This window comes from Rhamphochromis sp. 'chilingali' (genome assembly GCF_963969265.1).
Source record: "Rhamphochromis sp. 'chilingali' genome assembly, chromosome: 14".
NCBI lineage: Eukaryota > Metazoa > Chordata > Actinopteri > Cichliformes > Cichlidae > Rhamphochromis > Rhamphochromis sp. 'chilingali'.
In genome coordinates, this window is record NC_137941.1 from 3034165 (window position 1) to 3106253 (window position 72089).

Consider the following 72089-nt stretch of genomic DNA (forward strand, 5'->3'; position numbering starts at 1 on the left):
TTTCCTTCCTTCTTTACAGCCTTAACTCTGTTTCTAATGAGGCTTCAGTGAACAGTGCATGGATCAACTGAAGGACTAGCATCTTTCACGTCTTTGCTGGATTTTTTTCCTGATATCTTAAGGACATGACTTTAGTGTTCATAGATTCAACAAAGTATATTTGTGAGATGCTGCTAGTAATGAAGTGATAAAAGATATAATTTAAATTAGTACTTTGCTAAGTTTTCTGATATCTGTACACCAAGCACTGATTCATCCATTGAGGCAGGATCCTTTTTGAATTATTCAAGATATTCTATTTACAAGATGACCAGACTGGTAGCCATCAACTAGTTTCTGGTTGGATATTTGATCAGTCTTCTTGGTAGAATCAGTAGAGTTTATCTAAATTGGTTGTACCAGTGCCAATACAAAAAATTCATGATGTGATATTATAGTATATAGTATATCAGAAATCTGTTCACTATTTTTATTACAAATTATATCAGTAAGGAAGCTGACTAAATATTCACTGATAATTTATGGCAAAGGGGTGGGATTAAATAAGTGTATACTTCTTCCCACTCCCTTTCAACATGTAAATTAATCAGAATGGTTTTTTGTATGTAATTTGTATAGTATTTTTTTCTCTCTTATTTCTTTTCTAAATGTACTTGTATATTGTTCACATGTTGAAATAAATTACCAATCAATCAATCAATATAGTCCACAAATTTTCAACACATTTTCAGAAGTGTTAAGCTCTGGATTTTAAGATGACCATTCCTTAATGGTTCCCTGCATTATCCAGTCCAAAACCAGTTCTGATGTGTGTTTGGGATCATTGTTAGAAACCAAGTTCTGTCCAAGTTCCAACCATCTAGTTGAAGAATTTAGAGGCAGCCCTCGTCCTTTAATATACAATACTTACATTATGTATTATATCACTTTCTGCAATATACCAGTACCACTCGTGGCTAAACTGCCTGTAGCGTGATGCTACCACCACCATGCTTGACAGCTTCAGTAGTGACAGTAAAGATTTGAAAGCCTCACCTTTACTCCTAAAAACATACATCTTATCATTGTGACCAAATATTTCAATCATCTGACCATAATAATAATAATAATGGATTGGATTTATACAGCGCTTTTCAAGGCACCCAAAGCGCTTTACAATGCCACTATTCATTCACTCTCACATTCACACACTGGTGGAGGCAGCTACGGTTGAAGCTACAGCTGCCCTGAGGCAGACTGACAGAAGCGAGGCTGCCATATCGCGCCATCGGCCCCTCTGGCCATCACCAGTAGGCGGTAGGTGAAGTGCCTTGCCCAAGGACACAACGACCAGGACAGAGTACGGGGATCGAATTGGCGACCTTCCGGTTACAGATGCGATTCCCAACCCCCTGAGCCACGGTCGCCCATAAAATCTTTCCCCAGGAAGGAGAAGTTTTTGAGTGTGGGAAGCTTCAAGCTTTCAGTTGATCTTGAATGTTCCAGTTTTGGAGCATAATTCGCACCATATCAGTCCATGGAGATGAACTGACTTACAGTGGACAGCGACCCTGCTGTTCCAGCAGTTTCCAGTTCTCGGCAGATTTAAGCCTTAGTGGTTCCTGGGTTCTTCCTGATAATCCTATCCAGTTATCTCATATCTGATGGTGGCAGTTTTGGCTGTCTCCCACCTCTTGGCAAAGTGGTCACACATACATGACAAATACATTTTTTTATGCTGGCAAAGAGAAAATGCTAGTTGCAGTCAATGTCATGTTAAAGCACTAAGCACCACTTAGTAAAAGATTTAAGTGAGTTTATGAGTGTATGTGTGTAGTTTAGAGAAAATAAAAATGTAATTAATAGCAATTCGTAATCTTTAAAAAGCATTAAAGGTGTAAAGACAGTGTACAATCATTTGAACCTGAAAATGAAATCATTAAAATCTTCACATTACCATGAAATGTGTGACTGTGGTGAGTGTATGTAAAAAAGATTTTCAATATCATTAAATGTGAGCATTTAGTTCTTTCCGCCCTTTTGTTTTTTGCTTCACTGCTCTTATTCCAACAATCCTGAATGAATAATTGCCATCTTGACCAAGACTAGTAGCAGGTTTTCCTAATAAAATATTTTCTGCCTTTCTACCACAACATGATTAAACAGAACTATTTATAGAACAGCAACATGGGAGCCCCATGACAGGCACTTTGTCTGCTCACGCCCCAACAATATAAACAACAATTACCTAGAATATATCTCAAGAGTAGATCCCATTTGTTGACTTTGTAGGAGTATGCTGATTATGCTTCCCACAGCTAAAAGAGAAATAGCACGAGTGGCACAGAATGCTGACATAAGGAGCAACATTCTAGTACTTATATTTCTGTTCTCTTTGAATAATTAGATCATGCTTTGGTGTCACTTCTACCTTGAAATTAATGCAGGAGGTGTCAGATTGTTTTATGGGCTCGATGAAGCATCACACTGCCCTTAATATATCTATACTGTGTATCCTGTAAGAAATATTTTGTTTAGCACTTCTAATCTAATAGTTTTTATTTCAATTCAGATAAAAGACAATAAAAACAAAAGAACTCTTAAATGACTGCACAACACAGTGCGGTGTTCTGAAAAAGATCCTGCTGTCTTTCTGTCTGTCTCAAAAGCACCTATTCAATAATCAGTCATAAAAGGAAAATGCTTTATTATGACTTTCACCTCTTTAATTTGAATAAAATGTCATGACCATTGGTCAGAGTGAGACGAGATAAAGACAAACTCGGGATGAACTCTGGCAAATATGACTTTTCATCTCACTTGGTCAGAAATAAAATGTTTACAGTCTTTTGGTTTATGAACACTAAATGCATTCACTGCAGCCTCAGGATTACTTTGCGTTTTAAGCTAATTAGCAATTAGAAAAACATCAATATGATAGGATCATCACTGTGAGTATGTTTGCTTTTAGCTTCAGTGTCACATGCACAGAACAGCACAGTCTTACAAAAGGCTTTAGGGATCCCAGTCCTGTGTCAGATATGTAAACATCCAAACCAGCAGGTTCTTTCTTGGCTTTCTGTAGTGATTAGCCTGATAAATGTTCAATTCTATAACCAGTGCCTAAAGAAACAGGCATTCTGTCACAGCTGACGGATGATCTGATATCCTCGTGTTGGTGTTGTTCCCAGATCATCATGAAAATGTTGTTCCAGGTTCAACATTGCAAGTGACCAATCACATTGTTGTAACGTTATTCTTTTGCGCAACAAGCCATTCGTGCATTTATGAAATTCCAATGTTGCAAGGACAATATCAATTCTGCTTACTGTTTATTAAAGCAGCGGTCCCCAACCCCCGGGCCTCGGACCGGTACCGGTCCGTGAGTCGTTTGGTACCAGGCCGCGAGAGTTGAGGCTCAGGTGTGAAATGTATAGTTTTCAGGGTTTTTATCGGTTTTCAGCGTTATTTTGTTATCGTTTTTATCGTTAACTCGGTTTTCCTGGGTCTTTTCACGTCTGTTATGAATAAATCTTCTTTTTTCGGTACCGGTACTAGTTTTATTTTGTTGTATTTATCCGCAACACCTTAAAGGCCATGAAAATATTGTCGGGCATAAACTGGTCCGTGGCGCAAAAAAGGTTGGGGACCGCTGTATTAAAGGGTTAGGGTTAAGGTCAGGGTCCGTTGATCGGCGGACAGAGGTGGTTTCTCGCAGCTTAAGTACAGTTTTTTGTTTTACGGCGGTTTTTCCCGAAGTCGCAAAAGTATGACGTCACAACATTCTGATTTGTCACTTGCAATGTTGATCCTGGAACAACATTTAGTATGATGATCTGGGAACAACACCAACACGACGATATCAGATCGTGCGAAGCTGACTGTGTGGAGTGAAGTGGACCCATAATTTCTTAAAAATTACATGAGATGACATGTAGTCATATGGATTAGTCAATATTTCAGCCCACCGGCTCAATCCTCTGACAATTTCTTGAAATTACAAGCTAAAAATTACTGAAAAGAAAAATCCAATCATGTGTAACTGCTTTACGCTTTCAGGGCAAGTTGGATTTATCCTTTCGACTGCATTTTAAAAGATTTGCATAATGAACATATGTAAAGTCACTGAAAAACCTTTCAGCAGGAGCAATGGGAGAAAGCCAACCTGCTTTTTCTCCCTCCATTACAAAACAAAGTAAAACTTGGCAACAACAGATTTTACATTTAACAACCAGCTATAATGCACCAAACACTAAAGACGTTTATGGCTGTGCAATTGTGGAAGATCTCATAGATGCTATTTTCTCTGCAGGGTAAGAGAACAGAAATTGCTTCTGATTGCATCTTTAAAATGAAACACGCCTTTGTCAGCAACTGCTTGTATAAGCCAAAGTGCCATTTAGCAGGTGAAAAAACACATTTGTGAGTGAATTGCCGGGGAAAGAGCTGCATAAATCTCTATTGGATGGACAGGAACATGTGAAACTGCTTGAAAATCAGTTTGGGCACAGAAGACAGGCACTCATGGGTAACAGTGGACTGAATTTAAAATCCATCAGTTCAAAGGTGTCTTTCGCAAAGATTCTCTAAAAGCACTGTACATACATAAATAAATCATCATAATTCTATAACAAATGGGAGCAGAGGCTGTGGTAGTTCAGCCTGGTTTTGCAACTTGGCAGTTGACACAGGCGATAAAATACAGAAGGCACAGTGAAGATGAGAGAGGCCTTTCTCTCTCAGATTGTGCGCTTTATATGGACTAAAGCCCCGTTCCCAGATTAAACATGAGCACACAAAGAATGAGAGAAAGAAAGGGAATGTGTTATGTGTGACAAATGCAAGGAAACATATGCACAGTGCAGTAAATATTCAATTTAAACAGGCTTCAGAAACGGTAGTAAGAATTGGGAGCATCAGGAGACAGAAATCCTCTTTGCTTTTCAGATTAGGCTTCAGACTTTCCTTTCCGAAAAGCTTATAGTTATATATATATATATATATAACAATGCTGAATCACTATAACAATGACATCATGCCTGGAATGAATGTGAATAACAAAAATTAGAAAAAGAAAAAGACACTGTTACTTTCAGGATCAGGAAGGCACGGAGAGCAGTGAGGAGGGAGAGACTGTTTATGCTGGCCATAAGTATTTTTGGTAAAAATAAATAAATAATAAGAATAATAAGAATAATTTTACAAGGAGAGGAAAGAAAATGAAATCCTGACCATGATAAGAAAAAGGTCTTTTTGTTTGTGGATCCTGAAATGAAAACTGAGTCACTACTCTATTTTTATTCCTTTAATATCTGTTTTCTGAAAAACTGTCTTTTAATGTTTCCATTCTTTTTTGTATTAGGATTATGAATAATATAATTAAGAGAAGACATGAAACATCCTCCTATGTAAAATAAATAACCCTGCACCTTCAAACCACTTTTAAAATATTAATGTGGAGGTTCATTTCATTCATCTCTATTTTTTTTTTACAAAGGCGAGAAGGAAAGTCAGCCTCTTTGGAAAAAACAACATGCATGTTGGTATCCTTATTAAATGAATTAGTGATGAATCACACTTATGCATGGATAATACATCAATAACAGCCTAATTTATATATCCATGATAATGATGAAGATACCGAGAAAAGAAAAGAAATACATTGTAAAAATAGCATTTGTCAGTACTTTAGAGTCCTCACCTCCCTCAAACTTTCACAAATCATGTGTCCAAGGGAGTCCGTGTCTTATTACGAGGAGCGAAGCTCCCCCTGGATTCAGCCTTAGGTTGGTTCACACCCATGATTCCTGTGAAAACAGAGCTGAAATATGTACTCGCATGATCATGATGTATGTGATATTCCTGTTTTACACTGCTCTATGCTACCCAAAAATGAGGATTGTGAGGAAGAAGATGGCTTTGACAGCAGAGAATAAACTACATTTAAGGTTGATACACGTCACTTCAGAAGTTCGGAATAACACCCCCCCATCACTACTCAATAATCAGACTAGACTATGATTGAGCTACTAGTTCATTAGACAGTGTAGTACATTTCACTACACATTCTAATTTAGCTGTATAAGTGTTACTGTAACAAAAAAACAGGTTTTGCACTGGTGAATTAAAAGAAGAAGAAGAAGAAATTCAGAACAGTTTTCATTAAGTGGAGGCAAGCAAATCACAGTAATAGTGAAGATAAGTATACTTATCCTATTTTATCCTAAAAACTGAAACTCAAAATAATAAAGAACAATTAAGAAATGCGAGTCGTAACACAAGGATGAAAATGTAACCACAACAAGCTGACTGGGGATGAGGAGAACAACAATAGTAAGTGCCAGGAAAAGAAAGAAGCCAAACAGAGTAGTTTATATAAATAATATCCTCTTATTACAAAGGTCCCAACAAAAAAGAGACCTATGCTGCTATATCAGCTAAAGAAAAGGACAATCGCAGATGCAAATATCCTCAAAAGAAAAGGATGGTTAAACAAAAGAAACCCTCCTGATGCTTGTAAACTATTCACTAGTAGTGCCAACAACAAAACTAGACTCAAGGTCAAAAACTAACATGGCTCACTGCCACAAGTCTCCACCCTCGTGGCCAGTTTGTACTCTTACTTACCAAGCAGCTCTTACAGCCTTTATACTATTTGGTGGCTGATTGCTGAGTGCGGCCAGGTGCAGGCTGGCCAGTGACGGGCAAAGCGAGCCGGTGTTGTGAAACACAGACACATTCAAAGCATTTGTGCTAGAATTATATTGTAGCATTTGTAACAATTGTATCAATGCGACAACCTTCTCCACAGTGACACCTAAAGGCCACTTTTGATATTGTCTGGTCTTGATAATGCTAATCTGTGAAACAATGACAGACAAAGCAATTTTTTCATATATACACACACACACACACACACACACACACACACACACACACAAAATGTGGGTAATGGGTTAACCTGAGGGTGAATTCACTATTATTCATACATTTTCTGTTAGAAATGGAGAAGAGAGAACAGACGGGCATTAGAGCTGAAAATATTTGCCTGTTTTATTTTCCTCTCTGAAAGCAGAGGCGATTTCTCTTGAGATAAATTAATGAATTTACAGTGCAGTGCCACTTTATCTCTACGGAAATGAGTCAGAGGAGCTCATCATCAGTCTGTTTTTTTCTCACTCCTTATATCTTCTCTATAATCATCACTGAATAAGTCCATATTTATTTAATTATACTTTGGATTCTGGTGTTTAAGTGAATGAATAATCTCTATTTATTTTTTTACAATACATGGTAAAAATAATCAGGTAGGTAATAATCAGGTAGACATCAGGTATTTCTTTTTATACATATGCATGTGTTACTATGTAATAAATTGAAATGGTAGTTTCATTAACTTCTTATTACAGTGCTTAAAATGGGATGGACACTGGCTTCCTGGAACTTCACCTGCCCAGAAGCAGCAGGTAATGTTGAAACTGGCATGAAATGCACCAAAGCCTCAATTAGCCATGGTCATGTGATGTTTTGAACCACGCTTCAAAGCAGTGTTTCAAGACATCAAGCTTCTATTACTGACCCTGGCTCCTCAGGGTAAAGTTTTACTGTATGTAACACAAGTTAAGAACCAAAGAGAAAATACGGAGTGCAGTGAAGTTGAAATTAAAACTCTAAACCCTGAGTCCAAGTCCCCTCAGAACTATGAGGTAATATGTGTTGCAGTCTTTTGATTGAGGGGAAATAAACATCTTTGGGCAAAATCAGCAAACATTTTAGTTATTTTTGTCATGGGAGTGGCAGGACATGCTTTTAAAAGTACTTTGGAAACAATACTTTACTGTGTTGTGGGTTAAATTTAAGGTTTTTTAATGAAATAACACATATAAATATACAGGGTGGGCCATTTATATGGATACACCGTAATAACATGGGAATGGTTGGTGATATTAAAGTCCTGTTTGTGGCACATTAGTATATGTGAGGGGGCAAACTCCTCAAGATGGGTGGTGACCATGGTGGCCATTTAGAAGTCGGCCATCTTGGATCCAACTTTTGTTTTTTCAGTAGGAAGAGGGCCATGTGACACATCAAACTTATTGGTAATGTCACAAGAAAAACAATGGTGTGCTTGGTTTCAACGTAACTTTATTCTTTCATGAGTTATTTACAAGTTTCTCTTTGTTCACAGCCATTGACATGTCGAAGAGGTTAGCACGTGAGGAGTGGATCGAAATCGTGTTGATATCTGGTGAACGCAGTAACCGGGTCATTGCAGTAGATTTCAATGCAAGACACCCTACGAGACCACCCATCTCCCATGCAACAGTCAGCAAACTGCTTGCTAAGTTGTTGAGAACCTATTTGAATTGCTTTAGTTACTGTACCCAGGATGATTGCAGGATGTCAACAGAGGCAGAATTTGCCATATAATAGGCCTAGACTTCATCTATGAATGTGACCTGCACAACCCTGCATGATTTCCAGAGTATTGCAGTTTTATTTTCAGAAAGTAATTGCTGAGATTTGTTCTTTGATGTACACTTTGGGGTTCTCAAAATGTTGGTTATAAAGTCCTCGTGAACAGCTGTCTTTACACTGTGTAAGCTTTTTGTCAGAAGGTAATCCTATTAACTTTCATTTTTCATAATGTTCAAGGGTGCTCAGCATGTTCTTATGCTTGACTTTCAAAACCACCAGAAACTGTCACGACCTCTGCGCTGTTCGCTGCTGCATGATCGAGTGTGCTCTTATACGCTGACAATCCAACATTGTGTCTCTCAGACACAACCTGACGTCCACAGTGGCTCAAAGCACACGCTCTAGTACATTTTAACTCACACACATCTGTTAATGTTTCTCACTTAGTGACACTGCAGAAACATACTTGCTTTTTTCTGGGTCAGCGTGACAAAGCACCCTCATATGGAAAAAGAATAGAGAAGACGGACCTGAACCATGTTTAGCAGCTCTGAGTTGAATATTAAAATGATCTTTGCCTGACTTTGGCTTGTTAATGCTGTTGTGGCTGAGTGGAAGTTGAGTCTTGTTGACCCTGCAGCTTATGTTACATTTAAGACTTTTGCTTTTCTGATTTGCCTAATTTATGTTACCTTGAATTTACTGGTTAGTTTTATGCACCAAAAACTTTTTGGTTAGGTTCATGAAAAGTGGTTGGAATTTAAATATCTCAAAAGTGCATGAAAATGTCTTTTAAACCATCCAAACATGACAAGTGAGAAATGAGATCCATCACTGATGTCAGAACCTGACAGTCTGCAAAAGACGAAGCCTCTCCAATGATGCCTGCGTGTGTTTGGCTGTGATCTGCTTGGTGATGGACTCTCATCTATTTTGCAGTGTCTGTGGATACTGTGTGAACAAACCAGTTTCAGTAAGCTCGACCTGCAAGGACAGCGTGTTTTAGAGAAATCAAAGCTGTTTGGGGAATATTAAATGAATAACAGTGGTTATTAGACACAAACACATGAATCACACACATGAATGCATTTTTCTCTTTATTTTAAAGCTGAAACATTGATTGTATGATTACGAGACACATACAAACTATATACCGTAAATGTCGGGCTATAAGCCGCTACTTTTTGCACAAGCTTTGAACCCTGCGGCTTTTAGTCAGGTGCGGCTTTTCTATGGATTGTCCGTGATTTTTGTCATATCGTAAGACGATTTGTTTTGTGTGTTCCGCTGTTGTACGGCACTACGTTGCCTGGCGGAAGGATCGGGGTTCAAGAGTAGTATGTTAGTCACATGTCCGTCCGCCAGGCAACGTAGTGCCGTACGAAGTAGCGCGAAAAACAAACTTCAAAGTAGCGCTACGCGTTCAGCGGGAGTCGTGGATGATGAGCGGCGATAAACTTGCAAGTTATGCCCAAAAAGCAAGTTATGCCCAACTCCACCGGTGGATTCTGACAGCGTGGAAAAGTGTGAAAACATCCACGATCACCAACGGATTTTGAAGGGCTGGACTGCTGCATGATGGAGAGGAGGACACCGCCACGGCCCTTCTGAGGGTGTTCGACTCTGACACTGACAATGAGGATTTCTTTGGTTTTGAAAGTGACAACGAAGGAGAGAAGAAGAGTGGATGACGAAGCCATCATGAGCCTGTTTGTATCCGACACTGGAGAAGAGGACTTTGGTGGTTTTAGTGCGTAGGAAGAAGAGAAAGATGGTGGTGAATGACTGACTTTTCTTCTTGTTAAAGCTGTGTCACTGCACCTGAGCCTAAAAGGTAGGCCGAATCTATTGTTCTGGTGTGCTGTAGGCTACTGTTATGTACTACATGTGCAAATATGTACCCATAACTTGTTTTTCAAAATATTAATAAAAGTGATGTCTCCAAACAGCCATCTCTTTCCTGACAATTCCCTTTGTGCATATTCTCTTACATATGATAAGTCAACATTGAAACACCTGCGGCTTTTGGTCAGGTGCGGCTAATGTATGTACAAAACAGGATTTTCCCCTGATTTTAGCTTGTGCGGCTAATATTTAGGTGCGCTTTGTAGTCCGGGAAATACGGTACTTACAATATATGTATGAAATACTCATATAGTTCTTATGTTTTTGGCAACCTGAGTATCATCGTTGCAATAAAAACAACACTGAGTCCAACATGCTCTAAACATCTTATTTATCTCAACAAATAATGTATTTCTGTGTGTTATGATAAGCTATTACACATATTCACAAAACAGTGCAGCATGCTCTCGAGAAGAGGGAAAAAAGGATAGGAGAGAACACCGTGGAATAAAAGTACAGTACGTCCTTAGAGGTTTACGTATTTGTCAGACATCTGAAAAATGTTGGAATCAGGAGAAGTGCTTAAGATATTTCTGCTGTTATTTTGGGCCAAGCCACATCCGCCGCTCACGTCGGACTCCCGGGTGTCTTTTGCATGTTTACGTTTGATGCCAAAAAGACTGTAGATTTTCATCAGCATCAGGTCGACAATCTCCTCCTCTTCAGAAGGCTGGGTAAGGAAGCACAGATTCAAAATCCATAATAAAGTACTGCAGATGGCGAGAGCTCTTTTGACCATTTGCACATATTCGTGCAAGTTTGAAATACGAATCCTAAAATGTGGGTGTACAGTTCAGCTCCTACGGTTACTTTGTAACAATAAAACCGCTGTGCTTCCTCACTTACATCAATGTTTTCCCTTTGTAAAAGCATATATTTTAAAAATAGAAATAAATAAATAAACCATGCTGGAACTGAACTGTTGCTGTGACTCCTGTTTAGGAGTCCCACTCAGCGACTTAGAAAACCATTAAAAGTTAACAGAATGGACACTGTCTGAATGCAGAACGCTTTAATTAACACTGAGAATTACACCTCAGGTCGAAATCGAACTGGCAGAAACAGCCTGCTGGCCTGGAGGCAATTTTTGGTCAGTTTGATTCTGCAGAATATTTTTAACCTGGAATCCTTAGTGAAAGATTTGATTGCATTCTCTTAGCTGTCTCAGTTAAACTGTGCAAACAAGTATCACTGACTACTGAATTATGTAATGTCTCTTAATTGCCACCAGTGAAATAGATCATTAAAAGCTTTCACAACCCTCCAAAGTGCCCTGAGTTAATCTGAATAATTGCAGTTATGTAACATTGCACTTAAAAAAAGAACATGTCGGGTTCAATAGTGGACAGTGGTTGCATACAATTGTTTTGCTTTGGCAGAAACTTAAACAACTAAATTACAGCAACACAACTTATTCATATTCAATAAACCTGTGCATTTTGTGTCAATAAAACATGATTGAAACATGTTTAGATGACGTAAGATGAGGTCTTGGAATATTTTAATCCTTCACATTTTTGTCACTTTATTCCAACACTATTCACTAACTTTTATCCTAATACTACTTGGTCACTTAAATACTACATGTTGTATGTTCAATGTTCAACAAAGTCTAGAGCAGGGGTCTCGAACTCCAGGCCTCGAGGGCCGGTGTCCTGCAGATTTTAGAGCTCACCCTGGGTCAACACACCTGAATCAAATGATTAGTTCATTACCAGGCCTCTGGAGAACTTCAAGACATGTTGAGGAGGTAATTTAGCCTTTAAATCAGCTGTGTTGGATCAAGGACACATCTAAAACTTGCAGGTTTTAGATGTGTCCTGGAGTTCGAGACCCCTGGTCTAGAGTCTGGTTAACATAAGACGTGAAGGGATTTACAACAACTTCCACCCTTCTATCTTTATCTGGGCTGCAGGGGCATAACCGAGAAGTGATAGGGTAAGAGGAGGGTACACTCTGGACAGCTCACCAGTCTATCCCATAGAGACAAACAACCATTTGCACTCACATTCACACTTATGGGTAACTGTGGGAGGAAACCAGAGTGCTCAGAAGGAACCCACTGCAAACTAGCCAGATTGTGGATTTGAACCCATGACTTTCTTGCTATGAGGCCACAGCACTAACCACCACGCCACCAATCGAGGTTTAGCAAAAGTAGGAAAGCTATGATTTCAAGGCTTGATGCAGAATTTTCTGTACCTTTTTATCCTTGACAGGTTAAACCACAATAATTAGCAATAGCACACATGGTGTGTTTATAGTTGTCTGCCTCTTATAACTCCAACGATTTTCCTGCAGTTTGAAATCTCATGTGATCTTGTGACTTTCGTGACAAGTGAGAAACTCTTACTAGATCCTATCGTGTCATCTCAACAAGAACAAATTAAGCTGTTGAACTTCATGCAGATCCTACATGATTTAATTACGTTCACCATAGAAACATGAAATTATTTTCTTCAAATCACAAGTTAGACTTTTGTAAATGTAACAACCACTCAATTGCATTTTTTTCAGTGCATTTAAGCAGAAGCTGCAGAGTTCACAGTCTTTCCTGAATAAGAAGTCAGTACTCTTCCTGAGATAAATACACATTTCTATCAAAAAGGACAGGAAGCAGACAACATGAACGATGGTGGAAATAATAAAATTCACTCTTGCACTCACAGATTACGGGATACTTTGATGTCATTACCTAAAGCTACTGGCTGCTGCTCTCGACTTCTGTGTAAAGACTAAGTTGTGTTTTCAGGAACCATATGGGCTGTCTTACTCACAAAGTGACAACTTTAGAAATGTAATCTTAGCGTTTTCAGATAGCGAGCCAGACGGTTCCTGCCTGACAATATCAGCATTATCTCCAATCCCATCAGTGCACACAGCAGGGTGCTTCTGTCTAACAAATACCAACAAACAGTCTGGACAGCAAATTGTAGCTTAAACTAGAGTACAAGGAAACCTTTTACAGGAATTATTGCTAATTAGCATCATAAATATATATTTCTCAGACATTCACAATCATACTTTTAAACTGACTTCACTTTTTTTGTCGTCTTTTAGCTGTCGGGTCTCTGCTGATGAATAAATGTTCTGTCACAGAAGCAAATTCTCTTAATAATTACTCTACGAGATCATGGTGCACTTTACTGACACGACAAAGCGTTTGCCTTCTCTGCTTTTACATAACTGACACCCATAAAAATGGAAGCAACACAGCCAAGTGTTAGGAATTTGTGGCTGTTCCAGTTTGGTTTCATGACTTTAGTGTTTTATATTTTGAGTTTGACTTTTAATTCCTCAACCTTTCAGTTTGCGAGTTACAGCGCGGTTTGTATTTCATTTACTGTTAAAAACTCACACACAGAGACTTCTGATTGGATAATAAGGAAGTCTGCTTCTTGTCCACTCAAAACCTGAATGTAATGATTTTGTGAGGTGCACTCGTCTGGCTTTTAAGCTTAAATTTCAGTGAAGTTTGCCCATGTGCTTAGGAGGTGCATGACTGGGTAAAATTTTGTTGCATTTAGATTTTTAAAGAAATGGGAGATGGTTGCTGCCTGTGGCCTGGAAACAGCTGGAGTAAAATGTGGATATTTGCAAAGTAAACTTAAGAAATCACACAACAGGAAAAAAAGTGCCAAGAACAGACAGACAGTGTCAAACCTGCAGCTTTTTGTAGGACATGTCATCTTTTCTCTGGGTACACTTTACACTGGGAACCAGAGTTTATTGAAAATAAGCAAATGTTACTTGTTTTTCTTCTTTTGGCACCTCAGCCTATCGCTTCTATGCTCTTGTGACACATCAACCCTCTGAACATCCTCCTTCACATCTATGGGCCTATTTTTCAGGTGTTCCTCATGGCAGCTCCTTGCTGCTCTGATTTAGTCTGAACCAAAGTTCGTTCGTTCGTTCGTTCGTTCGTTCCATCCATCCATCCATCCATCCATCCATCCATCCATCCATCCATCCATCCATCCATTCGCTTCCACTTATCCTATCTATACATTTCTTTAGATCCACAAAGACACAGTGAAGCACAAAAAGGCACCTGTGCTTTTTTGTGGCATGAAGCCACACTGCTGCTCACCGATGATCACTTCTCCTCTTAACCTAGCTTCAGCAACTCTCCTATGTGATCAACTTTATCCCTGTGTAGTTACAACAGATCCTCTCATCCCATTTATTTTGAGAACTGGTACACTTCTTTTCCTATTTTCCTCTCACTCGCCAATATTGTCTCAAAAAACCTGGTTAAAAAGTCCATTGGGCCAATGCTCAGCTTTTATTCCTCTAGAGCAACAATATCAGCTGAGTTATTCAGTAACATTTAAAATGCGTGAACAACTCAACTGCTACTGAATGATTAAAATTGTATGGTGAGGATAACTAAAACACAGAAAAATGATCCTGATTTTTGTTACCTTGTGGTATTTTTGCTCCTGATTGAATGCCATGAGGATCACCGAGAGCAGGAGATTGAGCACCACGAATGTCACAAAAACTATACAGGAACCAATGAGTAACCCACCAAGCACAGGATTGCTGGCCAGGACCTAGAAGATAGTGCCTCAGTTAGATGTTATTACCACTTTGAAACTAACTGACCAAATTGGAAATGACAGAAAAAGAAAAATGTTGACTTAATGTGTGCAAATCCTGAGACGATCATTCTCACCTCATCATAGTTAAAGATGCCTATCTGCAAACCGATGAGAGTCATGAGAGCATCCATGAAAGTTTTATAAGAGGATAGGTTCCAGCCATAAATCACGTTACACTGAAGGAGAGAAATTACCATTAGATCAGCAGAAGGACCGCTGAGATCATTCCTGCCCATCATGGATTTCAATTTTCATTAAATAATCTCGGCGATAATGGAGTGAGGTTACTTGATTGGTATTTCACGCACCGTTTAAAGCATAATGACACTGTACTATAACAGAATGAATTAGTTTAAATTTACGAATGTAATGAACACCACCTGCCCCGGCTCTCCAGTCAACGCTCATCACTATTCAAGTCCTCTAATGCACACAGTGGAAAAGATTAGCATCAGCTGTCCTTTTGTTTTGGACTTTTATGTAATTTATCAAACTACTGGATGGTTTTAATTTAAATTATATTGATTAGAGCAGCGGTCCCCAACCTTTTTTGCGCCACGGACCGGTTTATGCCCGACAATATTTTCATGGACCGGCCTTTAAGGTGTCGCGGATAAATACAACAAAATAAAACTAGTACCGGTACCGAAAAAAGAAGATTTATTCATAACACACGTGAAAAGACCCAGGAAAACCAAGTTAACGATAAAAACGATAACAAAATAACGCTGAAAACCGATAAAAACCCTGAAAACCACACATTTTGCACCTGAGCCTCAACTCTCGCGGCCCGGTACCAAACGACTCACGGACCGGTACCGGTCCGAGGCCCGGGGGTTGGGGACCGCTGGATTAGACAAAGTCAGATTTTTCAGTGTTTCCAAAGAGTTGAGTTCTTGACTTTTAAAACATTGTTTATTTTACTAAAAAGTGTATTTTCTCAAATTATTAAGATAAATTAATCTTTTTAATTAATTTTCAGAATAGATATATTTTTTAAATCTTTGTATTAAAGGCTTTAGAGAACATTTTTTTGCTTTGACTGAGCAGCACCGTTAAATCTGAGAGAAGTTCTCTTTTCAAGTTGTCCAAAGTGTTATAGTTTTCTCCTCAGATACACGGTTTTGAACAAGCATTCCCCATCTTATCTTAAAGACCTCAGAGTACTCTTCAGTGGAACCAGCTTACAGTTTGGATTCAGGAGAAAGACACAGCCTCTACTTTTAAGATTAGGCTGTAATTAATAACCCTCCCGACCGCCACCAAAAAGCGTTCTGTTCTTGTCCATGTAAATACAAAATTATTTATTTGCGAGGAGTCAAGATTTGGTCAAAGGAACCAGATACTTACTGCAATGGAATAAGCCAGCAACATGATCACAATGATCAGAAGAAGACCGCTTATGCTGGTCCAGGCTCGCTGCAGTGCAGCTGTGATCATGTTCATCTTTGGGTTAAGTCTAAGCAGGTGCCACAGTTTGACAGTGGCGAGCAGGACCAGGAAAGCCATCAGATATTGAAAAAGTGATTCTGATGTGCCTGTCTGGTAAAAACTGACAAACCTATAAAAACAGGAAAGATGTGGAGTAAAAAAAACAACCCACCAAATAACACCAAGCATGGGAGAGGCATGTTTTTGCAGTTAAACAGCTAAAATTAAAGCAGAGTTTTACGTTAATCTCACTTGTCGTTGTGGTTTTGGTAGTATGCTATATCACGGTTCGTGATCAGAGTCCTCTGGATAAAGGCGGCCACGGCACTCCAGCTCAGCAGGATGATAGAAAGCTCCAGAAGGTTCCATTTGTTCTTGAAGTAAAGCCAGCGCTGCTGCTTCATTAATTTCCCCTTTCCAGGAAAAGAAGTGAGAGCAACAGCTCTTATGTAATCCAGCAGGGGGTTGTCTGCATGCTCATGCATTTGTTGAGGTTTTAGCAGGAACACCACCAAACATATGTTGACAATTTGCACAAATAAAAGTGCTGATTTGTCCCATGATGTCCAAATGCATGTGAAAATAATCTGATCATATTTAATGAAAGTCTCAGTGCTCACATAAGAGGTTTTTAAGTATAAGCATTTACTGTATACTGTTTATCTAACCCTAAAAATCTTTATGAGAGAGCAATACAAAGATAGATAAAAATAGCACATTTATGGATATTTAGGCTCCTTAATAATTGAGATTATATGTTGTCTAAAGCTCTTACTGTAGTTAATTTAACATGCAGTCTTTGGGACTTCCAGGTGAATTTCAGAGGGGGTGTAGCTACATGACATCTTGACAGATACAGAAAAATAAGCTGTGTGCTTATGTCACCATAATAATCTTAAGGGACTGCAACAAAGGGCACACAATAGGAGCTTATTGGCTCAGAAATTACAGTTAATGGTCGACACCCACGATCACAATGAGCCTGAATGAAGTGAAACGACGTGATTAACATGTGACTCAGTGATGCACTAAAAAGCAAAAGGATTATTACGAATGACAAATAAGATTAATGCTATTATATCAGCATCAACTTTGTAATTTCCTCGTAATTACAGTACAGTAGAGCTGCACAGCATTTGACATGCTCTGATTTAGCTGCTAATTGCTTCTGGATTAACAGGCAGTAACGACTTAATAAAAAATGATTAATAGAAACATGCAGAGTGGCTTCATTGACTGTTCAGCCTCACGACACTCGTAGTTAATCCACGTTAGACTAATTCTTGCCGATCACAGTAACAAACAGTAACTGCTCACTCTCAGGAAAATAATGGTCAGGAAACCAAAAAGTGATGATGATGCCATTCTAAGTTTGTTTAAACCTCATTGGCTAAATGAAGTTAGTCTATTTAACTGGATACATAGAAAACAATATTTGGAACTAGATTCCATTATGTATTAATAATGTTTGTATTTACCTGATTGAACATGTAATAGAGGATGAAAAGCATATAAATGATCTCAGCGGTCATAATGCAGATGTGGAGGCCGTCACCTGGCAGGTAGAGATGAACACTCTGCATTTCACTGTTTAACTGAAAGGCTCCTGCAAAGTCAGAGAGAAGACTTCACTTACATGCGTACAGCTTAATGTGATCTCAATCATAGGCTGTCGGAGTTCTCAGTATGAAGGTGTAAAAAGGGAATAAATGTAGATTGGAGTTACATATGAAAAGTAATAAAGTCTGATGTGTTATCCATTCTATAGTCTTCTTTAACAAAGCTTTAGATGCATTACAGTTCTCCTTACCTACAGCAGGGGACTCCAGCAAAAGCGTGACAATGCAGAGGAGATTCACGTTTGCATTATAAACAGTGAACTCAACAAAGATGGCCCGCGTGTAAACATCGAACCACATATTGTTGAACAGATAGTCGAGGGTGCTGTGGATAAATATTAAAGAATTAATGTTGTTAATATATTCCATATGTTCATTTTAAAACCAACCAAGAAGACTATTAACTCTCAGACAACACAGCATCTTGGGTATTCTTTCGATTTTTCTTAAGGTAGAGACCTGGTTGCAGTTTGTAAATCTGGGCCGAGCTCCACTGAAAAGCCTCCCCCTCTGTAGCGCGCCAATTCTCCCCAGACGGGGTAAGCTCTGAGTTGAGAGTGTGTCTGGTACGTCCAGGGACTGGAAATGCTTGCAGAGATGTTATTTCCAACAGACGTGTTCCAGCCAGGTCCGTAGGAGCCCATGTCCTCCGCTTCCCATGAATATGGAGCGCTACAGCCTGGCACCATCTTTAGCATGGGGCCTGCAATCTCACACGAGTTCTTCTTCACTCTCAGTTGACGAAGACGTGCATTTCCCAGAAGCTTCGAGTTTCCATCAGTGATGAATCCTGGAACAGTATTTTACATTTCACTCTTATTGTCATTTATTTTTCATTTGAGTAGGCTACGGTCTTTTTAGGTCGTACCTACACGCACCTGCCCAGCTGCAAAGATCATTGCAGTTCAGGATGAGAAACCTTTGTGTAGCATGTATATATTTATAGATTTAGCTAAAAGGTTCAAGTCAAAGCACTCTAACATACGCTGGGAAAACTGTCATGTGTCTTGTGTTGACAAGATTACAAAAAAAAACTAGACCTCTGACCTTCACCTCAAGATCTGAATGTGTGTAATCCTTTTAGTTGATGCACCTATTTGAAAGTCCTAGCTTATCTTGTTCTCAAGTTATCGTGTTTACAAAGTCGGGTGTCCACGCTGCCTGCCCGACCACCTGGCAGGGTGACAGCAGTACTCCACCAACCTTTAACGGCTGAGGGATAAAAGGGCACATGTAAAAAAGAGGCAGGAAATATAGAATAATAGATAATAATAATCTGTACTTCCTGCACCAAAGTTCAGATTTGATATCACTGCAATCTCAGTGAAGACTTAAGGCACAATATTTAAAATAATACACAGATATTAATGAAATGACACTTGACACAAAACAGTTGCTTTGACATAAAGCTGGATTAATCTGTTCATGTGTTCTGCTTTAATAAACAAAAAAGTCTTCTAAAACTTTTATGAAATAACAAAACAAACCATCGAATCGAACCTCGAACGAATTCACCTGTTCGTGTAGATATGGTTATATCCCTTCTGTATGTTCTGCTATTGGAACGTTCTAAAAAAGGTTCAACACTAACCCTTAAAAGTAAGAACACAACTACACAGTGAAGCAGAATAAACAGCTTTAGGTCAGAAATCATGACTCCTTGTTGAAAGTCATCAAATGCTTTCCACTTCCACTCTGATAACATCCTTGTATGGACTTTTGTTGCTCTTTGCAAAACCATTTCTCCCATAGTCCTTTGATAACAGTCTACTGAGCCTGCAGATTAGAGGAGGTGGCCAGTAACTGGCAACGTCTACAACAGAGATAAAAGCGAAGCCCTGTCCTGTTTGACTGTCCTTTTTGTAACAAATATTTACCTGGATATTGTCCAAAGAGGTTACTGAGTAGAGATGTCTTGGCCCAGTTGAATACATCTTGAATTGCCATGGTGGCTGGGGCGTTTCCACAGAAGCTTTGTTTAATGTGTGTGTTTAGGTAAAAAGCATTTGGATCTCTCTGGCCATGTGCCACCAGCAGCAGCATCCACAGGAACCCCATGTAGACTGAAACATACAGGGGGATTAAGTCAAACCCAGCATTAATTTCAGGTCAGACTTACAACATCCCTGGAAGATAAGTTGTAGTCAAAATTATTATATTTTTTCTGCAGTTTCTGTCGTTGATGAAGATTTCCTTCAATTTGTTTTAATCAGGTTAATTCGCAGTTCTTTGTGTGTCTACTTACTCAGTATCTCCTTGATTAGAGCAAAGGCTTTCTGTTCCAGCATCCTGTTCCTCCTCATTTTTTCTACGTCTGCCAGAGGCGGCGGCTCATAAACACTGCCATAGCGCACAAACATTTGTTCACCTGTGGATGAAGTTTGTTGCCAAAGAAATGTTCAGTATTTAAACAAAAGAGGAAGAAAGTATGCTTTCTAGAGTTTTTCTTGATATTTTACCGATATTTCTGTGGTTTCTTTCAAATTGAACATTTTGAAAATCTTCCTCGTCGACTTTTTTAATCACAAGAGCAAAGAAGATTGCAAAACAAAGCACCTGTTTTGAGAGGCATGAATAAATGCAGTGGTTTATTTCGAGTAAATATTTAAATTTACAAAAAATTATCTATATTAGAAACGTTAAATTATAAGAAAATTGTGTAACTGAAATTTTAACTGTGCAGGAAATCTTAAGGGTATGTATATAACAGACAAATGTTCTTCTCACCTTCAGCGGCTGAATAAGGAGGACACTCTGAAAGAAGGAAATAACCATGGATACCAACCAACTTATGGAGCGCGGTTTTCCAAATTTCAAGCCAGACAGCATTGTGAAATAGCCTGATACGACACTGGTTGCGATCACCAGCAGCCAGCCAAAAAAAATAAACCACCAGGGTAGACCTCCGTGACAGCACGTCCTTTCTTTCTCACCGCCATCGCCATCAGTGCTGTCTGACGGACTGGCCCTGTAAACACGGAGCGACAGAACAGCAAGTAAAATTACATTTCCTTTCACCAATATGAATTTCAATAGCATTAACATGTAACTTTACAGAGCAACGAGTAAAAATGTTTTTGCAAAGTAATAGGCCATTATCCTAACATCGTGTATACATGTTTAAATCAGTACTGCTCTCCATATTATACTACTTTAGGGCCTTTACCATATAAAGCACCGTGAGGTGACTGCTTTTGTGATTTCCTTCTATATAAATAAAACTGAACTGAAAAATTGAATTGAATATGCTCAATAATGCAGAGGTAGGAAGTACAACTATTTTGTTAGTCAAGTACTTGAGTATTTATGTTCAGCTGTTAACTTTTACTCTCTACATTTTTACCCAAATATTTATACTTTTCACTCCTCACATTTTCAAACCAGGCTCATTACTTTAGGTTTAAGACAACTGAGGGAAGTTTTTATTTCACAGCTGCCTTCAAACATCTGAGTGATCTGAGGCTAAATGGTGGAAACAGTAACACAGAAAAGTAATCCTACTGTTGTATCTATCACTGGGGCTTTACACATACAAAGAGATCAAAGAAGCAAAAGCTTTTGATAACTCATATTTTTTGCATCATTCATCACGCTACAGTCAGGGGTTAAAGTGGGCTGAAGCATTGCACAATTCCTGGCTGCAGGAGCGAGCATAAAGGGAAAAGAGGAAAACAGAACAGGAAGAAGAGGTTCATGCTCAGAGTTAGGTTACATGAAATGTAGCAGAGATGAATTTGAATTTGAGCTGATGACACATAGATCCATCATCTGAAACTGATCGAGTAATAGCACAAAGTTCATTTAGCTTTGCATAAAAATACTTGATATAAATGTGCTTCAAAGAGCTACTTTTTACTTTCTCACTTTGAGTACATTTCAGAGCCTATTTTTTTTTTTTCATCTTTTACTTGAGTAAAGAAGTTGAGTCAGCTTTTTCTGGAGTGTACTTAATACTTTACTAGTATTTTTTTAAGAACCTGTACTTGTACTTTGGCACTTTTTCTACCTCTGCAGATCAGCAATTAGACTTCAGTTATTTCACTCATAGAACACCCATTTTGATGATTTAAAATTTAAAGTCACAATCTTGAAACCCTCATAGATTTTATTGTTTATTTTTGAAGTTTTTTAATAGCTTACTGTGCAGGCTCATGCATATTTTGACTAGTGAAATTTTGTGCTCTAGCTCAACGTATTTTAATGATTGAATTGTGCTCTATTTTGATTTACTGTGAGTTTAAAAATGGTGTTTGTTGGTCCTTTTTCTCATATTGCTTTTGTAGTTTCTTTGATAATTCTTACAGAACATTGCTGAGGTTTTGTTATTGCTTTGATATGTAGGGACGTCTGTCTTTTTAAAATACTTTGCACACAGGTGCTGGTTGAGTGCGAGCCAGGGTATTTAATCTAGGCTGTGCATGTGTCAGTCCCTGAGGAAGACTTTGAGTCGATACACGTTGGTGTGTTTTGCTTGCTGAATTGTTGCGAGAACAAATTTGTTATATGATTTTATCCTCAGAGTGCCTCAACAACCCCCGTCTTTGTGTTGAGTTTTAATTTTATCAATTAAAAGCGTTGCAGTGACTATAATAATTAAAACAAAGACATACAGCAGCTATAACTGCAGTTAATTCCTCCAAGATAAAATAAAATGTTCTAGATGGATGTGACATCTAACTGCACCAGCGCGGTCCTCTTACAGAGTGACTTTCATACGTTTTGTTGGTGGGTTCATCTGGAACGCCTCTGTTGGATGCAACGAGTTGATCTTCAAGCAACTCCTTCGTGCTCTGGACTTGCTGCAGCGCCTGTTTGTAGCTGTGTGGATTCGGGAAGCCTGAGGGACCCAGCTGACTTAACTCACTGTCGATGCGACACAGTTGTCTGTACAGATACTGGCTTTTGTTTCTGTTCTTTTGAATCACCCCCTCTGCCGATGCTGGATAAGCGCTGCTATCTGAAAATGTACATATGTTATTACTTGGAAATCTCAAGGAAGCACATGATATGATGTGTTCAGAAAGCAAAAATTGCTTTGTTTGCAGAAATGTGATTGTTGGCAGCGTTTTCAAATTCTGTCTTTATTTGTTTCAAACAACCACTTTGTCATATAAGCAAGTATCTTCTGAATGATTTCAGAACTCTGCAGTGTCCGTCCTTTCAGGCAAATTTTCATCTTTTATGCCTCTTTGAATTAACAGCTGATTAAAAACAACGTCCATCAAATTTGTAGCACGCCACTTAAATTTGCTTTGCATGTTATTTAAAAGCAAAAGAACTGACACCAACCTGTTTGTGAGACCTTCTGATATGTAAGTACTAATTTGACCCTTAATGCGAGAGCTGTGATCATAAAGTTGTCTGACTACACTTGTGAAAAGTCCAAAGGTCGAGTTAGCTGATCTCCCCTCTGGTTTGTATCCAGAGGCACTCGAAGACATGAATCCTATTCTACGCACTCGTATGTGGTGCAGAGTTAACATGTAAAAAATTTGTGTCCAACTGACCCCGGCTTCAAACCAAAGTACTTCTCAGTAGACCTCACCCCAATGGCAAAGCATCGCTCGAGGAAGATGCAGCATTCACCATAAATTCATTTTCTAGGCTCAGACAGTCAGCGTGTTCTAAGGTAACATCCTAAAGAGCCATGAAACCCAGAAGATTTGCTGTACACCGCTTCAGTGTGGTGTGTGCTGATACTCAGTGGCACGCACCACAGTTGAAGAGGCAGGTGATTTTGGCCTCAGCAGCACAATCATTCATCAGCAGGCGCCAGATTTGGCTCCCTGCAATTTTGCTCTTGTTTTTAGAAAGCTACTTGCACTTCAGTGGCCACTTGATCTCCTCCAGTGTGTCACGATGTCCGTGCTTCAACTTTAGTTTTGTTTTTCTGAACAGTATAATGTTGAAACTGATATAGAAGTACCCAAGAATATGTTCTTAACGGGCAGGTCGCGCAAACTTAAATAAGATGGGGGTTTGGGGCAGTGTTGCAGCACTTTTAGTTGATCATGATCAATTATTAACACGAGAACTCACCTGATAGCTGAGGCTGTGTTTCTGTCTCGATATTTTCACTAGCTGTGTTATTCTGTGTGATTAAGTCTTTCAACACAGAAAGTATAGCATTGACATCATTTTCTTGTCCAGGTACAAACTTAATCTCCTTGCATGCGACGTTGCTTTTCATCGTCTTAGAGAGCGAGTGGGCAATTCTTGTGATGTCCTAAGGGGAAGCACATTCAATACCGAATTTTGATACCAAATGAAGTGTATGCACATTAGAGAAATTCTTCTAAACCCACAAAACCATCAGTATTTGTAACACGTACAAAAAGGTTTGTCATAAGGCTTGGGTGCCAGTTTAGCAGCACCTTAATATTAAATGCAGAAACACAAAAACAGGAAACACCTACCTTAATGATAACATCTAAAGACACTCTGTTAGTCATGTCCGTTGTGGCAGAAGAATCTTGTGTGTTCTTTTTCTTTTTTTTGCGCTGGCAACAAGAAAACTCCCGAGGACGAGTGAATCTGAAAATACTGACTATGAGGATATTGACGGGAAACATGATGAGGGAGCTCTGAACTCCAATCATGAACTGCTGCCAAGTAAACTCAAAAGTTCCTGAAAATACAAATGGGAAATAGATTAATTAGATTTGGACTTTTTTACACTTTTTTAAAAGTAAATTTAATGGCAATACATTTTTGATGTACCTAGGTCCATTACTTGGTCAGAGGGATCTTTTGGGATCCCATAAAACATGATACTGGTTAACATGGTACAGAGCAGCAGAGAAAAACAGCAGGACACTCTCTGCACACGGGTGAAGTGGCTGCTCGGTGGTCGACTGATCACCGAAATCCAGAGGTGTCCGTCATTGAAATCCTTTGTTGTCTTTGTGAAGAACAAATTACTGAAAGATAAAAGCAACATTGTAAAAATCAAATGTTTTAAACCTTCATAAACAGCTAATTAGTGATGGATTAGCATCACATTTTAATCTTTTTCTAATTCCTGTAAAACACTATTGTAGATCTGAAGCATTTGGAGGTTTTAGAGCCTAAAGAAAAGCGAATAATCCCCACTAAATCACCAGATCAGCGCTTAAACCAAATATTTAGCTACTCAACTGGGATGAGAAGAAAGTGGCAGCTTTTACTGGGTTTCATTTCGTCTTTGGAAATTCAGCTAAATTCAAATAAAACAATAAATTGTTCTGTAGTCACATTTTTTTATTCTTTCAGCTGGTTCCCTTAGTCACCATGGTAGATCATCTGCCTCTATCTCACCCTATCCCCAGCTTCTTCTGTCACACCAACCCACTGTATGTCCTCTATCACATCATCCATGAATCTTCTCTGTTGTTTTCTTCTTTTTCTCCTGCTTGGCAGCTCAGCATCCTCTGTCCAGTGTGTCCACTCTCCCTCCACCTTGCATTTTAATCATACCTGGGCCTAATAATTTCTTTCTGGTAGCCTTGTGAAAGTCCACAAGCACTGGTAGATTTTTCAACGAGTTGAAAAGTAAATTCTGGCTGCTGCTTTGTGAAAGTGAATTTCATTAAAAAAAAAAATGATAGTTTACCCTGCCTGCTGCAAACATAACATTATCCAAATGGAACTCCAAACCATGAATTCGATTGAATTTGCATTTGATCAGTACTCCCAATCTGAGTTTCATGTTCAGCCTCTAGACAGAGTGCTTGTACGTGTAATTCTGCTACCAAACGTACCACCAGGCTTTGCGCTTACCTGAACCTTTTTAGATCCATCTCTGTTGCAGCAGGAAATATTTTATCGAGGGAACAGTCATCAATGTCTACCGACAGCCAGGAATTACATAGAAAATGCCATTTCTCCTCTGTCTGTAAATCCTGCACCATGACATTGCCTACATACCTGAGAAAAGGCAAACAATGTAAATGCAAGATGCAATCATGTGACCTCTGCTTTGCTCCACGTGACACCCACAAAAGTCAGTAGAAGACATATTACTTAAAATGACAGCTGAATTGCATTTAAAGACCATGTTTTCCTTAAAAAAGCAACAATAATTATCTTTAAGATCAGTGTAATTGGGACCGGATTCACACTGTATTCACCTTAATGTCCAATCATTGTGGTGTTCTTGGTCAAACAGTATGTTTCTAATGACTCAGAAAATACCATAATTGTCGAGATGCCTTTCTTTTGTGTGGTTGTGACATTTCTTTTTTTCCTACCAGGCAGAATGGCTTCCTGAATTGTTGTGCCATAGTCTGATGCCCTGCAGGTCTCCCAGGGAGAAGGGCGTAGTTAGCAGGAACATGTCCACTGCTCCCCTTTCAAACACACGTTTCTTTGAATCTGTCAAGTGGTGAGGCTCGCTGTGTCCTTCTGTGCCCAGCAGAGTAACTGTCACCTAAAATAATCAATTTTGTGCATGAAAAGTATAAAACTGAAAACAATACCATTCTGATTCCATATATGAGAGCAATGGTAGCGCCTTAGTACTGGTTTAAACTGTTTCTGGCAATATATTAGGGAAAACTTCAAATAGTAATAGAAATACGGACTTGATCAATTTTTGTCTGTTTCATACAGTTAGAATAACCACTGTAAAAATAACAATTAAGATTTCACTGTGTGTAAGTGTGAGAGTCTGTGTGCAGTGCATATGATACACACAGTGCTGTGCATGTATTTATATTTTGCTAGGAAACAGGTTACAGAATTTCATTAAACATGAGCTCGTAACATGCTAACATGCTAACAAGCTCGTAGGTCAGTGTTAACAGCAAGAAAAACATCCCCGACGTTAAGACACACAATGTTTTACCATCATTTACAAAACTGGTAAGATGTTAGCAACAAGTAGAAAAGTAAGAATTTACCAAAATACTTCTTTACAGTCTGTTTTATTAGTTTCTTTACTTTCCATCCAGAGGAGTTGCCACCGGTTGGACATTAAAAAATGCATGTTTAAGCTCCACTCTCGTTAACTTTCTTCTTCTTCTATTCTATCTGATGAGATAGATATTAAAGCATGTGCATGTGCCTTTTCTTTAATATGTAATTGCATACATCAGTCTGGGAATACAGAAAAGAAAAGACACAAACAATGTACTTTTTCACATAAAGTTACTGAAAGAAAAAAAAAATCACTGAAAAGTTAGTACAGACAGAAAATACGAGTGATGAGATGAGCAGCCTAAGTGATCAGTACAGAGCATGTGCTGAAACCCAAGTGCAAATCTGCCTGTAGCTTAGTGTTAGCAGAACATGCTAAAAAAACACATATATTATGGGGCCTAATGTGTCGGCAGAAAGAGCAGGTGTATGAAGCCCACCACCTAACGAAAGCTGAGTATTCACAAGCCTATTTTAGAACTCGCCCTTAAGATGGAGCTGATGGAGCAACCCCAGAAGTCTTTGGTTATTGAGTGCTTCACGGTGTTTCACTGCCAGCGAAACATGAAGAGTTGCTGAATGGCGTATTGTGTGTTTGGGTAACACAGATGAAAAAGTTCTTGTTTGTGGTGAACAGTGTTGATCAAGTTACTTGAAAATAGTAATTAGTTACTAATTACTGATTACTTCTCCAAGATGTAATCCTGTTACTTTACTGATCACTTGTTTTCAAAAGTAATTAGTTACTTTATTACTTAGTTTATAAAAACATGAGACACAACCTCAATACATAATAAAGCGAAAGACCTTTCAGCCCAGTTCTTTTTCTGCATAATCCATCATTATGTAAAATGTAATCAAATGAAAAAGTCTCTCTTTAAAACGTGTTTTATTGGTTTTAATCTTTTAACTTTAAGCATCAAGCAAAAATTTAATTATATGCAATATTCTCTGTGAAATGTGTTTAACATTCAAACCTATTTTCTGCATATTCCAGCTTATAAAATAAAATAATGTTTTGTGTTTGCACTCACTCTTTCAAATAAAATCTAAGACTCAGCGGCACTGGGTCCTGTGGCTCTTAAATCTATTTTCATCTATTTAGCAGGAGTGGGGCGGGTGGAGGTTTGCCCGGTGCCTCAGCAGTCATGTCAGTGGGAGGATCCGGGGATTTCTCTGTGAATTTCACATTCCCGTGGCGGTGTGCTCGGTGCTTGCTCAGATTTAATGTTTAATTTTTCGCTGTAGAAAGAAGGTTTTTTTTTCCACGCAGAGTGAACAGCAAACGCTAATGTTTTTGTCACTTACAGAATCAAACTCAAAGTAATGCCAGTACTTCCAAGCTTTAAACGCCGCATGGTCGTACCTTCTCTCCTGCACTCCATATTATTCATTGTTGATCTGCACATGGACGTTGCTGCCACGGACGTCGCACGCTTGTACGTCCTTGTCGTGAGACACGCTCACAAACAAAATCACGGTTTAGTAACGCAGTAACGCAGGGTGCTTATGGGAGAAGTAACAGTAATCTAATTGCTTTTTTGGCAATAGTAATCCCTTACTTTTCTCATTACTTGAAAAAAGTAATCGGATTACAGTAACGCTACTGCCCATCTCTGGTGGTGAAATTGTAAAAAGATGAGCTGCTGATAAGCAGACTGAAAACAGAGAACGTGCATCTCATGATGTTTCCACAAGTCTAAAGTAACTTTGTGATAAGTGTGACTTTCACTGAACACATGTACCTGAGAGGAAGTGGAGGCTCCTATACGATGCCCGGTGCAGACACTCAACAGGTAGCGATACTCATCCATTGGATCATTGTCCTCCAGCTCTGTCACCTTTACCTGTTATTCAGCCAACAAGCAAAAATATTATATGGACATGAGATGGAGACGCTATTCCCAAACAGAAAAGCTGTTCACATATTAGCGTTCAACTATCTATCTAGAAACTATCTATCTATCCAGAGAGAGAGTTCATGTAAGAATATAGAAGATGCAGAGAGATACAAGTGTGTATTTTAGAAGTGGCTGAAATGACCTTAAGCTTCAAGGATCAAACAGATGAGAAGTGAGCTACAAAGTCTTTCTAGCTATTTTCTTTATTCTCTAACTCATACACCTCCAGGTTTTCACAACATCAAGCGTCCCCTGGAGCCTAAAACACAACTGTTTCCACAGAAAACACCTCAGAACAACTAACATATAAGTTGTTGTTGTGTTTTTTTTTAAGATATATGATATTCCTAGGAAACAGACAAGCCTTTTGTTATTTTTAATCTGTTCTTCAGTCCACGAGAGATGCAATACCTTGACTGTGTCTTGAATATCTTTTCGTCTTGCCCACACGAGGACCAAGAGATATGCCAAAAAGAGTGCCGCGACGAAGCACACAACCACAGGATTATCGGCAAAGGTTGCAAATAGCTCAGCAGTGCGTGACGGGTCGACAAGGTTGGGAGTGACAAAGAAGGAGTTCCCAAAGAAGGTGAGGTGGTTGCAGAGGCACTGGGTTTCTAAATGCGTGGTATTGGCACCAACCTTGAAAGACAACAGCTTATATTTCCATTATTGTTTAAGCAACGCCTCACTGTACGTGTAGCAGATTGAAATGTTGCACTTACTCTGCATCCAGATTTGCTCCAGTCCAGTAGTGATTTATTCCAAAATTGACATGAGGTTGTGATGGGCGTAATTGATAAACTGGCATTTATAGATTTTATACCTGGGCCCACTATGGGTCTCACAACAAGATAATGCACTCCAGTGTTGCCCTTTAAATCCTCAGGGTGCAGGAGCCATGTGTATTTCTCCTCTGTGCAGGCACATGAGACACAGTCAAATCTCACTTCAGTCACATTAGAAGTGGAAAAAATCTTGTCACCACAATTAAGCAAAGGCATTTCTTACCTTGTGTGGCTCCCTGCTGAGGCATCTCTGTTGCCGCTACATAATTTGTCTCAGTAGGGTAGTCATTATAACCAAGGAGGACTTTGAAGGGTAAAGGAACCTTTGAAGGCATCATCTTTAAAAGGTTGGACATGCAAGACAAAATCTTATGAATGCGCAATCTAAAATAAAATCATGAATTTCCTTCATGAAAGAATAAAGAATATAATTAGTAAAACTATGATTGGCTGCAGTCATCATAGTGCTACAGTGTAGCAAAGATATGAAGTTTTAGGGAGGGTAACAGCGTGGCTCTACATATTTGACATGACAATCTGTCAGCGGTTAATCACTATGACATTAATTTACATCAAATAAAGATTCTTCTGATGTAGGTGATGAAATGTGTCAGAAACTGGTACATATATTCGTGGTCTCCAGGAGATGACCTGCAATAGCTGATCTTTTAATGCAAAACTGCCATGTAAAAATTTTCTTTAGCCTCGTCTTGTAGCTACACTTTCTGCTAACAGTTAGCAATGTTAGCATGGTCACAAGCAAAAGTCACGCTGAACAGAATGTAGCCTCTGTATGTAATGTAACCATAATATAACTGTCCACTAAGCATGTTTGCTTCTTCTAATTTCAGGAGTCGACATAAAAGAACAAGTCACTGAACCTTTAGAACCAGGGTAGAGTTCGCTGAAGGAATATCAATAACCGTTGTGCTGAAGTTCCCCAAGTCCAGAATAGTGGTGTTCACTTGTTCTCCAGCAAACCGTGGAAACATGATCTGAAGTCAGATGTTAGAAAGCAGTTATCCACTGTTTCAAAATGTAGCCACTTTAACATATTTTAAACTTGTAAAATAGTTACATGCAAGTAACATATTAATTAGTACTACTACTACTATTAATTGTACTACTATTTAAAAGTAGTAATCCCTCCCCAGAATTACATCAGGCCCTTTTCTATTATATAATTTTTTTTGTCATTGAGGGAAAGTATTTGCATAAGTATTTAATCCTCAAGTAAAATATGACTTAGCACTTGGTGGAGAAATTGAAAGCAGTAAAATGTTTCTTGTAGGTGGTCACCACCTTCTCTCACATCTAGGGAGGGATTATAGCCCAGTCCCCTTTACAGAAACTCTCTAAACTCTCCAGGTTTCTTGGCTTCTTCTTGGTGACTCACAGTTTCAGCTCTCTCCCTAGATTATCAAATTCTGGAGATTGGTTAGGCCACTCCATGACCTTATTGTGATTCTTTTTTAGCCAGTGTTTTAGCCATTGATAGGAATTCTGGCCAACAGATTCACCATCTTCACTTCTGTCACAAAACTATTCTTAATATGCATTTCTCAAAAGTCCCCAGAAACAAGTCCTCTCAAAAGGAGATTGAAAACAGTAAGTGTGGATGCTGTAATGTTGCTACACTGACCTGAATATCCTTACTTAAGTTTTCCACAGGGATAACAGACCCTTCTTTTGTTGTGAGGGATAAATAACCTATGAATCTGCTGATGTCCCATCCCACCTTCCAACAAAATGGGTTTACATCTAAGTTCAGCATCTGAAAGTGTAATTCAAAGATCAGGTCAGACATTAGACGTTAGGATGATTGAGCAAAATTGATTTACACACATGTACATATCCACAGCACAAACACTCATAGGCACATGGGTATTGACGTACTCGCACATCCACTGGTTTGTCTGAAGGAAGTATGGTAGTGGGTAGTTGTGGGAGAGAAAATGTGATGCAGGTACAGTTGGTAATATTTACGGAGCCTGTGTACAAGACTGCTGGTAAAACTCTGTAAGAAAAGATCAGGAGATCCACATTAAACATGTGCTTCTCTTAAATATTAGTTTGCAAGTTTAACAGCTCTGGAATCAATAAACTATTAATATACAAAGTAAAATGTGTTTTCATTGCGACTTGGCTACTTGTAACCACGTTATGGTAGTTATGTTAACAACTGGAGGGGACATAAATGTGAACCACTGTCACTTCAAAGAGGCTCAGTAAGAGATCCTTTTACTATATAATGTTGTCAGTATAATAAGCCACTGTAAAAACAAAACTGGATTCAATCTGGATTGTCACAGATTCTGCCTTTACTGTAGTAAACGGATATTTTTAGGACATAGTCACTCCTCAGCGCTTTCATAGGTGCCACACAACATTGTTTTATGGAAAATGGAAATGGAAAATGTGAATGTGGCACTTACAAATGTGGATTGTACAAGATGGACATTATATTTCTTCATTTCCATTTAATACTTGTACAGCTGCTGTTATTGTGTATATATATATTTATATTTCTTCATACATTCTTATATATTTCTATACTGTGTATTGTGTATTTTGTTGTACAGTTATTCTATTTTCAACTTTAATTTATATATTTTATCTTATTCTTTCCCAGTTAAATTTACCCTTCATTCTAATTTGTGTTGTACAGTTATTTCATTTTTAACTTAAATTTTTATATTTTATTTTGTTTTATTTTATTCCTTCCTAGTTAAATTTGCTCTTTTTAATTCTTATATTTATTTCCTATCTTATTCATAGCTTTTTCATTTTCCTTTAGGTCACGAGCAGTTGTGTAAGCATTTCACTACATATCGTACTGTGTATGACTGTGTATGTGACAAATAAAATTTGAATTTGAATTTGAAACATCTGTATTTGCTGAATTTTCCATGTGGTTTATGCAGGTTTTCCTTTATTTTGTCACCCATCCGTAGACAGGTGACTGTAGGCTTCAGCTTTTTAGTATACCAGCATCAGTGAGATTTTTCCAGTTCAAATTTCTGGGACATGTGGTTAATTTTTGTTTGATAACTTTGTCTTGCATTCGAAGTGAAACTTACCTTCTGACAAATACTTTAACGTGCGTTTTCTGAATTATGCTTGAGTCCCCATTGAGCTCCATAAAGACCAACATCGCACTCTGTATATTGTACAGGGCCCCAAGAAGGCCATCTGAGGTGATTTTCTGCAACACACAACATTTAGAATAAGAAATAAAACTGATTTTAAATACAAAAAGGTTTTTTTTGAAGAGACAGCAGATATTGCTGGGAAGTGATATTGATTTGCATATCTAACATTAAAAGCTACCACGATTCCCCAGAGAAATAAACACAATCAGTATCGGCCTCATAAGACTCACACTGGGACAATAGTCGAGCATGTTGCTTATGCCCTCCACAATAATGTTGGCTGTGGCAAAGACTTCAGTTGCGTTTAGATCCATGTGGAGGAGAAATGAACTCAGGGTTGCGAACAATGATGCGGCCCTTTCCTGAAGGTGGAAATTAACTCACAGTCACAGACATGTATTTGGGAGAAATTATGAAGATATTAACATTTTTGAATTGTCAAAAGCTTTAAAATGTGGTCCTCATGTCCCACCTTTAATTTTAAAAAAAGCCCTGTCCACCAAACATTTACTTCCCATTAAGAAGGGAGCTACAGTGAAAGCAACGTACATCAGTACGCATTGCAGAGAGATGTCTACAGTCCTTACTGATGGATTCCTCCTTTTTTGAACTTCTCTACAGTACCTGTGCTGATGTATTGAGTTCAGTCCCTTTCTTGACGAGAGAAGCAAGTGCTGTGGCTAACACCTGAACGTCTTGTAGAGTTTTGTTGAGATTTTCATTTACTATAGCAATCAATATGTCCAGCATCTTCTGTCGAAGCTTCAGACACCAACAAAATAAATGCATAAAAAAGTGACATATTAGAATTTTACAGTAACAATGTTGTTCATTCAGATTCAAACATTTCCTGATTCACAGAGATGGTTTTTCCTTTCCATCCACCCTGTCTGATTAAGTTTGGAAATGAGACCTGTGTTTTCTTGAGAAGCTGTCAAAAAGATGTAAAATTACACACAGAAACTTCCTTTGAATGAATCAACTGTTGGGCGGCTCCTAAAGCATGCCCTATTAAAGGCCTGTACACACTGACTGCAATCTGAATACACAACAACAAAAGGAAGAAATGGAGATTCTGGGTTCATCCAAATCTCACAACAAAGAAGCAACAGAGAAAATTTGGTGGTTTGATTCATAACTGCATTATGACTGTTTTTGTACATATTTTAGGATGTCAGTGGAGCTGTCCAGACTCTTTTTGCAAAATTACACGGTTGATGTTAACAGCTGCATTAACAATACGTGAGCCTGAAAAAATTTTAACCCATCCGGTGTGTAAAGGCCTTAAAAGTTAAAAGCTTGCTTAGCCCTGCTGGCAGCACAAGGCTCTTCACTGGTCCTATCCTTAAACAGGATGAGATTTGCTACCTTTTGCCTATCTGCTTGTCCTGCAGGATCAGATTGGTCGTTAAGTTCATTGGCCACAGAACTGAAGAGTTGTCCAGCGACTTCTGGTGACAGCTGGCCTTCTGCCTTTAGCTGATCCAAGATGTTCTCTATTGAGCTTAAGCTCAAAGTTGAATCCATAACCTGATGAGAAGAAAATATTTTCTCACAGTACTACAAAATCAGAGCATTTCCGTACTCTGGATCTTTTCTCGTCAGTACATGCATCCTATTTGTGGCATACCTGTGCAGTTATAGTGGTGCTGAGTACTGTTTGGCCTTCACCCGTTGCAGTTGCCAGTATATTCAGTTTGTAGTTAGAATTGCTGTCTCCGAGAGGAAGGAAGATGAATTTTACTTCATTGCTCTGACTGCATCGCAGAGTCTTACCTGATAAGGTTCAAACAAGAGAGTTTCTATCATTATTAGATTTCTAGTGAAATATACTCCATTGTGTTTGTAGCTAAATGAATATTATGAATATTTCAGTATTGGATTATTAATCACACTACTAGCCAATCACATTATATGGTGCTACGATAATAGTAGCTGCATCCCTCACTTGCTTACCTGTCGCTGTACGCATTTGAGCCCTCTGTCACCTGACTTCCCTAGCTGTTACAGGTAGGAGTCATGTCACTACTGCCTCAGTCTGAATGGGCTACACTTTGGTTGAGTGGTGCTACTCGTGTTTTTGTGGAGATCACCTGTGGATTATTTCTCCGGAAGCCTTCCATCGATTTCTGGTATGTTATTTTGTGCCGTATGTTTATTGTTTTACTTGGTAGTAAATGCGTGTGTTTTTAGGCTGTAGCTGCAGAAGCCTCCTATTGGCCACGTCGTTTGCAGATTGGGCAACGCCGTTTGATCAGTAGCGGAAAGTGGGGTGAGTTGTGCCAGTTTTTACTTTACAGTGAGGCCTTGAAAGGAATGCTTCTTTCTATAATATGTACATATATTTCAGGATCTAACTCATCCCTGGGATCAGTCACTTTGGATTGTTCTACAGTGCCACCCCCGTGTTTCTATGGATCTTTAGAAACACAACTTACCGCTGGGACAAATCGCCCCAAATGTTAAAACAACGTGGAAAATAAATGCCACTGTTTACTTAGTTACATCAGTGTCTTAAAAGATTTTGCTGATCCAGAAGTACTTACTCTGAGTGCTGAAACAATACTGACAGTTAGAGCAGGGATTTTCAGTATTGCAAGTTATATCAAAAGCATCAAGGATTGTTCCACTCTGTGGAGATATGCTACATGACAAGCCACTGGAGCCATCTCCATCCGTTCCGCAATCAGGTCCTCCCCCTCTTTCGCAGTCGCCTTTTCCACAGTCGCCTTTGCAACAGTCTCCTCCCCCTTTTTCGCAGTCGCCTTTTCCGCAGTCGCCTTTGCAACAGTCTCCTCCCCCTTTTTCGCAGTCGCCTTTTCCACAGTCGCCTTTGCAACAGTCTTCTCCCCCTTTTCCACAGTCGCCTTTGCAACAGTCTCCTCCCTCTTTTTCGCAGTCGCCTTTTCCACAGTCGCATTTGCCACAGTCTCCTCCCCCTTTTTCGCAGTCGCCTTTTCCGCAGTCGCCTTTGCAACAGTCTCCTCCCCCTTTTTTGCAGTCGCCTTTTCCACAGTCGCATTTGCAACAGTCTCCTCCCCCTTTTTTGCAGTCGCCTTTTCCACAGTCGCATTTGCCACAGTCTCCTCCCTCTTTTTTGCAGTTGCCTTTTCCACAGTCGCATTTGCCACAGTCTCCTCCCTCTTTTTTGCAGTTGCCTTTTCCACAGTCGCCTTTGCAACAGTCTCCTCCCCCTTTTTTGCAGTCGCCTTTTCCACAGTCGCATTTGCCACAGTCTCCTCCCTCTTTTTTGCAGTCGCCTTTTCCACAGTCGCATTTGCCACAGTCTCCTCCCTCTTTTTTGCAGTTGCCTTTTCCACAGTCGTCGTTTCCGCAGTCTCCTTCCCCTCCATCTCTTTGAGTTATTGTAGCTGAACGGTTAGCTGTGAGTGTCAGTAGAGCTCTGCCAACTCTAACATGCTTCTTTCTCTGAAAACACAAGCATTTATAAATGTCAGGTAAGGTAGAACAAAGGTGAGGATGAGGGTTAATATTTACTTAAAATATTATTTTGTACAGTTACATTAGAAGTACAACTACACAACTATAAATTGGATGGACTTCTGTAATTACCCGTCTGTTGTTCATTCCAAACAAAATGTTATTTTGATCGCTGGGTTTAAAGCCTAAATCTTTATCACAAGAAGCAGATATATTCAGCACCACTTCAAGAGAGGAGAAGATGTTCCAAACTCTGAGTTTTGCTTCTATAGAACCTGTAGAAAAACACACGGAAAAAATCAATGAATCAGCAGTAGAATCTGTAAATATTCATGTTTCAGACATTTTGACTGACATCAAATTCGGGTGGCTGTAGCTCAGGAGGTAGAGCAGGTCATCTACAGTCCTAATTAGAAGGTTGGTGGTTTGATCCCTGGCAGCTCCAGTCTGCATGATACCAACCCAATGCATCCATCAATGTGAGTGAATGTGTATGAACATAAGTTGTAAGTAAGTTGTGTAAAGCACTTAGAGTGCCTAGGCAGAGTAGAAAATGAGATGCATTAACACTATGGAATACCTGTGTTATCAATTTCAAAATACTATATCGCCTTATTCTTAGATTATCATTCACAAGATTTTTGGAGAACTTGATCTTTGACCTTGAGGTTGAGGTCACCAAGATTTAAACTTGTCTGAGACTTTTAATAGATACACTAATTTGAACATCCTATGTTGCTTTGTTCTTGAGTTATCACATTCACAATCTTTGGTATTCATGATGCCCGCCCACCTGGCAGAACGACAACAATACCTTCAATTAGCCTTTTATGGCTAAGGGGTAAAATGCACTACATAAGAAGCAGTCCATTTACCATTTACATTTTAAAGCTCACCTTGAATTGGGTTTTCAGTTTCAAACATTTCCTTTCTGGTATTCATTTGTCTGGTTTCAGTGAACAAGCCATTGTTTCCAGAAAGAGAAAACAAGAGCATCACAGGCTCTCCTCGTACAAGGGAAACATCAAAAATAATAAATGGGGAATCTAAACATTCATCGCCCGCTGTCAACACAGAGGCCTGAAGTCCAACTATTTTCTCCAGAACACACACCTGTGGGATAAGCAGAATTACAAAGCAGAGGAACACATTAATCAGATAACAGAAGCAGATAACACGTTAATCTGATAACACATTAATCTGGCAATTAGTGTTTACTATGAAAATACATTAAAGATACATTAAAAATACTCTACAAAGCATTTTAATTCAGTAAGAAATTGTCTGATAAAGAAAAATCTTGACATATTAAATTGTGACTGTCTATGAGAAGAATAAAACTGTCATGGTCTGGGTGAGTGCGGGGTTTTTCCACTCTGCTGGGCTCCACGTTCAGGCGGAGACTCCAATCAGCCTTCACACCTGATTCCAATCAAGTCACCAGCATAAGACCAGCGCTCACAACAGACCTCTGCCAGATCTACAGCTAACGCACTACCTGCCTGGGCGTTACGCTTCTCAAACTGAACTGCACCTATCTCTGTCTGGATGCTGGTTTCCTGATATCTGGTTGTAACCCCCTCAATCGTGGCACTTCGCCTGCCCACCTCTCTGCCAGGCCTGTTGCTACAAGTGTATTCCAGACCCTCCTTGGACCTCTATCATGCCACTTTCACCTGCTATGTGTAAGCCATAACCATCATAGTTGAATCCACCGACTGACATTTACTAGACTGCCACTGACTGCCTGTCTCTTCTCGTTATAGTGACTCTGTGTACCTCCACCCAGGCCGCTGCCCCTTTTCCCTCCCCAGGATCTGGTCACAAAATCTAGCATCTAGTCTAGGGTGTGAATGGGTGGATGACTGGACGTGTAAAGCGCTTTGGGGTCCTTAGGGACTAGTAAAGCGCTGTACAAATACAGGCCATTTACCATTTAGTCATAGCGCACAGTCTGAGCTCCATGTTCCATAGTCTGGCCTCTTAGCCTTCACAGTCCATAGCCTACATTATTTCCTGCTCTGTAATTAAACTACGCACTGTAAATAAAGCACTGTATTCACTCCAGTTTTGCCTCCCTCTGTGTCTGCATTTCAGTCCACACTCACCGCCTGGCCCTCTCGGCCGTAACAAAAACTTCCAATATATTTCCAGAGTTTTTGTGCCATGCAAAGAAGAGCAGGTGAGCTGAGCTTCCTGTTTACGGAGGTTAGCTGGCAGCTGAGTGACATCAGACCTTGTGGTTTAATTTTGATTAAACTTAGATCAAAGGCACATTTTCACATTATGTTCCTTGACTTAAAATGACTGATTACCTTAATGGGGACAGCAGGATGAAAGTGCAGACTTTTAAATTCATAGTTGGTATGAAAAAAAAAAAAAGAAATAATTGTGAATTAAATTGAGAGAGATGTTCTCGTCTTCCCAGTTATATTTCCCTAATTATCTTAAAGAAGTTTTATAATTAAAGGTTAAATTTAATTAATAATTTTAAACAGTCTAATTTTTCAATCAGTACTCAAATTCTTTATTCATATGAACACCATGCTCAACAGAAACCTGGGGATGATACATCATTATTTTTGTTACTGTTGTACTAAAAGAAGACTATTAGTTTGATTTACTGTACCTGCAGGTCTTTGGACACTTCAAGGAATGTGACCGTGTTAGACGCATAAAGTGTCAGATGGTGGCAGCCAGACCCGAGCTGCGTCACTATTTCTGATGTTACTGTGACGTTCTGGGGTTCAGTTCCTCTGACCACAGATAAACCGGACAACGGCTTTTCATCAGCTTTGATTCTGTAGGTCACATTCGTACCTAAAGAATAGAAAACAAATAAAACTTAAGTGACAGTAAAAGTCAAACATGATTTCGGGAAAAAAACAAATATATGCTCAAACTAAAGCCGATGCTGTTATGTAGAGATATCAAAATTTCAACTTAATTATTTGATATTAGGTTCACTTTGGTACCTACCTGCTTTTACTTCCATTTGAATATGAAAGGCTTCTCCACACAGGGCTTTGCAGTTGGTTTCATAAAAAGACAGGTTTCCAGCATAGCACTTGATAACACCGATCTCTGCAACAGGCTCTTGAATCGTAATTATTTTCTGAGCAGTAATGTGCATTTCACTGCAAGTGCATTCAGCTGCCACAATAAAGGTACTTGGATGAGTGTATTTGTGCACCACACTGCTCTCCAACCTGAGCAAATTCAAAAACAGGAATCAGCGTGTTCGTTTGAGTAACACTATTTCAGATATGCCACACAACCATTAAGTGCATCAAAATCAAATTAAACAAACAGCCATTAGCATCAAATGGTTTTTAATCCCAGTGTAATGGTGTAATGTGTCATAAAAATTATTATTATTATTATTTTTTTTTTTTTTTTTTTTTTTGTTACTATTTAATTTGTAAAAATGTGTATACACACACACACACACACACACACACACACATGTAGGAAAATATTTAGTATACACATCCAGAAATGCATACACTATTATATATTGTACATATATTTATTAGTTTCAGGTTGGCCATTCTTGTATTTTGCTCGTTTGTGTTGTTGTGTTTGCACATCTCTGTTGCTTGTGGGGCTCGCACACAAGAATTTCACTCGCATGTGCTGTGCCAGTGTGCCTGCACATGTGATGTGACAATAAACGTGATTTGATTTGATTTGATTTTGAAAAATGAAATCTTCCCTGACTCTTAAGTCTTTAACAAAATGTTGTCTGATATCACTGAAAGACTTTGGTACTTTAGTTGTAAGTGCAAATTCAAAAGATGTTGCATGTGCTTGTTCACAACTGAACAACAACACTGAACCAGGGGTCACTCCAGGAAGATCTCTATTCCTGACTCCAGGGTGAGTTTGCTGGTAGTCAAAATCTGTCAGAAAAAGGGTGATGCACTAAAAATCTTCTCGAGGTTGCCATGGATTGCTTGCAGATCGCCACAGTTACCTGCAGACTGGAGCGACTCACCAGCTACTCGCTGAGTACAAAGTGCCCAGATCCCATGGGTGCAAAACAAGCCCAAATCATCAGCCTTCCAACACTTTGCTTGACAGCTGGTAGGAGGTGTGAGGTCCTGATATGCTGATATATGTTTGGGCTCTACCAAATGGGTGGCTGCGCATTGTAGCCAAACATCTCCAATTTGGTCTCATCTGGTCAAAGAACATTGTTTCTGAAATTTTGCAGTTTGTACAAACATACTCCGTGCTGCCATGTTCTTTTAGAGAGAAGATGATTTCTCCTGGCAACCCTTCAAAGCCAGCCATGCTTCTTCGAATTATTCTGTCATGAATTTTAATGTTATGAACGTTAGCATGTGGCCTGAGACCTGTGGAGTCTTACAGTAGAATGTTTTTATTATTTTTGCGCAGTCTCCTTGGGGTAAATTGACAGAGACGTTCAATCTTGTGATCGTTAATCAAGTGCTTTCCTGCAAAGAAGCGCAAGGATATAACATAGAAGTCCTCAATCCTTTAGAGAATGCTCGACATTCAACTTGTTTAAGGCACAGGTTAAAAACTGGTTATGGACAAATCAAGTGTGTGATCATGTATAAGTTGTATAGTTTTAATGTTTTATTTGGGAATAGAACGGTGTGTATGTGTGAGTACTTTTAATGTTTTATGGACAACAGATGGAAATTAGCCCTTGGCTATAATCTGGCATGTTTACATTCATGTAATTTATTTTACATTTATGTTCATTAACATGCACTGTCCTAAATAAATTAAATTAAAGTTCACCTAATGCCTGTGAGTATATCATAATGGTTTTCTGGACATTACACACAGAACGTCTAATAAAATTTTTAGGGTTTTTTTTGGCGATTTAAATGGGAGAAATTGGGTGAATAATGCAGTTCTTCAAAAATAACTGAACTTACATCTGCTGATCATTCCTGCATTTATTCCCAGTACCTTTACTGAAAGTGGCTGCAGTTAAAAACAGGTATGCAATCTAGTGGCTCGCTTATTAATTTCCATTAGGCATTCAAAAAACATTTATAAATAAAAACATTAAATTTTTAAAACATCCCTTTCCTTGCAAAATAAGACATCTTGCAGATTATCAATATGTGACCTGTTCTTAAGGTTTACAGATTCAGGTAACTTATAACGCTGATGGAGATGGTAGGCCTACACAACTTTCCTCCAGCTTTTGTACAAATGACTTTGATAGCAGCATGGTCCAACTGAAGTGCGGTGTGCCTGTTTGTATCATTACATTTCATGGTTAAATTCAACATAAGGATGAAATAAGTTGCACATTCACTATGATACAGGTGATGATTGTGTGGTGAACAGATGTAGCAGATCCAGCTAAAGATATAATGGATTGTTGTGGTTCACACTTTCATAGTGAACTTTGTTAAACTTTCACCAAGCTCATGTTGTCACATGTCAGAGCAGTGAGACCAATTACACAAACAATGCTGACGCAGGCTCATGACACGCTCAACTGTTGACTGATTTTTTATTTATTTTGTAGACTGCATTGCTTCTTCTAAGTGCTGAGCCTTTTATAGCTGAAGCGTCAAAACCTTCTCTGGCATGGTTCCTAGGCTGCATCCTACTTCTAGATGCTGTAATGTTTCTGTTGCTGTGCGCCTTGTCAGCTCTGGTAAACAAATTACTGCCGGCTGACGTAAAAGGCATTACTACCAGTACAGCAGTGACTGTCGCCACAGACACCAGGATTCAAAACTGAAACTGTGCCCTCCAAAAACAGGAAATACAGATTTAATCACCACTGATTAACTGATTACGAATGAGCTTGAATCTAACAGATGTTCATTTCTATATGACAGCCCCACACACCCACCCACACAAATGTAGTATCTAAAAGCACAAAAAGCCAATGGGATGCATTTGGGAATCACAGGAGGTGAGCTGGGTGTTGGCGAGCTGGAAACTGGAAACAGAGTAGATTGATTGGATTAATCAGTCCATCTGGTGAATTCCCCCGCCAGATGGACTGAAGACAATTGGCAGGTGATTTTGACACAGTGTTAGGAATGATGGGGAAATTTTTAATTTCTCTACTTTGTGCATCTTTGTCTCATCTGTCATCCCTCCATTCATTTTCCTCCTTTTGTCCAAATCAGGGTGGAGCCTATTTCAGCCTATCCTTCCGCCTGTGACTTGGAAATCAGTCTGATTATTTTATTGAAGGCTCTCTCACATTGTTGAGCAGAAGAGGAGGCTTGTCCAAGGAGCTACAGTTGTATATTGCAAAACTTGTTTTTTCCTGCCGTGATGCGTGAATGAGGAGTGCTACACCTCTGTAACATACAAACTATCCTCAAACTGGGAGTCTACACAAAAAATGAGGGGTTTTTTTCCATATCGAAGAAGAAATAACTGCTTTGCAGAGGAAGCAGCTGTGCCGCATAAATGTATTGCCATTGCTTTTAAATAGCAGCCTGGAGCAACTGTCTCAGTATGTTAAGTGCCAGTTGCACTGACTCCTTGCTCCTCCTTTTTCATCCTCATCTCCTCTGCTCGTGTCTCAGGTACGATGGACTAAGTGCACTGAGAGGATGCCAAGGAAAGGAATCAAGGATGTGCAAAACTTAGTAACAAGAAAGCAGGATAGAAGGCAAAAACAAAACTTTGACACCTACACAAAAATAACTAACCTCATGTGGAAAATAATGCAGAAAATGTTCTTTAAACTCATGGCTGAAAAAACCTAAAGATTATTAATGTTGATACTCACCCTTTTGGATTGTTCAAATTAATTACATGGCCATCTCCTGTGTTCACTCTGCAGCTAAAGTTTGTCAGGGGTGAATGTAAAAGCCACTTCACGTGGATTCTGACGTCACCAAGAACCACAGCGGTGGGAGTAACTGACAGTGCGAGCCCTGTGGTGTGGGAGGATGACCAGAAATGTTACAAAGCGCTTGTAGCCCAGCAAGCAAAAAATAGACAAGCACAAGATCTCAACAGATAGAAGCACAGATACCATAGAGGTTATTTAATGCAGGAGCATGATCTGATTTTAATGTGATCTGAGCAAAAAAATAAGAAGACAGCCCAAAGAAATAAACTGGAAATGCAGCCTTTGTTGTCAACTATAGATTGGTTTGTACTTTTTTTTGTTGGGACTGATCATATATATATTTCTGGGGTCCATGCCATTTAATGATGTATAAACAACCGAAATTACTTTAAATTAAAAATGCAGGGAGCTGAGAATTGGAGTTCAGTCGCATTTTGAGCTAACTGTAGTGTTTCCAAAAACAGCACTCCAGTACTAAACTCTACACGAATTAAAGACCTGAGTGAGCTTCTCCAGATCTTGCTGGGGCACAAATCTCCCAGTTTGACTTTATTTCAAAGATGCCAGTAGGCTGGTTTAGTTTCAACTTTCTAAAGTAGATAGTGGGAAAACTGGAACCTTTTTGTCATTTAATCGTTTCTCTATTGCTTAAACACTTCGGTGTTGTATTTGCCAATGGGAGTTGCATCTTTATCAGTAGGAAACGTTATGACAACACAGCCAAGAGTTCAAAATCTATGTACTCTGTCACATTTCCTAAAGCCTTCCAGCAGGACAGATTGTCATCTTTGCCTGGCCAATTCTGGCCCTCCAGCCTTATCTGTGACACCCCTGGTATAAGCCATTCCTGTCAGGTACAGGTAACGTGACTGAGCCTAGAGTTTGCACAGGCTCATCGTTGGAAAAACACTGTCTGGTCTGATAGGTCTCAATTTCTGCTGTGACATTCAGATGTTAGGATCAGAATTTGGTGCAAACAACCTGAAATGATGGAGTCAGCAGTTCAGGTAATGCTGTGGGGGATATTTTCTTATCATACTTTGGGCCCCTTGGTACCAGCTGAGCATCCTTTAAATGCCAAGGCCTACCGGAGAATCACTGGTGACCATCCTGTTGTAACCACAGTGTATCATCTACTGCTGGTGGCTTCCAGCAGGTTAACACACTATGCCACAAAGGTCAGATCAGCTCAAGCTTGTGTCCTGAGGATGACAACGAGTTCACTGCACTCCCAGGACCTCCACAGTCACCAGATCTCAATCCACTGGAGCACCTTTTAGATGTGGTGAACAACATGTTCACATCACAGATGTGCAGCTGCAGCAGCTGCGCGATGCTATCGTGTCAAAATGGCCCGACGTCTCTGAGGAATCTTTCCATTTTGAATCTACCGATGTTGAGATAAGGGTCACTGTAGAAGCAGACCGTGTCTGATAGTTTGACCTATAATATAACTTGTCAGTGAAACATATAAAATGAATTTCAGTGTGAAGCTTGGATTGTTTGTTTGACATTTACCTGAACAGCTGCTGCTGCCAAATAAATAAAAAAAACCCTCAGTACAGCTAGTCCTTTTCCTTTTTACGTTGCTATTAACATTAACAATCCATCTGTTCTGTCCAAGAACTCCAGTAAAGTATGAGAGTGATGAGAAGAGATTGTGCTCCTGTTTCTGAGTAAAACTTTAAATTGCTCATCAAAAATTTGGAAACAATTGGAGATAATTTATCTGAATTTCAGGAGCGGGACCAAGGCTCCAAACACACCCCTTCTGGGTCTTATCTATATATGACCCCCCAGTTCTACAAGATGTTCGTTCTCATTTTCGTGCCCCACCCGCCCCCCTTTTTTTCTTTCACTTCTTCAGTTGTCATTAGTACATCGGGATCTGCCAGGCGAGACGTCGCTACCGATGGAGACAAACTCAGACCTCCATGAAATGATAAAGTTATGTTAATCTTCCTACTATGAAGTAAAGTGTTTTATTTCTGAAACATTTTTACAACTGTCTTTGTGCTATTTGAGGTAAATAACGCTGTTTTAATAATTCTCCGTGGTTAAACAAGTGGGAGAACTTCAAATCTTTGTAAGCCATATTTTTATCTTCACACTCACCAGAAGTGAAATAAGCCACAGAGTGTGAGAGAAATTTATTGGCAATGTTTTGAGAGCTAGATTGGCAGCATTTTTTAATTGGGGTTCTAACGCCTGCATCAAGCATCATCAGCCATAGTTAATCTTATTCTAACACTTTACTGGCTCCTAACGACTCTATGTAGTACTCTAAGTGGGAAAATTAAACAGATGGGATAGAAAAGAACAGACACACGCTGCCCTTCATGGATTTAGGAAGTGTGATTCCACTTTAGAGGGAAAAAAAATGAAATTAACCTGAGCACAGAACCGTGACCTACCGTCTTTGCAGTGATAGTCCACAGACAGGTAGCTCTTCAGCTGAGGACAAGGGTCAGCAAAGGAGTTCGCAACTTCAGCAATCTGGCAGACCTGTCGGCCGTGGCAACGAGCTGGGAATCACAGAAGAATATGATTAGCTGCTGCTAGCACACACTGTCACACGCACACACATGTACGCTCCAGTGGTTTCAGCAAAGTTTTGCATCTGTTCATATCTTAGTTCATGCTTTGACGACAATATGCTTCTTAGCTACCAAAATCAAAGGCAAATAAATCCCTTCAACCTCACGCACAGAGAGGGGCTTCATAATCTTGAGACGCTAAAAAATATGAAAAGAGTTGTGATAAACTTGAGATTATACTTATGGTTTGTAGAAATGAACAATATCAACATTTTAATGCAATGACTGCGCTGCAAGAGAAACAGCAGCACTGATGTGTTTATGCTGTGTTCATGTAACATTTTTTAATCATAATTATCCATCCATCCATTGTCCAATTCAAGGTTAAAGGGGTGCTGTCTCAGGGCAAAAGACAGGGTACCCTGACAGTCTGTATCAGGACTAACACAGAGAGACATGCTCACATTCATGCTGAGGGCCAATTTAAAATCATCGAAAACTGCCAAATGTGTGTGTATTTACTGCAAATGTTAGTTATGCCAATTTAACAACAAGAAACAAGAATATAGCCAGTATATTTTTTGCCGTGTACACATCTACTATTTGGCTTTACCAAAGATCGATGGCCTAAAACGTTGATTCTGTATATCTGGACGTAGCGTTTTCAGCGGGAGAAACGTCACTCGCCCAGGTGACTTCTTCAGTCTCAGCTGACTGCAACTTTCCAACATTATAAACAGTACATTTGTACAATAACTGAAACCAGCACCACTGAATGAACAATGGGCTGTGAGGTCAGTTTCATGATCATTAATATGCAAATTGTCATGACCATTGATCAGCAACTACTGATCAAAGATCATTGATCCATGGCCATGAGTCGCATTCACAGAGAGTTGGGGAATGGCTGCAGTCACAGCATTGTAAGATGGTGACAGATGTACCCTTAGGCCCCCTCCTCGATTCAGAGATCGTCTTTCCCTTTTCACGTAACTGGCCTCCTTGACTCTGCGCTCAAACCAGCGTTCCTCCCTGTCCAGGATGTGCACATCCTCATTATTGAAAGAGTGTCCACTGGCGTAGGTGTAAATAGGCTGCAGAGTCCTGGCCTGACGAGGTAGCTCTTCTGTGTTGTGCCAACCGCTTCACCAGAGGTTGTTTGGTTTCCCAGATGTATAAATCCTGGCAATCCTCCTGGCACTTAACAGCGTACACTACGTTACTCACCAGATCCTTGAAGGTTCATTCAGTGGTGCTGGTTTCAGTCACTGTGTAAATGTACTGTTTATAGGGTTGGAAACCTGCAGTCAGCTGAGACTGAAGAAGTCACTTGGATGAGTGATGAGAAGTTTCTCGTCACTCAAAACGCTACAAGGTTCCGCATCTTCCGGGCAAGGACAGAGAGACTCAAGAGGAGCTTCTATCCCCAAGCCATCCGTGCCCTAAACACACACACCCGCCCGCTCACATCATCTATAATTGACTGAGACAGGACTCTCTTCCAGACACTCTAAACCAAGGCACAATGTACATTTCAATTCCTTTAACTTTAAATATGTTTATATTGTCTATCCTGTAAAATAGTCAGATGTCTATTCATATTAATGTACAGAATTCACCTGCTTGCTGCTACTACTGCACATTCACCCAGTGTATATACTATATGTATGTATATATTAGGGGTGCAACGATACTCGTATCGATATTGAACCGTTCGATACAGTGCTTTCGGTTCGGTACGCATATGTATCGAACAATACAAAATTTGTAATTTATTTTATCAACTTTCCTTCTGACGATGCTGTCTGTGTTGAGCGCTCAGTAAATCTGCGTTCGACTACTCAGCCTAGGCTGCACTGTCGAGCGCAGATCCACTGAGCGCTCAACACAGACAGCATCATCAGAAGGACGAGCGCAGGGCAAGCTAGCGAGACAGAAGTTAAGCTCTCCTTGCAACATGGCAAATTGAACCTTCCCCACCCTCATTCAGATGTGGCGTTTGGAATTATTTTGGTTTTCATGTGACGTATGACCCTGAAGGTAAGCGCGTCATGGACTAAAGTAAAACAGTATGTTGGATGTGCCACGCAATGCTCAATTACATGGGTGGGAACTAGTGTGTTAGCGAGCAGTTAGCTCGTTAACGTGTTAGCCGTCTAGCCCCAGGCAGGGGTAGCTCGATAACGGAGCACTAGTGGGAACACAACGAATATGACTGCACATTTACGCCGACATCATCCTAGTGCAAAGACAAGTGGAAGCAGACAAAAACAACAAGCATGCATGTTACAAACTTTACCCGAGTCATTTAGACAGCCGTTAGCACATGATTCTCCTTATGGGGACCTGATATGTTTAATATTGTGGCGAGCTCAGACAAGGAGGAAAGGGAGGTGTCGTTTGGTCTTGCTTACCGTGAGCTAGCCAGGGAGCACAGCCGTTTATTGACATCTGCAGAAGAACACTGCCGCTAGCTAACTCCTCAGCGCGGCAACCGCACAGCAACAACAACCCACAGAGCGCCCTCTGACCCCGGAAGGACACACCGTCGCAGCGAGAAGGCGTCACCCGTCACTATGGCAACATAAACAAAACATAACTGTACAAACAGAACCCTGAACAGCCCTGACCCGCTACATAGCCCCCGCCTAAGGGGTCAGTCGTCCCCGACGACCCCATTGCCCCACACAAAGTCCTGCAAATGTCCAGGTGCCTTCTTTTGGCGCACCGGCCGGTGCGTGTTAGCCGTCTAGCCCCACGCAGGGGTAGCTCGATAACGGAGCACTAGTGGGAACACAACGAATATGACTGCACATTTACGCCGACATCATCCTAGTGCAAAGACAAGTGGAAGCAGACAAAAACAACAAGCATGCATGTTACAAACTTTACCCGAGTCATTTAGACAGCCGTTAGCACATGATTCTCCTTATGGGGACCTGATATGTTTAATATTGTGGCGAGCTCAGACAAGGAGGAAAGGGAGGTGTCGTTTGGTCTTGCTTACCGTGAGCTAGCCAGGGAGCACAGCCGTTTATTGACATCTGCAGAAGAACACTGCCGCTAGCTAACTCCTCAGCGCGGCAACCGCACAGCAACAACAACCCACAGAGCGCCCTCTGACCCCGGAAGGACACACCGTCGCAGCGAGAAGGCGTCACCCGTCACTATGGCAACATAAACAAAACATAACTGTACAAACAGAACCCTGAACAGCCCTGACCCGCTACATAGCCCCCGCCTAAGGGGTCAGTCGTCCCCGACGACCCCATTGCCCCACACAAAGTCCTGCAAATGTCCAGGTGCCTTCTTTTGGCGCACCGGCCGGTCACGACCGGCGGGGGAAAAGTCACTCGGGTCAGAACATGGGGTGCCACCATCATCCCACTTCTGACACTAATGTGGCGAGCTCAGACAACGAGGAGACGGAGGTGTCGTTTGGTCTTGCTTCCCGTGAGCTAGCCAGGGAGCACAGCCCTTTATTGACATCTGCAGAAGAACACTGCCGCTAGCTAACTGCTCAGCGCGGCAACCGCACAGCCACAACAACAACACACAGGGCGCCCTCTGACCCCGGAAGGACACACCGTCGCAGCGAGAGGGCGTCACCCGTCACTATGGCAATATAAACAAAACATAACTGTACAAACAGAACCCCGAACAGCCCTGACCCGCTACAATATGCTGCTGAGAATATAGCCCAGAAGAAGCGTATAGTATAGCTTTTATTTTGGAAAGAGCCATTTCTCTGTAATAAACTCTCTTTTCCAAAGATGAGTGACTCCTCAATCAGATACAGGTGTTACCGCGCCAGATCCGCGGCCCCGAACCGTAGTAAGGAAACCTCTGGCAGTTACTTGAAGGTTCCGTAACTGACTCGTAGCCGGCAACAGCTTACTATACAGGTCAACTCCGCTAGCAAAAAGATCGAAGGAGGCGTAGGAAACTGCTTCACCGAACTTTATTTCTTCTCTAAGGCACGAACACAGCGTACAGTGGGCTGAAACAGTTTACTCACAGCGAGCATCGCCGACACAACTCTGGCTGTCGAGGGAGTTATTATATTCCTTTTATTTATTTTCTTTCCGTCTCTTCTGTAGCTAACCATTACTTTTTCCCCATCTCCGCTCTCTCTCTTCACACACACACACCAGGCAGTCCCGCTACACACATCCCGAATACATTTCCCATCAGGCTTCATCCTTAAAGGGCCATGCCTGTAACACAGGGCTTGCAAAATCGGGCTAGCGATTTTTCCAGTCGGGCTACCAAAATCTATCTCTGCCCTGCCCGTCGGGCTATTGTAGGAAGGAAAAATATATGTCAATGCTTTTGCATTCTTTCGGAAATGTAGCTGGGTAATTATGTCATTGGCATCGGTGAGCCACTGTCAATATGTGACATATTGAAATCGCGTTTGAATTTGCGCTTGTTTTTTGCTTTCACTTTGCAAATATCCAGGTGCCTTCTTTTGGCGCACCGGCCGGTCACGACAGGCGGGGGAAAAGTCACTCGGGTCAGAACATGGGGTGCCACCATCATCCCACTTCTGACACCAATGTGGCGAGCTCAGACAACGAGGAGACGGAGGTGTTGTTTGGTCTTGCTTCCCGTGAGCTAGCCAGGGAGCACAGCCGTTTATTGACATCTGCAGAAGAACACTGCCGCTAGCTAACTGCTCAGCGCGGCAACCGCACAGCAACAACAACAACAACACACAGGGCGCCCTCTGACCCCGGAAGGACACACCGTCGCAGCAAGAGGGCGTCACCCGTCACTATGGCAACATAAACAAAACATAACTGTACAAACAGAACCCCGAACAGCCCTGACCCGCTACAATATGCTGCTGAGAATATAGCCCAGAAGAAGCGTATAGTATAGCTTTTATTTTGGAAAGAGCCATTTCTCTGTAATAAACTCTCTTTTCCAAAGATGAGTGATTCCTCAATCAGATATATTTATTTTTTTAATTATTTTTGTTTCAGCAACATTAAATTTAAAAACTGTACTTTTGAGTTAAAATATATATTTATAATTTTAATAAATGACAAATTAAAAAGGCATGAACATTTTTTTTTGTATCGAAAAAATATCGAACCGTGACACCAAAGTATCGAACCGAACCGAACCGTGAATTTTGTGTATCGTTGCACCCCTAGTATATATATATATATAATGTTCTTCCTCTACACCCCCCCCCCCCCCCCCCCTCCCCAATTTTTGCACATGTCGAGGAGCATGTCAGGCTACATTTCACTGTGTGTTATACTTGTATAACTATGCATGTGACAAATAAAGAACCTTGAACCTTGAACCTTGAACATCCAGATGAACAGAATCAACTTTTGGAATTTACTTACCTGGATGATTGAGCATGCATCAAGACAAAGACTAAAGGGTTTTTAAATCCTGCTCTTCACATACGAGGAATTGAATTTTCAGGCCCCATCTTATCTCAATGACCTTGTAGTACCATATCACCCTATTAGAGCACTTTGCTCTCGCTCTGCAGGCCTACTTGTTGTTCCTAGAGTATTTAAAAGTAGAATGGGAGGCAGAGCCTTCAGTTTTCAGGCCCCTCTTCTGTGGAACCAGCTTCCAGTTTGGATTCAGGAGACAGACACTATCTCTACTTTCAAGATTAGGCTTAAAACTTTCCTTTTTGCTAAAGCATATAGTTAGGGCTGGACCAGGTGACCCTGAATCCTCCCTTAGTTATGCTGCAATAGGTGTAGGCTGCTGGGGGACTCCCATGATGCACTGGGTGTTTCTTCTTCAGTCACCTTTGTTCACTCTCTATCTGTTTATACACTTCACTGCATTTAAATCATTAGTTGTTATTATTATTAATCTCTGGCTCTCTTCCACTGTGCGTCTTTGTCCTACCTCTTTCCTCTCACTCCAAACTGCTTGCGTCAGTTTTTCCTTCCCACTGTTACCAAGTGCTTCCTCACTGGGGCTCATGTGATTGTTGAGGTTTTCGCTGTATACAGTTTGAGGTGGTTGTTATTGTGATTTGGTACTATAGGAATAAAACTAAATTGAATTAAATCGAACTAAATTTTCACAGATAGCTTGTTTTAAAAAGATGATTTGATTGGACCATATCTGGTTTCTGGTTGTTCTAATTTTGACAAGGAATACCAGAAGGCTTACCAGACTTATGGATGTAGAAATTATAAATAGCCAGTAAAGCCTGATAAAAGGCTTTTGTTTGCAGTTGAGTGAAAGCCATGAATATTCCAAACTGATACTTTGAATGGTGGTCTGCAGTTAGTCAGTCATTTTAGCTGAGGCACATCCGCAGCATAGTAGATAAAAGGTGGGACAGTGCCTGGTACTAATCCATATGTAGAAATGTGCTTTTTATTGTATGTGTTTAATGATTTTGTACGTCACTAAAGATGCTATAGATTGGATGTGCAGTTTAAAAAGGTGAATGCGCTCCAAACCACAATGCGTGCTGAAAAGTCCTCCCAGTGCCCGAACAGGATGAAATGGAATCAACGTTAAACGATGACAAACGGCCGCCTGCTTCAGTCATCAGTTAAATTCAAAAGTCAATATTTACTCTGATAGATGGAAATCATCTATGTATCTTTACTGACAATTAAGCTTTTAAGCCATTGTTGTTTGCGTTCTTACGTAAATGTCCTGATGGGCAATTATCTTTACAAAGAAGGGGCTCCAGTGAGACAGTGTGTTCTTTGTGATGTAAGAGATAAGGCTTCTACGTGGATAGAATTTCACCACAGTTTTCATTCATGCAGAACCTTTTATAAGGCGCCAGTGTTTGTTTTCCTACCCGAGTTCAGCAGGTTTAATGAGAGGGACCATTATGACGCTATGATCACTGTGCAGATTAGACCGCTCGCACATAAATTAGAATTACAAGATCAACAATGAAATAATGATGAAGTTATCTCTGTAGTTGCTGCACTCAGACGTCATTTGACCGTGTTTTACCTGTAATTGATTCTACAGCGTCCGCCCAGCCGCACTCATGTTGTGGGGATGCTGGTGGAGGGAACTTGGATCGACAGTAATGAATACTCTTACGACCGTAGAAGCCACCGTCTATCATCAACACCTGACCCGAACCACACTGCAGAGTGGTGTTACGACCCTCACACACAATGGTTCTCCCAGACTCTGAAAAGATTACAAGGCAGTGTAAAAGTAATTCTTCGTATGGAGTGATTCAGTGTGCAACACAGTCTTCGTCAGAATACTTACCAAACTGGCAAATAAAACTCCGGTTTTTGCTGCAGTTGTTTCTGGCCTCCCAGTGAAAGCCCGAGTTTCTCAGGACGTAGCCACAAGCTGCTCCAGGCTCTGGACTGCTCACCCACTTTGAATATGTGACAGGTGAACCATCGAGCCAAGAGAGATGACCTGATGATGCAAAAAAGCCATGAAAGCCCACTGATGAACATACACGCATCAATAATGCATCTAGAGCAGAGCTCATTCAGTTTCTGTTACCATTTGGGGCTTACAAAAAGTTTATTATTATAAACTGTGGTCCAAGTTGACTCCAACTACTAACCTGGTGGGTGTAAGTTGTTTTTTTTTTAAGTGTACTTTATATTTTTACTTTGTGCAGAATTCTCAATCAGTGTGTTATATGAAGCCATTTCTCTCTATGCTGTGAAAATCTCAGTGGGAACAAATTTACCATAATTTGTCAGACTGCTGATTTCCTAGCTCTTTGTATTGTGCCGTGTTTAATCTGAGCATTCTCCACCATCCGAGATACAGAATTGATTTTCTGATTGATTTTCTAACCACAGGAGAAGAGAGCATTATCAGTGCAGTAAGAAAAAGGCGTCTTTGGTCGTTTAGTTTTGGAACTGATGCACAGTTCGTCCATGCAAACGTTTTGTTGTTAATGTTTGATTTAAAGTCATCAGTTAGAGGTCTGCTGGGAAATATCCACTAACAATAAAAACAAGTGTGACTTTTTACCTTCAGCAGATGGTGCCACACCAAACCAAAAGTCTTCCTTAGTGTCCATGTGTCTCTCGAGGAAGTACTGGGTGTCCTCGTCAGGGATAAAAGCAAGGTGTCCTCCAGTCCCCTCACACCAAGCTTGAGCACTGAAGAAAGAGTGCCGGATACCCACAAATTCAAAGCAAGAGCCCCCGAAAGCCCTTTGGTGTTCTGGACAGGTGACATTTGTCTCATTTTCAGCCAAAGAGTGACAGCTGAGTGTCATCAAGATCAGCAGGTGCAAAATTGCCTGGCACATCCGTTCTGCTCTCACCTCCGAAATCAAAAGTTAGTCTCACTAGTTCTCTTTTAGCTTTTCTTGAAGGTTTCAGGTCTGAACTGATGTTTTTAAACACAACCGAGTGACATCCTACAGCTGAGCGTGTCTGACAGAAGCACCGCTCACACACCCTTTTGTAGTTACTGTAGAACACTGTTGACGTACTATACTAGCTTCAGAACCAACGAATGCATTTGCGTTTGTTACATAAACAGGAACAAAAGGGAATATGAAACTGATTACACAGTACTTACAAAAAAAATGCAAGCCTAGTAAGTCTGAAGGTTTACACAACGAGTCATCGCTATGTTAAAGAAAAACGAACAATTAAATTATGTTTTACTTCATTTTTTTAGTTAAATAGTTTCTTTTCACCCACTAATGAAACTTTTTTTAAAGTACACACGAGTGTGTGTGTGTGTGTGTGTGTGTATTTGTCTTAAAAAATCACACTCTACAAAGACAGAGAAATGTCAACCTTATTTTATATTTGTCTCTGCAGTAGTTACAACTGATATAAGAAAGTGTTTTTCACTGTGATGAATCCAGAGATAATTATTAACCTGCTGCACATTTCATCCCAAATCTGTCCTAAAACCATTCAGCTCATAGTTCTTCGTCCACTTTCTAGTCATTTTCCACTCTGTTGTCACACTTTTTCAGCAAATAGCTCTAAAAACCATGTTACAGTATGTTCTGTAGTTGCATGTTCTGAAGCATTTAGCAGCTACAAACTTAACTATGTTACATTTTGATAGCGCCTGTCCATCCAGTTTTGTTTTTTTTTACAAACCTGAGTATGTCTTTGACACAAGAAAACCACAGGATATTTTTCACAGTAGCTTGGATCAATTGGGTGGACTAAGAGCAGCGCTGCACTTTGATTGTGTCATTGATTTCACAGCAGGTGTGAATTCAACCAAATGACCAAGAATAATGGACATAATACCTATAGTCTCCAGCTATCCACAGCCCTGTTGTGGCTTGTAGTTACAGTAATTTCAAGAACTGCAATGACAGGACACTCGGATCCTTCAGGATGTAAAATGAAATGCTGTCTGTCTGTCTGTCTCTGTGCCTTGGTATGTCCCTGAATCCTGGGATGGGTATCAATGCCCTTTACTAAAACTGTTTCTGGGCAGGTTTTTCTGTGTGATGGTGCACATCATCTTTCTAACTATCACTGGGGAGTGCTGTTATTGTGGCTGGTGACACATGAACACCAAGACCCAAGGTTTTCCTTAAATCACTTTTATGTGGTTTACCTTTCACTGGTTTGAGTATTGTGGCTGATCAATGTTACCTTTTAAAGAGCAATAAAGACCTTCAGCTGTAATAAAGCGAGAACTGTTTCTGAAAAGATGCACCAATATTTTATATTAAATTGAGGCTTACTTTAGAGTAACTCCCAAGGATGTTACTGATTCCCGTAAGGAGGCACATTTTACATTGGAATTTTTTTTATTCAGGAAGATAGTCTTGAAAGTAAAACTGCAATTTATAAAGAAGGTCGGGTACAATAAATATCACCTTTCTATTTAAGCTGCTGCCTTTTTTTAAACGTTCTTATGAGTCACTTTTATATATTACTTGGGATGCTGCACAAACATCTTTCCTCACAAATAATTTTCTCTCCACAGTTGCACCTACGGCGAGTCTTCCTCACCCCCTTTCTTTCCCCTCGTTTCTGTTCATCTTTCATTGTGAATCTGTGTTACTGTCCTAGCATGTGTCCTTCTAATATGCTTCATTTAATCCTTGATGGCTTTTCATTACAAATGCATGACTGAACCATTACAAAAGGCTTGTTTGTAGTGATTCACTGCTGCGAGCTAAAATTCCGTCTTTACATCCTGGTCATGTGTGAGCAGTAGTCATGTGCACCTGCAGCCACTGTGCTTTGTAAAAGGCTTTTAGCCACTTAGAACACCAAAAGAGGGCGGCTTTGTTTCCAGAATGAATGAGATCCTGCAACTCTGCTGCAGTGATTCGATCTGTGGAGCTTGGTTCTGCCACGAGTCAGAGATACTTGAACGTCTTCTGTGTAGGTTGTTCTATTGTTTTATCATTCACCCAATTATTGCAATCATCTTCTAAGAACACAAACAAAAAACATGGAAACACAATGAGTCACGAGCAAGTTTTCCTACCAAATTATGGCAGGTAAATTCAACCTGGTAAACCTGGAAGTTTATTTTGAACTTTTGAACACGTTAAGCTGCAACACACCAAAGCAAGCTAATGCAACCAGCTGACCGGGTCTAAAGTTGAAATTCAAATATTGAGACAAACCAGTTGTTTCTTGTATACAACATGGGAAGTAGCAGCTGCAGTTTTTTACCTTTAATGACCTTTCATACTTTTAAACAGTCAGTTTTATGGTTTACTTAAATATAGAGACCTCCTGTCTCCATATAAAAAGAAAATAAATTAAAAAAAACAATAATAGAATAGTAGAACAATAATAGAACTAATCAGGCCAAGTTTTTCTCAAATAACTAGGAGAAATTAAATGTAAAATGTATTCCAAACAAAAGACTTGGCTGTCAGGAGGTTAAAAAAATTAGCTTTTTAAATGTCAAAACTTCTGTCTTCCCCCGCGTTGCTGTTCCTTTTGTAGCTCAACGCCTAATGCTCAATACTGCCTGGCCATTAAGAATGCAGGCCGTGTTCAATAACAGATGGATGTGGACGTTCTTGAACCTGTAGACTAAGAAATGGAAATGAAACACTTTAGTAAAAATGGGCACAAGAGCCAATAATAAAGATTTTTCCAATTGTGCCGGGAACAAAGCCATTTCACCCGACAGCTGATGACATAAATCTGTGTGTGGAGGTAAGCAGGTTTATTCCATGAGCTGAAATGTCGTGTCCTGCTTCACATTTCATGTCTTCAGTTCAGCCTTTTAAAAAAACTGCAAAAGGACAACTGGGTGTTAAAAACACTAGAAGTTTTAGAGGAAGCCTACATCACAAAAATGATAGATTTGATGTTATTATTTTTTAAATAGAGAAATAAAATATTTTGAGAAATGATTTCAGTTGTAATTCTTTTTTTTAATCTTGGCCTTTTCTTCCGATGTTTTTGTGTCTCTCTTTTTTTACCGTCTGCTGTTTGCTTGATTCTGTTGACTTTTGTGCCTGTTTAAGGTTACTTCCTGTTGTATTTTTTAATGCGCATTTCTGCGTTTTAACCTTCCTCCTTTGTTTCTTTTCCCAGCCTTACTTTTATCTTAATTGACCTGTTTCCTATTATCTTTATTAGTGCTTATGTATCTGTCTGCCACCTGCACCCAAATACTTCCTCTTATTATCTTCTGGCTTCTCCGGTTTATTTTTTTCCTTGTTTATCTGATTGGACTTTTGTATTGCACATTTTGTTAAAATGAATTGTTTTGGAATTGAATGTTTTGCCTTTTTAAGTTATGAATTTATGTTAACTAAGTACATTATTTTTCAGTGATTCCAAACACACTGCCAGTGCAACAAAACCAAAAGCCTACCAGGATGGAAAAGCATGCAATGGAGCACTGACAGTCCCCAGATCCTGGACATCAACATTACTGAAGCAGTGTGGAATCATCTTGACAGAGATAAGATAAAAAGGAAACCAACATTCAAATAAGAGCCACGAATGTCTTCAAGGAACTTTTCAAGAAACTATTCTTGAAGATTACTTAAAAAAATGACGAGGATCCTTGTCTGAGACACTTCTTACTTTATTGAGGACTAAAGATAGAGAATGCTGACCTTTATCCACATTAGAATTATACAAACGGTGTTTATGCCTAATGTCATCTACTGTCATGCATGTTTTCACATATTTAAAAAAAAAAAAATTCAGTGCAACTTTTTCCTATTTTCTGTCACGAAATTTGAGAAAATTTCTATTCTAGGTATTAGTTATTGTTTCTGTCATATCTCCTCCCTCTTCAGCACGTTTTGAGCACCTTTAAGGACAACTGCTATCACTGCCACTCAGTTGACATTCGGTATATCTCTTTTAAACCCACAGATGTTTCTAAGCTGCAGTCCTGAACAGGATTTAAACACTGTTAAAAGTTGGATAGTTCACAACTTTCTCCAACTTAATGAAAAAATGTTATAAAAAGGAAGTCCTGGTTTGAGCCCCTGACAGAGTTATGGTCCCCCTGCAACAACTGCTAAATTGTCTCTCAGGCGCCTTGGGGTAATTTTAAATCTGCTTTCACTCTCGATGTTCCCGTCAAATCTCAGGTTCACTCTTGTTCACTTAAAACATTTTTCCAAACGAAGTACCATAGTGTCACGCTCTGAACTGGAGATTATTATTCATGTGTTTATTTAATCATGTTGCATTACTGTAACTCACTGTTCACTTGTCTAAGAAAAAACTGCATAGAACATCTGCAGAGCTCTTCATGGACAAGCACCAGCTTACATCAGTGGACTGCCATACGTCCCGAGCAGGTCTGCGAGGCCATGTGATCAGGGCCGACTTGTTGTACATCATACAAGGCTGAAAACTAAAGGTGACAGAGCTTTTGTCACAGTGGCCTCCAAACTCTGGAACTCTCTCCCTCTGAGCTTGAGATCTGTGCACTCAGTAGTTTCTTTCAAGAAACTTCTAAAAACTCAACTTTGTAGACTTGCATTCAGTCGGCTCTTTTTCTGTTTTTATGCTCTGGTAGTTTGTTGTGAAGCACTTTGGGATCTTTGTCTTGAAAGGAGCTATAAATAAGACTTTACTTTAGTTTACTTTACTCGCTTATAGGTCTGATTGTTGGGGTTTTCTCTGCATTGTTGTCGGCTCTTTTCCTTGCAATATAAAGTGCTTCTAAGTGACCGTTGCAATTTTGTGCTACACAAATAGAATAGAAAGCAGATGTTTTTGCACCTCTGGAGCAGTCGGGTGTGCGTGAACTCAATGCCAAGGAGGAAAACCATCAGCAGTGATCTTAGAGAAGTCATTGTTGTTGCCCATCAATCAGGAATGGGCTAATCAGACCATTTTCAAACTATTTAAAGTTTATCACTCTGCAGTGAGACAGTATTCACAACTAGAAAACATTCAAGACACCTGCCAACCTTCCTAGGAGTGGACATCACAGCAAATACACCTCAAGGTCAGACTGTGCAATGCTCAGTAAGACTAATTAGCATGGTAGATAAAATGATAGATACAATTCATAACAGTACAAAAGGAAAACACCATAGGAGCTAGGCATGTAGTAGTCATTGAATCGACTATGAAGTCCTCCGTATACCAAAATATTCTCACGCTTATGTGAGGCCATCTGTCTGACAGCTGAAGCTCAGACAAAACTACATCTGCAGTTCAACGATTCCCAGCACAGCAACAAATCTACAGAAGAATGAGTGAAAAAGAAAACAGTCCAGGTGCTGCAATGGCCCAATAAACTGAAGCATTGTTGTGAGGAATCGTGTGCCTCTCGATATCGCAAAATGAAAGGGATTAATATGACAAATTAACACACTAAACGTTCAGTCTCAGCCTCCCCACTTGAAAGAGTACGACGTAGAATTACAGGCACTCTGGATAAAAATGGAGTCAGAGAATGAAAAAGGTCAGCTGAGAGTTGAGATGATTAAGGAGCTGCTTTCTCCATCTGCAGGAACAAGTGGCTAACTTAGAGGAACTCCTGGAGCTGAAGGTAGAGAACAAAATCCAACAAACTCCAGATATATAACAAGACATGTTTTAATATGGAAACTTTATAAAACCAGATATCTAAGGTAAAGGTATTTCTTATTGTTTCAGACCTAAACTTTTTTAAAATACGCATTTTCTTTTTAGATGAGTTTGCCATGTTTCCAACCATTTATTTGACCAAATCTTGGTGCTACTGGGAGCTCAGGTCTGTGCAGGCAAAGGATTATTAGCTATGGTCCATCATCAGTTTGTGTGTGTGTGTGTGTGTGTGTGTGTGTGTGTGTGTGTGTGTGTGTGTGTGTGTGTGTGTGTGTGTGTGTGTGTGTGTGTGTTTAAAACATCACCTTATTGACAGTAATTAAAATACTAAGTAATAAAAGTACACTCATGAGTAAATTAATCTAATAATGTAAAATATAACAAATCTTATCTTTCTTTTGTCTGCTGCCACCTTTGGATGGATGCCCAGTGTGTGGAGAAACTGAAGGTAACAAATGCCATCTGTAGCTCAGATGGTGGAGCAGGAAACCGAGTAATCGGAAAGTTGGTAGTTTGATCCTTGTCTGCCCCAGTCTGGATCCCAAATATCCTTTGGCAACATACTAACCTGAAGGTACTCTTCGATGCATCCACTGGAGCATGAATGTGTGTAAATGTATAGCTTGTGTAAATGGGCAAATGAGGCAAGTTGTTCAAAGTGCTTTGAGTGCTCATTTAGAGCAGGAAAGTGCAGATATATAAGAACCAGTACATATCTGGGACTCTCCACCATTTGACCTTAGAACTGAAGAAGCTTCTCGGATGAGAGGTGAAACGTCTTCAAGTAACTTAAAGAAGTCCAGACGCTTTTCTTTGCAAGCTCCTTAGACTACGATGACCTGGATGACTGAGAACCTTCACAGACATAAGAACCAGTACAGTTATCATCTTTTAATGGTAAACTATCAGTTAGTAGAATAATAATCATCATATGGTGACTGTCTGGTCAATCGTGTTGTCGGTACTGCGAAACAAATCAGTTGTTTAAATTTTTTTGTATGGGGTGAAAAAATGAGCAGTAATCTCGCTGGAGTTTCAGTTCTTTTTAATTGGACTCTTGTTGTGTTGGTCTTGATTGTGCACTTTAACTATATTAGGCTAACATAGATGAAAAACTAAAAATAAATGTGATTAAAAAGTAGTTAACTGAAAAAAGTGCAAAACTTTAATAATGTGCTTCACTCTGTTCCCAGTAATGAAACATATCTGGAGGACTAACCCTTGCTGGGTCTTTGTGCTCCATCTTTATCTGCTTCAGAGACCAAAGTGGTTTTAAACTCACATGTTTTCTCAGTTCATCTCATCACATAAAGGACATCCCTCAGGTCTGAAAACAAATATGTTGTGTTTCATGGTGTTTGAGCTGGTGTAGCTACTCGTATTCCTTTCTCTTAGATAGCACTGGTGTCCTGTGCTTTCAGGATGTGATTAAATGGTTCCTTACATTAAAAGAATGCTCAACAGTAACAGACGCTAAACAGTTTCTGTATCAGATAAATTGCTGTAGGGACTTTCACTGCATTCTGGAGACAGCCAGAAATAAAGTCCCCATCTAGCAGAATAACAAAAACTAGGTCTGCAGTGACTCTGGTGCATGAACAAATCTGGTGACCCCAGAGCAGTTATTTGGCACAAAACTCTTTGACACTCTTGGAAAACAGTTTTAAAGAGTTTACAGGGAGCCATATTGGTCAACACCCACACTACTCTCCTGTTTTGCCATGCAGGGCCTGGTTACAGTGTAACACTGTTACCAGTTTGGTTTAAGTGTTACTCTGGGGTTTATCTACAGTGTGCATTTTTCTTATGTGCCATACAGAAGATTAAGAAAGAATTGTATTTTTTTGAATCACTACTGCACAGCATTCATATCATATGTGTCAACATCTGCAATTTAATGCTGAGACATGTTGAGTGATTACATTTGGATCTTTTGTTGGGAGATGCTTTCAGAGATGACTGCCCCACTTTCCTTTTTTAAAAGCTTTCAAGTAATTCAGAAACCAGGAAATGACAATTATAGATATATCAAATTATTATCATTATCTTTTTTTTTTTAACCAGATTGCACAAACATTACAATCAGTGCACTTATAATTGTCTGTGAAAAAATGAGTCATCAAATGCAATCACTGCAGGCTGCTGAACAAAACAAAAGCAACAGAGAAAAAGTGATATTCAGAGTTTCCTTTTTCAGGAACAAACAGTTCCCCCAATCCTGGCCCATTCTGCGTGCTTTCCTGGGTCACTGCTCGTCACTTCCACTGACAATACTGACATCATTACTCTGGTCCATTCATTTTCTTGCCTGCCTTCTGCGAGCCAAACAGAATCGATTCTTTGTGCTGTAAATCTCAGCGCTCTTCTGTCATTCTTTGCAACAAACCTCCTCCACATCTCTGCCTCACCACTCGGAGGCCAACCCAAGTCTTCATCTTCTTCTTCATCAGTATTTAGACTCTGAGGAGTCTTCTCCCACCTCCTCTCACTGCTGGGATTCTGACAATTCATCTGAGTCTAATACTTTAAGATACTTTAATTGAATTCTGAATCTCAGCAAATCACATTTAATATTTCCAAACAACCTCTCTTTATTGAAATGTGATGATAGCATCATATAAACTGCAAATCATGGCCTTTTCATATTATATTAGTATTGTGCACTTGGAAAATGTTTGTTTCATAATATTTTTCTAGTTTGACATTTTTAGTGCATTCGTTCTTTTGTGTCTTTGCCTCTGGCATTCATTTCCAGGATAGCTAGCTTCCTGGCTCATCATTCAAAAGTGGAAGTGAGTCTGATCTGGCCTTAAGAAACTTATTTAGTACTTTAGAAAACCTGGTTCAAATGCGAGTGAATATCAAGATCGGATCATGACAGTTATGCAAAATAATTTTGATTTATATGGAAAAGTCTGCATATAAGTGCTCATTCAAGGCGTTATTTAACATATACATCCAACATTTATGATAACTCCTAAAAAAAACCCTACTGACTGGCAAAGCCCAGAATGGATTAGTGATTTGCATACTCTGGGTCCATTTATCTTACCATTAATCATCAGTCTGAAAGTATCAAGAAGATGCTAAGATATGCTGTTTCCCAAATTCTGATTAAATTCATTACTGGTGTATTTGATTGAACAGAGCTGGATGTTTGGCCAAAAAAAGGAAGCAACAGACAAACAATGTTGCCCAGTTTTGGCCCCTTTTTTACCTTTGAAAAATATTTGATTTCTCACAGTTGCACTGCCAGCAGCGTACGAGGTCAGGGGACAGAATCTGAAGTTGAAAAGATTCATTGGAGAGAAAACTCAAGAGACGAGGCCAGTGGAAAAGTCGGGTCTACAGAGAGAGCAGCAATTACAGAGAGATTTTCTTGTAAAATGATGACTTGATTGATCTGAGGTCAAAGCTGAAGGGTAAAGAAAGTTTTTGAAAAAGTGCCTGCAGTTAGATGACCACGTGTAATGTCATCTCGGACAGGGGAATAACAATAAGCCAGCGTCTGAGACCATGAAAGTCTGAGTCGGCTGAAGATCGTTTCAGAGATAAAAGCTGATGTCAGTTAAGAAGAGACTGAAAGCAGAAATGCGACATTAAAAAGGATCGTGTCATGTTTTAGGAAACATGAAACCAGGTTCAGAGGATATGAGAAAGAATAGGTAGACAGTAGAAGATGATAGTATAAAAATAAAAAACCAAAAGCGCTGAACGCTCCAACATTTTAATTATGACAAACAGAAAATTAAAGATGCCAGGTTAAATAAAGTTGCACTTGTCCTGGTCCTCAGCTTTCTGCAAACGAGCCATGTGTAGGTGAGGAACAACGAGCTGCTGGACCAGCATACACCAGACTAAAGTCAAACTTGTCCTCCATGGCTGAATGCCTGCATATAAATTCAAACATTCATTTCTGTATTTTGCTGTATTTTGAGTGCATTTCAGCATCCTGATCCTCATATAGACTTGGACTTACTAACTCGCTCTTATGGAAATTCGAATGCACTTTTTATTATTAAGGCAGATAGATGGCATACACCGAGCCAACGAGTCAAATAAAGCTAAAGACATGTGCCCACACTGATAGAGGAAAGTAACACTGCAGCAGTTTTGTGGACTGTAAGGTGAAAAGTATAAAGTTTTGCTTTTGTGTTTCTACTGTGTGTGCTGTGTGTACTTTGTTGCTCTTTCCTTTGGATGAACTTGACAGATCTGATCTTAACCGCGTCCAATCTCCTTGGGCTGAACTGAGACTGATGGCTTAATGTTCAACACAAGCCCCCAACCTCACTGATGCTCTGGTTGAATGGAAGGAAATCCCAGTCTGTACTATCTGGCTGTTAGTAATCCTTCACAGGAGAGCGGAGACTGTTATAGCAGTAAATGTATGCAAATCCACCTGGAACATGCAGTGAAGGTTTACAATGCTCAGACGTCCACATAATTCTTCTGTTTCAGTTTAGTTAGTTTATAGCATCACTGTGTAATTGTTTGACAGCTGAGTAGATCAGTATGAAGGCAGTCTGATTTTGCTTAGGTTTATAATTGTTGTGCACAGGTGCGCTGGTGTCTGTCAATCAGGTGCATGATTCATGTGTTGGACTCGTGGAAATGAGCCAGACTTCAGTCACGCAGCCTCAGCCTGAAACCAAATCTAACGTGACCATTTGGTGGCCTTGATCTGATCCCAGCGCTGTTCTACACCATGTCCCAGACGGCTCTGACTGTCTAGCTATAAGAAAGACAAAAAAAAAAAATTAATATTATGTTTGTGTCACCTAATATCTTTACTCGTTAATGTCACATGTCAGTCCTGCAATAGACTGACAGCCATCTTTCACCTTAAGACAGCTGGGATAGGCTTTTAGTTAAAGCTAAAGATTGTGACTTGTTTTGAGGAGCCTACACACCACCAACACAGACATTTCTGACTTTGCGGCACATCATCAGCTGAGAAACTTCCTTCTTTCAACTGCTCACTTTAGGTGTTGCAAGCCTAAAGCATTGGAAATATTTTGTCTCTTCATGTTTTCTTTATATTTTTATTTTTTTTATCTTCGTTAATGGGGCTGCAGGTATGGAGTAGTCTGCAAGTTCAGAGGTGTAATCCAGATTATTTGCATTGAACTTCTTTTCAGCAAAGTTCCACTGGCTTTCTTTGCCATTGCATGGAAGACTACAGAGGATTATCTGGATGTTCATGCCATGGATGAGGACAGTACTTTGATTCCTATGTGGAAAACCACGACATTGTCTCTGCGACTGATGTAAGGATCTGAGGCGAGCAAATTAAGTATGAGTTTCAAAAGTTATCAGTTCGTAACTGCTTCACTGAAGCATGTGAAATGTTCAGATTTGCTATTTGTCGTTGAAAAACTCTGTATATGTATATAAATAATTTTTCTTTCTTCTGACCTTTTTAAAAATATTATGAAGTCCTGAAGCTGTAACATTTATCAGATTGGGCTTAAATATTTAATGAGGGAGACTTATTAAAGAGGACCAAATCAGAAGCTAAATGTCTAAAAAGAAAACACAAAATCACGGAGATAAAATTTACCCAAAGTACTCACGATTGGACTGCGTTGCTCATTTCAGTCTTCAAGTTCATTAATGCAGGTTTTGAGATGTTTGACTTTCACATCTTTGACTTGAAATGAAAAACAGCACAAACCTCGACTACGAAGAAAGTACATCCTGTTTCATTTCTAAAGTTTTACACACAATCAATACGTTCTCTCTCAGACGAGTGATTTACATCAGTCAGTGAGAAAAAAAAATGGTGTTTCATATTAGAAAAATCCTTGAATAATAAAATACTGTAGAGGTTTAGCTTTAAGGTTTTTATGACAGGATAGATTTATTTATTCTAAGGATAGAATGAAAAACAACATAATTGATGTTATGTTGTTTTTCATTGTGCTTTTGACTGTAGTGAGTATGTTGCGATAGTACTGATTACAAACCAGCACTGCATCTTTATAATTCGATGTAATTATCTGCTTCACTTGTATATTTTTCTGTGTAATTAGGGGCATATATACAGGACATACAGCTGACATAATAACATGAAATTGCTGTCCTGTGGACCCTGAAAGAGCGGTGTTACACAATTACTGTCAGTTTGAAAACAGAAAAAATACATAACCAAAGAAATCTGAATTTCTGTGAGATAGTGGCAGCTATAAACTACTGTCAAGACAATACAGATCACATAATCATATTTTTAGCCGGGTTCAAGGGTACCTCTTCATTCGACATGCATTCATTTAAGGATACAAAAAGTCAAGAAGAAAAAAGGTTTCAAACAAATTATGAAATTTGATCACCTGTATAACTGAGCTGCAAAGACAACAGTGAACTGTATCATCTAAAAGTCTGCAGGAGGAGAGCTGCTGCTAGATTTGTTTGTCATTTATTATCCTGGTGTTGGGGGCCACCATGTGGTGATAGTAAAGAACTGCATCACAGTACCTTTCAAACATATGAATAGGTTAATGATGCATCAGTTCATAATGTATGTATCACACATTAATGCATACATTAATTAATCCGGGAACTTAAAGTGTTTTTGAGGTGTCATTGGCACAGGAAGGGCCCGGACAGTTTCCTGACCCTTAAGTTGCAACCTTCACATTTTTCAAAGTAAAGTCCGACATCAGAGAGGTCAGTGGTTATTTTTAGTATTGAGGCATTTGTTATGATAGATTATCTACAGAAAATAGAGTTTCAGTAGCCAGCCTCAGCAGAGCCTCTGCCCTTGACTGCTGCCCGACATGCACCCATCACCTACTGGGGCCTCCTGCGTGTGGTGAGCCCACTGGTGGGTGGGCACATGTCACCTCTTCAGGCAGAGTGTAGAATAGAGCTTCTCCTCAAAAGGACCCAGATGAGGTGGCTCAGGCATCTGACTAGGATGCCTCCTGTGCAAGGTTTTAGGGTAGGCCCAGGATATACTGGAGGGATCATGTCTGACTTGGGAATGTCATGGTTTTTCCCAGATGAGCTCGAGGAGGTGGCGGATTGCACAAGGTTCGTTCCAGCTACTGATGCAATTCCCCTTTGGTGTTGCATGTGGTGCAAGACTCAAAAGCAGCTTTTGTCTATTTATCCATTTATTCCTACAGCCACTTCTAAGCAGAGTACACTCAATGTTCTGGCCTCATGCGTAGATGCAAACAGCTATTCATGCTCACATTAACGCCATTTACCTTATACCTCGAAGTGCATGGAGTACATGGAAGAGAACAGCAACATGCTCCAGCTAGGATATGAATAACAGAGCTTATTAAACCTGTGTGTCAGCACTGCTTTGCGTCCTTAGTTCTCTGTGTGTGAAACTTACCATTTTAGTATTAGGACCTCATGACTGGATGCACAGATGTAGTTGGGGCTTCCAGCAGTCGGCTCTCCAGTTTTTCAGCAGTGTGAGATCCTAGCACGCTCTGATTCGCAGCTCTGCCTTTAGAGACTTCATTAAAAACCAAATAGTCTTACGGAAAGTATGAATCTACCTGTTACAGGGATGTTAAAAAAAATCAAACAGTGTAATGCATATCTCTTTACACACTACATAAAGATCTGCTCTAGGATCAAAGTACAACAGCTTCTCACATATGCAGTTCCAGCTGGTTGAGCAGGTGTCTTCAGGTTTCATTCCCTTTTCCAGGGGATGGATGTATGAAGCTATGCTTATGCGTTTTTCTACCCATTAACTGGTTTGTGCAGATTTCATGCATGCAAAAAGGCAGGTCGAGGTCAATAACATGAAGTGAAGATCAAAAAAAGAAATAGGTGGAGATGGATTCTTCCATTCTCCTTCACTTCGTGTCTTTGGGTCCTTCGCAGTGAACTTCACAGTCGATCATGAATCACTTTTCCTTCAGTGCTTATTTTTTTGTTTGTGTTTCCAAAACTGAGACAAACAGAACCCACGTTCCTTCCTCCAGTGAAGCACTTCTTCTTTGATGTTGTCTTAATTGCCATGTCTAATAACTTGAGATGCAAGCGATGATTTTATATGCAAAAGGTGACATAAGTGACTGCCTACTTACATTTCTTGACTAAAGATTGGAGCAGAAATGAGACTCGTGCATGTGCACCAGATTTCATGATAAGTTCTACAAAAGTGATCTGTGTGTAGACGTGACTGGAAAAATCTGAAAAAAGAGTGCCTTTGCACTTTGCTGCCTTTTGTGCATACACACAATTTTAGATGTTAATCAGTACAGAATCGTTTGCATTTGGAAGAGTTGGGTTTGGAGGTAGATTTTAAATGAAAGTCTAGACTCATAGCTCAGAGACTGACTCCTAGTTTCTGTAAAGTCAGCTTTCCAGCCCAGCAGGAAAGCTGTCAAAGCTCTAGACTGGAGTGGTTACATGAATAGCTTCGGTGCCATGATTTATTCCTCCTAGAGGCCTATCTGCCAACTAAGAGGCATTAAACATTAGTCTGTGAAGTTCTACTCCTGATAGAATAATTCATTCACACTTACTTGGTGATGTAAAAGTGTTTTACAACTGCTATAAACTCCAAAGCAGACACAGAGATAAATTCCCATTTTTCTGTCGTCACTTTGTGGTGTTCTTAATGCACAGGAGCCTTTGCAGAACAGTGTGCGTGCAGGTCAGAGATGATGATGATGCAAAAGTGTGAAATGTAATCATAGGAGGTGAGAAAATACACTGAGGTACAGAAATGACTTCTATTAGTCTTTAACCCTCTCTTTGCTGTTTCTGTGCTTCAACACACAGAATCCAGCCTCAGGGAAACACAAGTTAGTGTACTCCTGTTGGCTTTCTCAAGCCTCGATGAATGTGAGGCTTGTGTCAGGGAAGGGCGTGTGGTGTAAAATCTGTGCCAAATCAAATATGTGGATCCAACTGCTGTGGCATCACCCTGGGAAATAAGAGAGTAGCTGCAAATACTGCAAAAAATAAAAAGATGAAAAATTAAGAATATGATTGTTGCAACACCACCCACACACTGGTCAGCATCCACAGTATAGAGCAGCTCAGAATGACAGCATGAATACTGGATACAAACACACAAGTAACCTGTAAAACCATCAGTGTAGACACACGTTATTTTACATTTATAGTTTAAATGTAAAGTGACATTACATCACAGTAAGACTGTGTCTAAATTATTCACAACAAAGCAAACATTGTACAGATGACCTTCAAAGCCTCTTCTGTAATGAGTGTGATAGATTTAAGAACTCTTTCTTGAGCAAAACCAAACATGGCAAAAGTGCCAAAAGTAAAGTAAAAACTTCTTGTAGTAACGCTTGACAGGTCTGATATTTACAATTTTAAGTATATCAAGTAGCGAGTCAGCAGGATCACTGATTTGATTATTAAACTTAACACATTGTTAAGGTAAATAGTTTTACTTAAAAAAACAAAATTGTTATTATAATATCAAGTACTGCTTATTAAAAATAAACACTTAAAAAGAGACAATATAACATGAAGTATTACTTAATTTAAAAGGTTTTCCCTTATTTTAAGGTAAACAGCATAAATTAGGACATTTTACAATAAACCTAATCGATTTATCCTCACAGTTTCTATTTTATTTTATTTTTGTGTTTATTTAGTTTTCCAGTGTTTGAAAGAGACACGACTGTGCGTCTGTAACAGTGACAAACATCTCTGCCTCTGAACACAAACACACAAGAATCAAAGTCTAATCATCATACGACAGGAAACAATGACAATAATAATTTGGTGATTTTAACTTAAATACTTGTATTCAACGAGTCCGCGTGACAACCACCACAAACCTGATCTTCTTGACTTTGTAATTTGTAAATGAAACAAGTACACACAAATATACTCCTCAGTATGCAGGAAAACTGTTAAAAAATTCCCATTAGCGACGTAGTTAAATTAAGTAAGAGTCATTTCTGTGCTGGAGTCATTATGATTTTCCATTTTCTAATTAGATTTTATTTTAATTTATTTTGACTTTTTTCAGTTTACTGTGGTTTCAGTGAGTTTTCACAGTGGGTTTGCTCATTTCAGTTTAGATTTTAATGGTCCCAGTGCTAATGTTGGTCATTTTTAAAGAACAAAATTAATATTACATGGAGGAAAGATTTTAGGAAGTACAAGAAAACCTTTCTGAAAGCAGTTGATTCCCAAAGCTCCAAAGCTCCTCCTCTGGCAGGTTGTGATTATAAATTTTAGCAGGCAAACAAGAATATTTCCTGCATATTTTTAGTTTATATTAGTTTGTTTTACAAGTTTCCAATTTTGTAAAATTATTTCAGTTTGTTTTCATCTTTTTTCTAAACGTCTAGTTTTTATTTTTGAATCACCCGTAATGTTTTTGGTTTAGATTTCATTAGTGATAAAGGTTTTTCATACAGTACTTACCATTATTGTCCATTTTTCATTTAAAATCCTAAGAAGCACTCAGCTGCTCAACAATGACGTCTCGCTTCTTGCTTTAAAACGAATGACTCAGGATTGTTGATGATTAGGCAGGATAAAACTTTATTGATCAATAAAACATTTCTCTTTGACAAAGAGATATTTCATTGTTTCGTTTACATAAATAAATAGTGATTACATCATCTGCAATACCACCAATGTCGATATTGTACAAACAATTATGTCACATAGTCTTGATTTATTGTAAATTTGGTTGTCTGTGTGTGTGTGTGTGTGTGTGTGTGTGTGTGTGTGTGTGTGTGTGTGTGTTTAATGCATTTGTAACCACTGAAAGTGTAAGGATTTTTTACAAGCCCATGCAAAGCCTATAGCAACAGAGGAGTGGTTAGTATTGCTATTATAATCTCATGAAACTCTGCAGAATTGATAGTTTGATGCCTTTTCTTGGGTCAATGGGAAGTTCATTCATCATTACAAGCACACCAAAGATACACACATTTCAACAGAGCTGACAAATGGTCTGAATGATTTGGCACAGTTCATTAAGCTACAGAAGTGGTCATATTTCTGACATGTTTCAATGAAATAATGAAATGGTTTTCGTGTATCATGCCATTCTTCAATTAATGAGAGGTTTGTGCAACATATCATAACAAGATATTCATGTTTCAGGGTTCCTGTTATTAAGAGAGATGGAGAAAAATGAAAACAAAACATTTTAGATGACTTAAACGCAACTGCAGTGATCATCAGTTACATTTGACATTTTTGGCATTCAGTTGTTGCACAATCCCCACGACTGGCAGCAGCGAGTGCAACACTTTCAGAGACTATCCGTTGCTAAGGAGGAATCGAGTAACCAGGGCCTCAGTCGCAGCACCCGGACTAAACATTAGGGGGGTTTGAATGCACACAACAGATGTGGCATGAAAATAAAAGCAAGTGCAAAGAAGAGAGGTAGAAAGGATTTTGCTGCCAACTTCAAAACAGTGTCCACTTTATCCAACATAGCAGTTTACTTTAAATGAGCAACAGAGCTACTGTAAAGCATGATGAGTTTGTTCTGTGCCTTACACTGTGGCTTTAGCATGTAAACACTGAGCTTTGCTAGTAAAAGCCATTGTAAAGATTGTCTTCTATGCATTAAAGAGGGAGAGGGGCATTACAAATCAGTGTGCTGTTGGTGAGTAGAAATGGTGCGAGCTGAATCACACCTTCACTTTATATCTTAATCATATTCTTCACACAATGAAACTAAAGATAATACCAATAATTCTGCACCACGTCCAGCCGACTCAGAGTTGATAATTACAGTGCAGAGTGGATGTAGGCCTCTCCACAGCCAGTGCCCAAGGCTTTCAGCTGGGGATAAATTTACACGACTGAATATTAATTAAGACTGCTGTTGTGACAATTCCAGCCACAAGAGGGCGCACATACATCATGGCTCCACCAGCTGAATACTGAATATGAGTCTATATGTTGCTTTTAAATGCCCAGTTTTTACATGCTTGGTTATCTAATATCTGAGCTTGTAATACCTACAGTATTATAGTAAAATATTAGCGATTTGTGCTAGCAGGTAATATGTGGACGTGATCACCTGTAACTTTTTCAGCATGTTAAAGAAATTGTTTTTATAAGTGAAGTTTGCCTTGGACAGCATTGCTGGAATCCACCTACATCCAGTCAGATATTTTCACCTACAGTGCAAAAAACTTACAGTAAGACTCATCATTTTATGTCAACAATAATCTACAGTAATATGTAAAACGACATTTACAGTATATGCACACTACGGAGTAAACATTTGTAATTATACGCAACATTGATCAGTCTGTACTTTAACTATATATTGTCTACTCTCACGTCAGCCGTACAGCACTGTGACGATGTGTGACCTTTTGATACTGATGCACCCAAACAATGCGGCGAACATATTTACAGACCGTGTGCTTCGTATTTACATTCCATTCATTGCACGGAGTAATGACTGATAACGGAATGGAAACATGCAGGACAAAGAGGAAGCACAGACGAACACTGTCTCTGCCAATGACATTTTACAGGCTGTGTGATCTCTGACACTGTGCTTAGAGCTACCGCTGCTTTAATGGTTCAAACATCGTGCTTACAGACAAAATGAGGAGAATAAGCGGCATTAATGAACCTAATAAATCCCAGACCAAATTAACAACATAAACAAATGGGTTTGGTGCCCATGTCGTCACGAT

The 72089-nt window shown here is 39.6% G+C and overlaps 2 protein-coding genes across 3 annotated transcripts in view; both read right to left on the reverse strand.

The window, feature by feature from the left end:
• Nucleotides 1-9447: 9447 nt before the first annotated feature.
• Nucleotides 9448-53786, reverse strand: LOC308409518 (polycystin-1-like protein 2). 2 transcript variants are annotated; one of them, XM_080902320.1, is made up of 40 exons: nucleotides 53456-53786; nucleotides 52724-52882; nucleotides 52454-52639; nucleotides 45362-45472; nucleotides 42882-43029; nucleotides 39113-39342; nucleotides 38763-38953; nucleotides 37030-37246; nucleotides 36266-36408; nucleotides 35239-36121; nucleotides 34323-34468; nucleotides 34061-34222; nucleotides 33317-33454; nucleotides 32923-33054; nucleotides 32621-32745; nucleotides 31437-31557; nucleotides 31183-31314; nucleotides 30422-30535; nucleotides 29764-29878; nucleotides 29478-29668; nucleotides 29164-29394; nucleotides 28597-28698; nucleotides 26185-26363; nucleotides 25715-25861; nucleotides 24677-24876; nucleotides 24373-24584; nucleotides 23996-24182; nucleotides 22673-22913; nucleotides 20684-20924; nucleotides 20416-20512; nucleotides 20202-20324; nucleotides 19834-20019; nucleotides 18416-18746; nucleotides 18148-18281; nucleotides 17816-17943; nucleotides 16590-16750; nucleotides 16257-16467; nucleotides 14981-15082; nucleotides 14727-14858; nucleotides 9448-10972 (listed from the first exon to the last, which is right to left on the reverse strand). In XM_080902320.1, the coding sequence occupies exons 1-40, from the start codon at nucleotides 53736-53738 to the stop codon at nucleotides 10769-10771; spliced, it is 7476 nt and encodes a 2491-aa protein (XP_080758446.1). In that variant the 5' UTR covers nucleotides 53739-53786; the 3' UTR covers nucleotides 9448-10768. The 2 variants fall into 2 exon arrangements, with proteins under 2 accessions (XP_080758446.1, XP_080758445.1); XM_080902319.1 differs by lacking the exons at nucleotides 52454-52639; nucleotides 52724-52882; nucleotides 53456-53786 and adding an exon at nucleotides 47899-48143 and having other exon boundaries at nucleotides 9453-10972.
• A 16163-nt stretch (nucleotides 53787-69949) lies between these two features.
• LOC308409453 (transmembrane protein 163a-like) overlaps nucleotides 69950-72089 on the reverse strand; it is a 68445-nt gene continuing 66305 nt past the window's right edge. Inside the window, exon 8 of the mRNA XM_080902231.1 lies at nucleotides 69950-72089. This exon is cut by the window's right edge and continues 1366 nt beyond it. The gene's annotated coding sequence lies outside the window, so the exon portion shown is untranslated.

Excerpts from the sequence above, each read along its gene's own strand:
- LOC308409518 (XM_080902320.1), bottom strand. The coding sequence starts at position 53,738 with ATGTGCCAGGCAATTTTGCACCTGCTGATCTTGATGACACTCAGCTGT. Across the intron at positions 43,030-45,361 it reads GGACTATCACTGCAAAGACG|GGCTCGCACTGTCAGTTACT; the intron begins GTAGGTCACGGT and ends CCCACACCACAG. Across the intron at positions 29,879-30,421 it reads ACTCTACCCTGGTTCTAAAG|ATGATGCCTTCAAAGGTTCC; the intron begins GTTCAGTGACTT and ends AACCTTTTAAAG.